This window comes from Cervus canadensis, chromosome 9 (assembly GCF_019320065.1).
Source record: "Cervus canadensis isolate Bull #8, Minnesota chromosome 9, ASM1932006v1, whole genome shotgun sequence".
Lineage (NCBI taxonomy): Eukaryota > Metazoa > Chordata > Mammalia > Artiodactyla > Cervidae > Cervus > Cervus canadensis.
The window spans coordinates 27,203,674-27,275,762 of record NC_057394.1 but is presented as its reverse complement, the minus strand read 5'-3'; positions in this window follow the sequence as shown (position 1 = coordinate 27,275,762).

Here is a 72,089-nt window from a genome sequence, read left to right as displayed (position 1 = left end):
ATGAGTACATATTTTCACCATCCATCTTGAGAGCTATTTTTGATACCAATATAAGATATTCTTATAAAGTTAACTAAAAAGTAACTTTAATAAAGAGGTCTTAAACATTGAGTGCTAGTTCTGGAGATAACAATAGAATGCTCAGAGAAAAGGGGGCTTTTGTCTAGCAAGGAGAGTTATCAATAAATATAAATTATGGAGCTCTAAGAATTAGATTAGTCTTCCCAGATGACTCAGAGGTAAAGGATCTACCTGTCAATGCAGGAGACACAGGAGACATGAGTTTGATCCCTGGGTTCGGAAGATCCCTTGGAGGAGGAAATAGCAACCTATTCCAGTATTCTTGCCTGGACAATCCCATGGACAGGGGTGCCTGGCAGGCTACAGTCTATGAGATTGCAGAGTTGGACAAAACTGATCACAAGAGTTAGAATATGTATATACATTATCTTTATATTCCACTTTCATTTTTATAGCATTGCACACACATGCTGATATATGATTATATATATATATGAACATATATGTGCATTTTATCATATTTTATTTCTTTTGAAATTATTTTGTTATGAAGATTGAAAATATGGCAATTTATGTTTTTACAATTTAGAATTTTAATTTATTTGGCTTATATACTAGAGGCATATTTTGGATTTTTATTATTAGAATAGAAAAATGTGAAAGTGTTAGTCATTCAGTTGTGTACTACTCTTTGAGACCCCATGAACTGTAGCCCACTAGGCTCCTCTGTCCATGGAATTTTCCAGGCAAGAATACTAGAGTGGGTAGCCATTCCCTTCTCCAAGGAATCTTCCCAATCCAAGGACCAAACTCAGCTCTCCTGCATTGCAGGCAGATTCTTTACCATCTGAGCCACCAGGGAAGCCCAATTACTGACATAAACATATGATTATATTTTAGAATATTTACTCATCTGTGACAAGGCAGAGTTACATAATAGAAATGGTATCAATGTAAAATAAACTTTTTATAGATTTGTCATTTATATCATAGGCACTAATGCAATACAATCTAATGCAGCTGAAGATTTTATTTCAACTTATTGCACAATTTCATCAAGGAATCAGTTGATATTCGCTGTACAATTAATGAAGATTCTAAAAGAAAGAAAAAAAATCATATGGTTCCATATGTCTGTGGGTTCAAATGTTTGCTTTTGTACACATCTCACAGAGATGCTGTATTTATTGACCTTAGGTTCACTCTCCAGTTCCTCACACTCATCTTTTTACCAAATGTTATAAACACTTTCAAATTGTTTTTGCTATCATCTCAAACTTTGATTATATATGTGATTTATATTGATGAGAAGAGTAAAGAAGTGGAAAATGTATACAATGTTTATGCTTTTCAGTATAATGCAAAAAATCTTTCTTAAGTCAACTAAAAAAGAGTCTGTCCATCCATGTAGGAATTGTACCTACAGATATGCATGGCCTTTTGCCCTTTTTGGTGACCACTTTGTTTATGCAAATCTTTAATCAAACAAACCCCATCAATCTCTCTGTTGGAATTAAATTGTGTTATTGCATAAACCACAAAGCTCTTTTCCTAAACAATGCATGAATAGATTTAAGGGTTCTGTCTGAATATGTACTGGCTTAGGTTTCTTTATTTATCTTTTTCTTTTGCACAGAAAATGTCACAGAGACTTCAAAGATGATCTTCCTAATGTTTCCATTTCTGTTTCTGGATTTGATATAATTTGTCTTTGCTAAGAGAATGGTTGAAATATCTTAATGATAATTTTTACCTCATTTGGCCATTCATCATAAATAATATGGGCTTGATACCTCTTTTAGAAACTGTTAGTTTTATGATACAGCATCAAATGTTCCCGTTTCCATGTAAATGTAGCTATTTGCACAACCCTGATGCACAATCCCAGCTGTATTTGTGTGTACGCCTGTCACTCAGTCAGGTCTGACTCTTTGTGACCCCATAAACTGTAGCCTGCCAGGCTCCTCTGTCCATAGAATTTTCCAGGCAAGAATTTTGGACTGAGTTGCCAGGGGATCTTCCTGACCCAGGGATCAAACTAGCATCACATCAATCCTGCATTGCAGGTGGATCATAAAGACTATGTAACTATATAAATCAGTATGACTCTCATGTAGGGTTAGATGCATAAACTTTATTTTTCATGCTATACATTATTCACGAAATGTATATTACTAAGTATCAGCTACTGATTAATTAACCTGAATTCATCTTTTAAAATACATACAAAGCAAATACACATTCTTCCTTTTATTTTGTCAGTTAGAGGTTTCTGCTTATTAAAATACGGATTTTATATAGGGAAGCCAGAAGAACAATTTCTTTCAGAGAGACAGACCTACATTCTTGATTGCTGTATCATTTTTAGTAACATTACATTTTTTTTAAAAAACTCCATTTATTTTTACAAGAAGCAATGAAAATGTTATTTCTGTCACCAGTTGCTTTCTGTACTCATAGCATGTTTAAAGTGATACTTGTAAAGCTCTTAAAATATAGCTCTCAGGGACAAATTATGTCAAAAGGAGGGGTCTGTGTGTGTTTAAGCACACACAATGAGCTGATGTGGGTAGTTCAGGAATCTTGAGAAAGGAGGAGTAACAGCATACTCCCTGTGTTTCAAGTGTGTTTTATGACCTGATATGCTAATAAATCTTAAAGTTTCATCAAGAATGACAACAGGGTCCAGATGGTAGATTCAGAAATAGCATCTTATTAGATTACTGAAAGATAACTGAAAACCAATATTATTTCTGTATTTCTGCATGCATGTATGCTTGCATATTTATTTTTGCCTTATGTACTGTACTATTTTGATGGGCTTCCCAGGGAGCTCAGTGGTAAAGAATCTGCCTATCCATGCATGAGATGTGGATTTGATCCCTGGGTAAGGAAGATCTCCTGGAAGAGGAAATGGCAGCCCACTCCAGTATTCTGGCCTGAAAAATCCCATGGACAGAGGAGTCTGGTGGGCCACAGTCCATGGGGTGGCCAAGAGTTGGGTACGACTGAGCGATTGAGCACACACTGTTTTGATTCACCTAATGTTTCAATCACAGCCTTTGGAAAAATTTATTATCCATTCAATGACCTGGTGACACAGTTTGTTGTGTTTTATTGATTCCTGTGCCTTAGGAAAGGGGACAATCATGTCCCTTTGAACATAGAAAAAAGTGAAAGTATTAATCTCCCAGTCATGTCTGACTCTTTGCAACCCTACAGACTGTAGCCTGCCAGGCTCCTCTGTCCGTGGAATTCTCCAGGCAAGAATACTGGAATGCGTAGCCACTCTCTTCTCCAGGGGGTCTTCTCAGCCCAGGGATCAAGCCCTGGTCTCCTGCATAGCAGGCAGATTCTTTACCATTTGAGCCACTAGGGAAGCCCATCCAGCTCCATTTGAATGATGGATATAATTCAATCAGTGTGAGCATGATTCAGTCAAAGCCAAAAAAAGCATATTCTGATGTTTAACTAGTTGAAGATGGAAATATATCTCTCTCTTGGTTTTAAAATTGTAATAATAAGAATTTTACAGTTTTATTGACAAATGAATAGTTTACATCATAATAGAGTGAAAGCAACCTGCAGAGAGAAGCAAAAAGAGAAATAGACAAACAAGAGAACAAACAACAAACAAAAAAGAGAAATAGACAAAGTGCAGAGAACCCTAGTGTCCTTGTTTAGGTTCTACCCACGTGTTTCTTGTCAAATAGCTAATATATTTCCCATTTAAAAATTAGGTGGTTACATGCTGTCATCAGAAGCCCAACAGATATAAAACTTTCTATTAGGATTGAGATTTTTTATTGCTATGCTATAATTTGTGGCATTGGATAAATTAAATTATGGTATATTATAGGAGTTACACTATCCCTTTCTGAGAAGTTGCAATTATTGCAAAGCAGCTGGTTAAACTAGCAGTCAGTTATGCTTGGGAATTTGGGCTGCAGGCCTACCAAATGTGGAGTTCTAGACATTCAGTAGAGTAAAATGTCAAAATGCTAATTTCTGAGGCTATGTCTAAGAACCTTCAGTGAGTTCAAACAAGCATAAGAAAAAAAAATACATTTACATTGATCCATCTGAAGCAAAAAAGACAAAAGCACATAATTTTGTTTTAATATTTCATTATTTTTTATAGCTAGGGTGTCAGAACAGCTAGTGTACAGAGAACTATGTATATTGTTGAGTGATTAAAAACTTCGTAATCTGTTTTAAGTTGGAGAGGTCTGTGTGACAGCTACTCTTAAGAATCTAAAGTAGAGACCCAAACATGTTCAGGGTGATAAATATTTTGTAATTTGAGAACACAGATGAAACACCTTGCTTTCTCCCTGAAGGAAGCAATAAATATAAACTCTATGGTGCATTGTAAGTCAGTGGGATGCATCTCATAAGGAAGGTTAGCTTTACTTTAAAGCTACTCAAGACAAGAATGGGGGTCTTGAAAGATTAGAAGCACAAGGGAGGACAGAGCACTAAGGACTGTTGGCCACATACATAAACCACAAGGATGGGCCCCAGTTTAAAGGATTATGAATTGTAAGAAATCTCTTGTGTTGGTTACTACCCAATGAAGTGCTCAGGAGTTAAAGACACAATCAGTTATTCGGGATTTTGATAGGTGTTAATGATTAGTTAAATCACCGAACCAGCAATTGGGGTCCCATGGTTTTTAAAATTTTAAGAAAAACAAATGGCTTCCATTTCTACATTTCTAGGCACTGGCCTGCTTAAAATAGCATCTTGCTATAAAGAGAAATTTCTCTCTGCATCCTGTTCAGATAGGTTCATCATGGCTAGAGAGATCCTCCCACAGGAAGTATTGATACAATTAGAAGCAACTTCCTGAGATTATCTCAAGCTCCAGTGACATAATCATGAACTGGTATTCATGACAGTCCTATACTTCTACCACAACTGGAAGAGAGAAGCAAGAATGACATGTTTCATAGGAACCTTTGCACCAAAGACCAGGTAGTTGGAACATCAGAAGATTACCCCTAATTAAAGAAAGCCATGTGATGTATATCTCATCACAGATGATGAGATGGTTGGTTGGCATCACCAACTCAATGGACATGAGTTTGAGCAAACTCCAGGAGTTGGTGATGAACAGGGAAGCCTGGCATGCTGCAGTCTATGGGGTGGCAAAGAGTCAGACACAACTGAGCAACTGAACTGAACTGAAAAAAAAACCAGGCATCTCAAGTTAATGAATTACTTCTCTGTGTTTGGGAAGATACTAGAGTCTGGGCTTGTGGAAATTATTCCTTTGTTATGCACCTCAGCTATCCAGGGCCAATACCCCGATCTTTTCCATTCTGAGTCCCCTCAGGGTATGCTGTTAGGGGTGGTTGCAGTAGCTGGGGGCTGAAATATGCTTTGTTTACTGGTGTGGTGTGGCAGGCAACAGATATCCTTCATATGAAGGATTTATCAGTAAATACAGATTTTGATACAGAAAATCAAATTAGCAATGGTTTAGAATATGAAATCTTTTAGTTTTAGTTAGACCACATGAGAAGAATTCTCAAGATAAAGAAGTGTTGGAAGATTTTCAGCAGCTCTATGATAGCAGGTCTAGCACATGTAATTTTATCCCTGTTGGTCATGCTTTAACACTACAAACTCAGCAGATATTGAGTCAATCGGAATGAAAAGATTATCTAAGTTCTAAAAATTGTAATTAGGAAAAAGAAATTGTTAAAAAAAACTGTGCTTTCTAAGTCATGTCTGTCAACATCTTGGTTTTACCTTTATTCTTTTTTAACAAACTAAATATACACTTGAATAGTGAGAATAGATAGGGAAATATAAACTAACAACTTCTTTGAAATGTTGGCTTTATTTAAAATAATCATACTTCTTTCATAACTAGTAAGAAACATATATCATCAGCATATATCTTTGTATTCTCTATTCTCCTTACTTTTCACCAGACATCAGATAGCAGGAGTAAATCAATAATAAAAAACTAAGGCCGTTAGGTGAAAAGCCTAGAAAATTACTTTTCAAATTCCAATTCACACTTGCCTAAGTTTACATATTACTAAAGCTGTCAAAATCAAGATTATTTTCTTGTATAATTAATAAACTTAAAACTTTGTTTATTTTCCAATTAATTTAGGGATTTTCCCAAAATTAAGATGTTTTCTAGTTAACTTTTTAAAAAAATTTTGGAGAATTGTAGAAGGCAGTAGTAAGTTTTGAGGAAATAAATTTTAAAAAGAAAACCTTTTCCCAAAGCAGAAAAGGTAGTCAGAAAAAGAAAGCAGTTTTGACATTGTATTAGCATTGAACAAGAATGTGATGTGTATTAAAGGCAATCAGGTAAGAGACTGTGAATACAATAAGAGATTGCTCCCTTTTGTAGAGCCAAGCAGATGCAATCCATTGCATATGTTCTAGAGATAAACAATGACTAGTACACAAGTAAAATGTCTTGACATCACCATTTGCCACACACAAAGTCTATCCCAAATTCAACTGTTAGTTGAATTGACCATCTTTGTTAGCTGATTGCACTTATCAAGAAGAAAAACAAACTTTCTCATAACTTTATGACCAAAGGTAGTTTTATAACTTGGAACAAGAAGCCCTCCAGAGTTAGTCTTCTCCCTACCCCCAGACTGGCAGGTTACCAATGGAGAGAATTAAACTGCTTATTTTTTATTTGTATTTAAGCTTACACAATAAATAATACAGATACCATATACCTAATTTCTCCCAATAGTAATATCTTACAAAATTAATAAATTTATAAAAGAATATTATCATAACCAGAACACTGACATTGATAAAATCAAGATACTAAAGCTATAATGTGCATTTGTTGATATTTGTTTTATGTTATAGTTGCACTTTGCAAGAGAAATAGGGGAAATATAGCCACTCCTTCCTCCTGAAAGTGAAAGGTTGATCCTTATCATTTAAAAGCCTCATTTTTAATAGTCAATAAATAGACATTTACTGGGGTCTATGGTTTATTAGCCAATACCTCTAAATACACTATAAAATAAAATGTAAATTATGAGTTTTACTCATTATTTTAATTAGGTATACCTCTTCTCTTCTTGGTAAATGTCAAACGAGGATGGATAATACAAGTATGTCAGTATGTTACAGTTTTTTTGCTGTGTAAATCATTAAAATTTGAAGAAATATATTAGAGGTTACCAATATAGCCTTGCCATCCTCTTATCAAAAAGTATGCAATAACAAGATTAATATAAACATCTACCCACTGTTCTCATCATCATTTATTTCTAAACAAAGAATATCTGTTTTATTCCCAAATATATTATGACCAAGTAATGTATATTCATGATTTTGGACAGTTTAAAACTTCATGCAGACACAATATTCCTTATATGTGATATATTCAAGGTCTAAAAGAAAAATCACAATACAATGTAAAATTTTATGACAGTATATTGAAAAACTGCAGCATAAAAATTTATTTTATGATGGAGCATCAATGCAGTAGCTATCTTGACCCAAGTTGCTAAATATGATGATCTGTTTATTATAGCACAGCATAAACAGAGCACAATATCCAACTTGTTTGTATATTTTGCTTTTATAGGCATTATAACAATTCAATTTTATATAGATATCTTGACAAATTGGATGTGCTCTTTTGAAATATTTTCATCAATTCAGAATATTCTAGAAAAACGAAGGTAATGTAAGTTTCATTACTCCCCAGGCTATTCATGCCAGCAGTTGATGACACTGAGCTATCAGAGTTGAGCTAATGATGAGGTCAAGCTAATGAGGGCTATGTGCAAGGGGACTCAGTGTGTAGTCTAACAGGTGGTAACTTACACTTTGGCTGGAAAACACAGGGCTGTGACTACTTCATAGAGTCGAGAATTCAGCTGAAAGCTGGATCGTAGAACTGTGAGAGTTGCCCTCAAAATGAGTGAAAATGAATATCTATTCATAATATTGAATAGAATCCCCTGTGCTATACAGGAGATTCTTGTTGGTTATCCATTTTAAATACAGCAGTGTGTTTATATATAAATTATCTTGTCTTCCATCACATCTGAATCTTTGTTAAAGTAATATGATAATTGATGAATTTATTAATTTATATTTTTCACATTCATTACAATTGCTATAAATATTCATTTCTTATATTGTCTCACTCATAAATATTGGTGTTTCATTGTATATATGTATACACACATGTATATATATATGTGTGTGTGTGTGTGTATCTGCACATACATATATACCTATATGCATGCATGTATGTATACATTTCTTAAAATTCTAGCAGCTACTGCCAGTTTTCCTAAAATGATATACTGAAGAGAAAAAAAAATTTTTTTTCAAGAAGACTTTTCTCAAATACTATGCAAAATGATTGGTTTGGGGAACCTGAGAGACTTCACATGTAAGTGTATTGCTCAATTTTGCAGTAGAACTGAGAATATGACAAATGTCATGGGCATAGAGCAGCAAACCCATTTCTCAATCATGAGACTATAGATTGGCTGGGTAGCCTGCTTCATGTTTCAGGCTTGCTTTACTGTTCTCTCATTTTGATCCAGTGACTCTCTTCCTAAGACAGGTTGGAGAAGTACAAGAGCCCAACACAAATTTCTTGTCTTGTTTAAATTCTGTTTGTACTACACAAACTAACATTCCAATGGCAAAAATAATTCTCATGGCTAAAGTGAAGATCAGTGGAACAGGGACATATATTCATGCTGCTGCAGCTGCTAAGTCGCTTCAGTCGTGTCCGACTCTGTGTGACCCCATAGACAGCAGCCCACCAGGCTCCCCCGTCTCTGGGATTCTCCAGGCAAGAGCACTGGAGTGGGTTGCCATTTCCTTCCCCAGTGCAAGTGAAAAGTGAAAGTGAAGCCGCTCAGTCGGTCTGACTCTTTGCGACCCCATGGACTAGCCTACCAGGCTCCTCTGTCCATGGGATTTCCCAGGCAAGAGTACTGGAGTGGGTTGCTGTTGCCTTCTCTGATATATTCATGGGAACTACTAAAAAAAAAGTCTCAAGATAAAAGGTGCTTATGCATAAATGAAAGCAAGAGGGACAGAAGAGAAAGGGACAATTATTATTAATATATCTACTGTGGAGAAGACTCTTGTGAGTCCCTTAGACAGCAAGGAAATCAAACCAGTCAATCCTAAAGAAAATCAACCCTGAATATCTATTGGAGTGACTGACGCTAAAGCTGAAGCTTCAATATTTTGGCCATCTGATGCAAAGAGCTAATCATTGGAAAAGACCCTGATGCTAGGAAAGATTGAGGGCAAGAGGAGAAGAGAGTAACAGAGGAAGAGATGGTTGGGTGGGATCAGTAATTCAATGGACATGAGTTTGAGCAAACTCTGGTAGATAGCAAAAGAGAGGGAAGCTGGCATGCTGTAGTCCATGGCGTCGCAAAGAGCTGGATACGACTGAGTGACTGGAAAACAACTGCAATAAACTACAAACACTCTTTTTGCCCCTGTGATTTAAAAAGAAAGCTACAATCAACCCCCTCTCATCCCCTGATCTATTTTTAAACCACAAATTTAACCAGTCCAAAAAAAAAAAATCTCTATTGACTCAGTTGAGGAAATTGGTTTGCATTCTATCAAATGTTGAACATCATTAATCTACTCAGCCCCATGTTTAATCCTTAACCCCTAGTCAGCAATTTGCTTGGTCATTGACACTTTCTAATTTCCTAGTTTTCCAATTTTATTACTGATTTCCAGTATTGTAGACACCATCCCAACCTTCCGCTGTGTTACTGTATATGGTGTAAACACTGGCCATATTCCCTCCTGGATTTTTAAATTTTTTTTATTTTTTAATTTTTTTGTGTATCCTTTTTTTTTTTTTTTAATAGCATTGAAACAAGTATACCATCAAGGGTGAAACAGATCACCAGCCCAGGTTGGATGCATGAGACAAGTGCTCAGGGCTGGTGCACTGGGAAGACCTCCTGGATTTTTAAAGTGCTGAACTGCTCCTCTCTTATCCTTCATAACCATGCCAGAGTGATTATTCAATAAAGCAAATGCAAGCATTCCATATTTGCATACAATTCAGAACATTGTATACAATATGCAAAGCTCTTCCTTGTCTTGCTTTTTTCTCCAACTTCATTTCTCACACCTACTGATACATATGATCATTCATAATTGGATAGACTATAAAAGTTTTATTCTATAAGATTTCTCAAACCTTCACATATATAATTTATTTTTTACTGATGTATAGAATTTCATTATTCTTATTTTTTACTTAACTAAATTCTATGTATCCTTCATTTCCCTCAAGTCCTAGCTCAAGTATTATTCTTTCTAGGAAGCATTTCTAACTACTGCACTCAAATCTAATGCACTATAAATTTGAAAAAAATTTCCTATTCCCTTCATTTGTTTGAAATCCTGCTGACCAACATTGTGTTTTCTAACTTGATTCCTGGAATATGATACATAGTAAATGTTAATAGGATAAATTAACTGTTAAGTTTTAAAATTCTTTGATCCCCTATTTTTATACATACCTGATTTTTCCTAAAAGTAATTAATAGGGTATCATAAAAGTTGAAGTCTATACTGGTCCATACTGAGAAATTACTCTTTTCTGGAAGTTAGGCAGAAATTATTTACTCAAAATGAACACAAGCAATATAAATATAGATCTGTTTCTTTTTGATTTCTAGAAATAAATAGGATTGCTAAATAAGGCAAATTCATTTTTTTAAGTTGTAGATACCCTACTTGATCTACAGAAAGTACAATACAGAAATTAGGAATAAATAGATCTTTATGCACAGGGTTCAGAGCAGGTTTGAAGGACACCTAATAGGCCTATAGATCTAAAACAGAGTCAACTGTAAAATCACATAATTAATAACAATCTTAGGAATTAAATGAATATCTTTTCTATTTGAGGACAACATTGAACACTAACTACATTCTTTTCCATATTACCACATAGATGTACATGTACATCTATAGATGTACACATAGATACACAACATAAAATAAATTCCTGAAGTCTCTTTTGTACTTCAGTTCAGTTCAGTTCAGTTGCTTAGTCGTGGCCGACTCTTTGCAACCCCAGGGACTGCAGCATGCCAGGCCTCCCTGTCCATCACCAACTCCTGGAGTCCACCCAAACCCATGTCCATTGAGTCGAGATGTTTTTGTACTTAGCACTGTGGAACTGGTAAAATAAACTGTCTGACTGTGTTTCAGGGAATTACATACAGAGTATTTTTATCTTTTAAATAATATTGAATATTTTCAAATTTAAGATAATTTACATTATTTTGGCTTAAGTTTGGCCATGCATCGTATTGTCTTTGTCAGTGTAACCTAGCCTAAAGAATGTTTTAATTTATTCCAAACTTGCTAAAATATACTGTGGTGCCACTTTTCAATAGAACAATAGACATTCTTCTGTCCAAGATGTAGGAACCAGTATTCCAATAGAAGATAAAGTCCTGATCCTGATGAAATAACTTCGAGAGAAGAGTGAATGATTAAGCTTTAGTCAGGGTCTTTGTTTCAGGATCCTGGGTAGACACAGGCTGGGTTGGGAGTCTAGGACCCTGCTCAATGTTGAACCAGCTTCCCCAAATCCAATCTTGCCCTTTTTCCAGGTGCCTTGGCAAGAGGAAAGCCCGGCTGGCTCATAATCTTGAAAGAGTCACTAAAGAGCCATAATCTAGAAAGATACATTACATTGCATCTGCCACAAACTACCCCAATCTCAGGGTAAAAGACTGTGTAAAACGACCCTGTAGTCCCAAGTAGGAAAATGGGAGACTGCAGGTTGACATCTGATACTGCATTTTCTTGTTATATTTATCATAGTCACAAAGGGAGTGCTCTCTCTCTCTTTTTCTCCTTCCTTCTCTCTACCTGCCTAGCTTTAAAAAAAGGCAAAATTTTATTCAAACTTAAAGCAGATTATAAAGAAGTGAACACTGTCCTTAAATTTTGCAGCAAGAACAAGAACCATTCTGCAATGTGTACATATACACAAAGACATTAATTAATTTTCCTCTCTTTACTGTGGTTAACATCTGTATTTTTTATTTCTCCAGTTTAAACATTCTAAGGAAAATGTGGAAACATTTCTTAATACATCAAAATCATCTTAAAGGAACAGCAAAATGTTCTAAGCTAGACATGTCACAAAATCTTATAAACTGAATATATTTAAGCCAAGTAAAAATTCATACACAATGTGTATATATGCTCAGCCATATCCAACTCTTTGTGATCCACTATGAAGAAAATTAAATTTAAATAGTTCATTGTGGAAGAAGAAAAACAGTGGGAGAAAAGGCATAACCTTTAAATAGTTTGGTACACTCAAAATGCCTTTTGCAGACAAATCAGATGATCAAAATGATAAATTAACATTTTAGATTATTCACTTAGTGGCCTGAAAATATAAATGAAAGATTGCTGGAAAACTGAACAGTATTCACAGGCATAAAGTAGATGTGAAGTTTACTAAATAGAAAGTGAAAGTGAAGTCATTCAGTCGTGTCCAACTCTTTGTGACCCCACTGTAGACTACCAGGCTCCTCTGTCCACGGAATTCTTCAGGCAAGAGTACTGGAGTGGGTTTCCAAGAGTATTTTAACATTTAGTAATTTACTTTTCTTCTCAGGAAGCAGTAACTGCTTACAAAGATATTGACATTTAACTCATTTCAATTAAAAAATGAGTATTTATCTTTTATATTACCCCAACAATTATGGTTTAATATGTGTAGCTCAGAATTTAAAGATGTATTAAGTTAATCTAGGTCTTTTCAGAAAACACAATAATTTTTGCTGAGGTTATTTTTTGTTAGTGTATTTAGAAGTGATAAAATCTTAGGAACTCCTTGGTAGTCCAGTGGTTAGGACTTGGCGCCTTCTCTGGGTTTTGTCAGGGTCTGGGTTTTGTCCCTGGTGAGAGAAATAAGATCCTCAAGTCGGTCAATGAGGTAAAAAAAAAAAAAAAAGTTAAAATATCTAAAGTTCAGCAAAAGTTTTACACTCCATTATTTAGCATACACACTATTTAAAAAAAAACAACATAAAACATGGTTGTCATTTTCTGAGTTTTCTACAGGGAATTCCTTAGAAGAATGTCCACAAAATAGTGTAACATCAGAAATGTTTATTTCTGTTATAATAATGAACTCAACAAATTAAGAACAGAGCAATGATGAAAAGTAGTTTTTTATGAAAGTCAACAGGCAAAGTAAAAGTGCTCCAGAAATCATAAAGGACAGTATTACTCTCTCCTCCACGTGAATTTTAAAGTACAACAATATAAATTGCTCATGGCAAAGGATACAGAAATTGCATTTTGAAAAACTTCATTATAAGATCATTGATTTTCTTTGTCATAAAGGAATTGACTAATGAAAAACACTTCTGAATTTCTCCTTACTCTCTTGAGACTTTCCAATTTCAATATATTTAATAAATGCTGAACACGGAATCTAATGCTGAAGTTAAATCACTAAACCTTTTAAAACCTCATCACTAAGAAGCCTTAAAGATTTGCCCCAAATAGTTTCTCATGCTATAGATTTTACTAAATGCACTGGTAATTCAAAACCTAAATGTCAATTTTAAAGACAGTCTGATTTTTTGCATTTTGATAAAAAAATAACTTTTATTATCTCATACTATTAAGTCAAATACTTATCCTTTAACTTCTTAACATGTTACATTTTTTAAATAAATGAACCAAAACTTTTACTTATGATAAACCCCTGGACATTGACTGTAATCTGGTTATAATTATGCAAGTATTACCTATTGTTTATATTTATCACAGGGCAAACATAATTGAAGCTACACTGGAATTCCATTTCTCATATATCAGATCAGCAAAAATCCTAAATTTGGCAATATACACTAAAGAACCTTGACTAATACAATTTTGAGACAAGATTATGAATAATTCACTACAATTTGACTGTAATGTTTCCAATATTTTCAAAAACTGTGATAGTTGAAGGGTCTAGACTTTTTAACTATATTCAAGTTATCTCCTGCTGGTGGAGCACTGGTGATTACACTAAACTGACTTTAGATTCAAGACATGAAATTCCAAGTATCTAACTAAATTTTTTTTTTCCAGGATGATTTCTGCCCAGCCTATTCCCTGGTTTGGGGGGGGGGGATGGAGAACCAATGTATCATGAACTCTGTGCTTCTTAAAAATCTGTGGAAAGTTGACTATTGTTTAAAAAATTATGTAAGATTTAGTTTAAAAACCATATTAATGTCAAAGGGTACGTTTTCAAATATAGTAAAATGAAAGTATTCTAAGGTGTAAGTGTATCAATATATTTTTGACAAAAAATGATTCAGCTAGTGTATAAAATTTGCTTACAGATACATTTTATTCAAGGCTACAGTACTAAATAATTTAATAATCATTCTTGATGAATTTGGCCAAAATTAAGCATCAGAGAATCTGGGTGTTGAAAGCAGATACCAAGAAGAAATAGAAGGGCAGTAGGTTTAATGGTGAATTTATCTATAAAAATATAAAAATGAGAGCAGGAGTAAGCTGGGAAAGCCTTCATAAATCATCCAAATCTGTCAGTGTTTGCAGTGAAAGAGGAAAGGAGGACAAATTGAGTAGCTAAGCAGATGAGCATCAGACTTCAACAGAGCTCTGAGAAAGTCTCAGCCAGACCAACTGGGATGCAGATGCAGTTTGCCCATGGAAGACTCACAAATTGAGCACAAATGTCAGTCACAGACTGAGGGCACCTTGGAAAGCTTGGCCTCTGATCAAAGGTATTGGGACATCCTGAAGACATAGCAGTTGGGTAGCTGTTGGATATGTGTAGTCTTCAGAGTTTATTGGCAATTTCTTATGGAGAACTGAATTGCGTTCCACTATGACTGTGAAACATTTACTCATGAGTGTGTAGAAATATAATGCATCTGGTAGAGATGTGTGAGTGCCATGTCTCACCTTAACTGCAGCTGAGTTGATTAAAAAATGTGTAACTATTTGATTTTTTCGCATTCCTATTATACAAAGCAAGGGTTCTCAAGGTTTTTGTTTAGTTGTTTCTTTGTTTTTAATTTTATAGACCACCTTTGAGAGGCAACTGGTTCCATGAACAACCACAGATGTATTTATTTTTACACTATTAATCACATGACAACTATCTTAGTTTTAACACATCAAGAAATGCCTTTTGTGAGGAAACAACTGATTGAGTATGGTCTGTTAAATTAAATATCTGAAATGTATTAGCAACTCCTTCAGTATACTAAAATATGAAAAAATATGTATATAGCATTAATGTAACTTTGCTAATCATCTTGCTAATCTTTGTCTTGACAATTATCTTGCTTACATAGATATGATCATCATTGTACCTAGTGAAACATTATATTTTTTTAGCTTGAGGAAAAATATCTAAATTAGGGCTAGTATTATAGTCATCATGTGATCACTGTAGGTTTTCCAAATGCTTAGTAGAAAGGCAATGAATAAATCCAATGTATTTTCAAGCATTAAGTTTTATGGTAATTTTGTTTACTTTTTAAAAAAATATGTCTCTAAATACAGAATAATGAAACCATTTCATTTTGCCTGCTTGAAATGTTAAGGGTGCATTTCTGGCATAATCTAGATGATCAGATTAGCTCAGAATACTCAGTATCTGCTTAATGCTGAACTATTTTTTCTTTAAATTTCAGTTTGCATTCTGTAATTCTATAGATCAAAAAAGTAGATGTTTTTAGAATATAAAATATTAAAATCATCTTTTTTTGATACCTAAATGTTTTTTTAGTTGCTATTATTCATAGTTTAATAGCAAGATGAATAGTTGCTTTACAATGTTGTATTAGCTTCTACTGTATAACAAATTGAATCAGCTAAATGTTTATATATGTAAGGGCTTCCAGGTGGCACTAGTGGTAAAGAATCTGCTAACCAATACCGGAGATGTATGAGATGCGGTTTGATCCCTGGGTTGGGAAGATTCCCTGGAGAGGGGCATGGTGACCCACTCCAGTATTCTCACCTGGATAACCCCCATGGACGGAGGAACCTGGTAGGCTACAGTTCATAGGGTCATAGAGTCAGACACGACTGAAATGACTTAGCAGGCACATACACACACGCACACACATATACACTCCCTCTTGGGCCTCCCTCCTACCCCCCATCCCACCCATCTAGGTCATCACAGAGCACCAAGATGAGCTTCCTATGTTTTATAGCGGGTTCCAGCTAGCTATGTATTTTATACATGGTGGTATATATATATTGATCCTAATCTCCCAATTTGTCCTTTTCTCCCTTCCCCCAGCCCCTGTTCACATATCTGTTCTCTAAGTCTGCATCTCTATTCCTGCCCTGGAAATAGGTCCATCTGTACCATTTTTCTAAAGTCCACATATATACATTAAATTACCCTTTTAAGAATAAATTGGACTTTCCTTAAATCACTTATCAGTTACTGTACCTTTGATACTTCCTAATATCCACTTTGGTCTATTAATGTTTAAAATCTAATTAATAGCATTTTGTTTTTTGTATTTAATTATGAAGAAATAGTAATTTTATCAGTTATGTGTGACTGATAATTAAAATGCTACCTCAGCAGGAATGAGCCATAGGTTTATCCAAGTCCCATCCCACTTGAACATTCATGTAGATGTTGATAAAAACCAATGCAATACTGTAAAGCAATTATCCTTCAATTAAAAATGAACAAATAAATAAAATGTTACCTCAATCAGTAGAAACTTGATATGGAGCACTTATGATCACAGGTGATATAAGAGAATTACATGTGTATGTAATTAGTGTCTATTATATTATAATTAGTATAATTGCAATATAATTATAACATTTTATTATAATTATCATAATTATTACTGGTATAATACATATACATACACATTTATTCCCTATATATGGATCTATGAGATATACATGGATCCATATATCTAAGACATATCATCTTCTCACATAGTTATAATCTTTTTTGTTTGGTGAGAGAACCAGAAATCTAACCTCATAGGAAATGTCCAGTATACAGTACAGTACTATTGACGGTAGCCTTCATGTTGTACTCTGGATCTCTAGACTCACTCATCCTGTATAACTGCAGTTTTAACACCCTTTGACCATGCCCCCATGTGCCCACCTCCTAACCTCTGGGACCACCATTCTGTACTCTACTTCTACTCAACTTTTTAAGATTCCACATATATGGCTTATTTCACTTCACCCAGTGTCTTCCAGGTTGTTTCAACAAACAACCTAAATTCTGAATATAGTATGATTATTATATAGATTGACTTCAAAACTTAGTAGGACATTATTGGACACATAGCATTAACTCTTCTGATGGGACCATTTTTGATTTGTGTGTATGTGTGTGTGTATATATATGTGTGTGTTTACATACATATATATATATATATATATATATATTTTTTTTTTAGGGTAATGCTTCCCAAATCAAAATAGACATTGTCAAATTAAGTTGGGAAGGCTTAACCAGACATTTTATCCACTTCTTCTCTAAAATAAGTAATGTTAATGCAAGAAAGAAGAAATGTTTTTCATTTTTAAAGATATGAATGTTACTTGAAAAGAATATTATTATTCCTTAGGAAGTGACCTTATTAAAAAAAAAAAAAAAGCCCACTTTCCTTTCAGACTTAAATGCTCCATGTTGTCACTTTTTTTGTGTGGGGATGAAGAAAAGGGGGAGGTATTGTCTTTAGCAGTGCACATGTGGTCTTAGTCAGAATGCAAATCATGTAGCTCATTGTCTTGTATGTTGATGCTATAAAACTGAGAGTTCTGAGTTTAGTAACAAAATCTGTCCATGAAGGAAAAAACAAAATATGGGCACTATTATTAAGCATTCACTCTGGCATAGTCCAAGCTTTGTTTTTATTTTGTTGATAGATTTGAAAACATCACAGGCTGCAATAACAATAGGACTAACATTTTCATCATGCATATTATATTAGCCACATTGCTTAAAATAACACAACGTACTGCTGGGAGGCCCATTATGAAGATCACAGTCCATACAAACTAACTAATTGCAGCATACTCTTTAGATCTCACTATTTCCAGAAATAATAAATATGCTGAGAGCAAATAGAAAATGTAAATGATCAAAAGAAAAAGATAAAAATAATACCCCCAAATCCTCATCAGACATCTAAAATTTTCTCCTGGAAACATGCAGTTTGTATATAACCAAAAGAGATTGAAAATGTATTCTTTTGTTTTAAAGTAGCCAATACCAAAGCTCATTTTTTTTTTTTTTTTTTTGCTGTCTTGTCTTGACCCATTACATTTTTCACTTTTATTGCTAAGCATTTTACTGACTGCTTTTGTGTTCATCTTTGGAGTATTTCAAACATATGGGGTTAGATTGTGTGTTTATTACTGTTTAAAAACAGTATTGTCTGTTAATATTCTTGAAGAATTCATTTCTATCTTAGGAAAAGGATTTTTATCCAATAAATGTTTCATATTTGAAAGTAAATATTAAATAGGCTGATCATTTCAGAATCGTTGCTTCATTGTATATTAACCAAATTGCTTTTGTGTGTTGTTGTTGCTAAGTCATGTCTGACTCTTTGCGACTCCCTGAAGTTTAGCATGCCAGGCTTCCCTGCCCTTCACTGTCTCCAAGAATTTTCTCAAACTCATGTCCATTGAGTGGTGATGCCATCCAGCAATCTCAATCCCTGTTTCCCCCTTCTCCTGCATCCCTCATTCTTTCCCAGCATCAGGGTCTTTTCTAATAAGTCAGTTGTTCCCATCAGGTGGCCAAAGTATTGGAGCTTTAGCTTCAGTATCAGTCCTTCCAATAAATATTCAGGGTTCATTTTCTTTAGGATTGACTGATTCGATTTCTTTGGTGCCCCAAGGGGCTCTTAAGAGAGTCTTCTTCAGTACCACAATTTGAAAGCATCAGATTCTCAGTGCTCAACCTTCTCTACGGTCCAACTCTCAAATCTGTACATGACTACAGGAAACAACATAGCTTTAACTATACAGTCCTTTGTCAGCAAAGTGATGCTATCTAGGTTTGTCATAGCTTTTCTTCCAAGGAGCAAGTGTCTTTTAATTTCATGGCTGCACTTTTAATTTCATGGCTGCAGTCACCATCTTCAGTGATTTTGAAGACCATGAAAATAAAATCTGCCTCTCTTTCCACTTTTTCCCCATCTATTTGCCATGAAATGATGGAACCAGATTCCAAGATCTTAGTTTTTTGAACGTTGGGTTTTAAGGCAGCTTCTCTCCTCTTTCACCCTCATTACTAAATTTTTATCAGCTAGTGGGGACTTTCTGAGGCTCCCTTTACCGGCCTTTGGCCTCACCCACAAGGTAAGATTTTTGTTTTATCTGAAATCTCCAACAGGCCATTGTCTTCACTCCTGTCCTCATCTTCAGATAACACTCCATTTTCCACTTTTTCATGTAAACTCCTGTTTGTTTTGTGAGACACATTGCCAATATCTGGTTACTGAAAATTCTTCATCCTGTTTGGTCTAGTCAACTGTTATTTCTTCATATAATCACTGAGATATGTACACTTTTCAATTTTATCATTATCACACTGTATGTGTATTTGATCTACTCTTTATAGGAACATTAAAATACTCTAAGTGCAGTAATCATATTATTATTCTGAAATCTCAGGACTTAGCACAATTCAGTCCTTGAATATAAGAAACTGAATAATAGAGCATATCAATAAATAGAACCTTTACATAGCTTCAAAGTGGTTGTCTCATAAATAATATCAATAGGAGTTTCCAAGATTAGCCATAGAGATGCCATTTCCCACCAGCATTATTGTAGGAACAGTATCTCATTGTAGATGAAACCTTTTACTTCTAACCACACATAATGGTCAATAACCATTGACAATGAAAGTGCCCCTTGTCATCTGGGGGTATCAGTCCGAGCACAGTGGTTAATTATAATGTCACTGAATGATCAGAAGTATGTCCTTGATCTTGGGCAAGAGCTCTTCTCATTATTCTTGGAACCATGTTTAAAAAGAGAGTAGAATATAATTACCCTCTCACATCCAGGATTAAACTGTCTCTATGACATAGTTCAGATACTCCACAAATTTATACCATTATAAAAGCCTCCACTCAGTCACCCTGATACCATCCCTCTATTGCATTTTGTTTTTATGTATAATAAAACAAGTGATATTGGGTCACTGGTATAGAGAGAAATATCCTGATGTTTCTAAAAATGCTTCATCCAATATTTTAACTGTTGGAGTGATAGGTTAACTAAGGAATATTAGATTCAGACAGAGTTTAGAGGTAATTGTAAAATAGTCAAATCCCTTCATACTCATTTTGGAAACAGAGGTGAAATAGACTATTCCATTTGGTTTCTATGCCAGAAAGTTGCCACAGAAATGTAGGACTGATAAAACTACATTTGTCTAAAAAAGTGTGTTTTATGCTGAGATGGGAGTTACTATAACAAGTGTAATTTATTTTCTAATTATCACTTATTTACATATAACATATATCTTTAAAACACAGAATTTTTCATATATAAAATAAAACTGTCATCTAAAATACATTTTAATACATGTATACTAGTAAATAATAATGGCTAACACATTGTTGCATGCTAGTATGGGTCAGGAATAGACGTTTTAGATAGAGTCTCACAATTAAAGTGACAAGGATACAATGAACTGGATTTTACTTTAATTTCCACTGTGTTTAGGGCCATTATATCACTTTTCACTTCTACAAGCATAATCATAGCATTAACCTCATTCCATTCTTCCCTTTGTAGAATAATACAAATAACATGACTTATTAAATATTTTCTAAAGTGACTGGTACAAATACTAAAATCAATTTCTTTGGAGAATTGAATATAATTTAATGCACCTCACACTATATTAATCTTTCCATCATATCAGAGCTATGTTCTAAAAGGAACATCATGGGGAAAGCAGGATTTGGAGTGTGGTCAGAATAGAATTGGAGCTGTTTGCAAAGGAAAAATCCCAAAGAGTATTTGGGGTTATTTGAGGTGCTTGATATCATTACTATTAATAATAATAATATTTAAAATATATTAATAATAGTTATATTGACAGCAAGTAGTTTTGGAAGTTGTTCAAGTAAATTCAGTTTTTACAGAGGAATTAAAATCAAAAGAATATGAAGTCAGGAGAGAGTCATCTCTTCTTCCTATTCAGACATGGCATATTTGGGATGGCTATTGGGAGAGTATTGATGCCTGCAGCAATACTTTGATACATATTCTCACTTTACTACAATGGATAGACAGCCTTTAATCAGATAATAAACTAGCTTTCTTCTGTCACCCTGCCAGCCATTCTCTACCTCACTTTGTTCTTCTTTACAGAATTTAGAATTCTCTGGAAATATTTCATGGTAACATTTTGTTTGTTGTTGCTGTCTCCTCAAATATATGTAAGGTGCCTAGTGAAAGTCGCTCAGTTGTGTCCGACTCTTTGCAACCCCATGGACTATACAGTCCTTGGAATTCTCCAGGTCAGAATACTGGAGTGGGTAGCCATTCCCTCCTCCAGGGGATCTTCCCAACCCAGGGATCGAACCCAGGTCTCCCGCGTTGCAGGCAGATTCTTTACCAGCTGAGCCACAAGGGAATGTACCCATAACATATGTACCCATAAGGAACATAAAGCATTAGAATTATTCTGCTCTTGGTTACTACTCTATCCTTGGTGCCATGGCCTGACATGTACTTGGTGCTTCATACTGAGATGTTACAAGTGTGTTCAGAGTGACCCAGCTGTTAGTGGCTGCCAGGATTGCAATAGCAGACCTTCACCTAGGGCTACTGGATCGTTGGTTCAGGACACTAACTTGTATCTCATTCTATGTCGAGAGAGTTTGAGGATGTGTCACATCTCAATTTAGGCCTGCTTATTTTATTATTATTATTACTTTTTGGCCTGCTTATTTTATAACTTCTCTTATTTTGAAATCCATATGATTCATTTTCTTCTCTCTCTCTCTCCACTTCATAATTCACTGAGCTCCTCAAAGAATTCAAGCCAGCTATGTCTGCATTTTCCACTTCTGGCCGGGTTTTCTCTGATGTGTCTATCACATGCTTCTAACAAGTACTCTATTTTCTATTCATGAAATTGGGTGACAATGTATTTACTTGAGTCTAGACAGGGTTGTTACTCGGTTTTGAGTTATTGTTGTTTTCCCAAAGAGTTTCTCTAAGGGTAGTTTGATTTGAATGCAGAGCAAGTAGCAGATATTAAACAATTTTCAGTCAGTACAGAATATAAATACGTAATCCTAGGTCACTGAATTATTTGAACTCATGTTTATGAAGAAAGTATAATACACTTAAAGACATAATTTCTATGTTAGGCCATGTTTATGTGATCTCTGAAACTGCCCACTTCAAAGACTCAAAGGGTCCTTTGTAAGTAGAGGCAGGCAGATCATTTCATTATCAGGCAATTACATCAACACATCAGGATGCCTTCTGAATGCAGACTGTTGATGTCTTTCTGTCTCCATTCCAGCTGGCATTTTTGGACACTCCACTGAATTTTTCAGTTTTTCATCACTTCAACAATGCAGTCTATTTACCATTTCACATTTTTGAAATCTTTCCTGTATTACAGGCTCAAATGGCATAGATACAAATTCTCTCGATTTTATACTCCAATAATACTGCTGGCTTTTCATTGAAGACAATTAAACATGTCATATTATCATTGTAGTGTCATTGTACCAGTGTACTTTCCATTAAAAGGGCATTTTCTCTCTTAGGTAAAGAAAATGGATTATTGTTAATATTTAGTTTGATACACACGCAAGGCTGCACACAGAGGCTATTTCCTCTTTTACTATAGATATATTATTGATGGAATAAATAAGGTTATTATTTTATTAGATATTATAATAAAGAAAAAGATAATTTGTTTCAGCTATATTTAATAATTTATTACAAAATAAAAGGCACTGGAAAGACAACCAAGAAAAATGGTGTTCTAAGCTTCTATTTTGAATGATAATATGATTCCCTATTTTTGTTTCGTCTTGTGTTTGCATTTTGTTTATCTTGTTTGGAAGAGGAAAGAGAATTCTTTCTAGAAGTCAGAGGTCAACACATATTATAATGTATTGTATCTCATTGAAACCAAAAAGTTTATATGTCACCTATACATGTAATAGCAAAGAGGTGTCAAATAAAGGTCAATAAGTAGTCTGAATTTAGTGTAGACTACAATTAATTGACTTTTTGAATACCATTCCTAAAATAATTTTATTGATAAGATGGAAATCATACTTTGAGTGGAATTACCAGAGATTTTTTTAAAGTACCAATAATTAGAAAGTATCATAAAAAGTGCTTAAGTAATATATTTTTTCATGTAATATAGAAGGGTTATCCTTGTCCTTTTTAGATGACGTTATTGTCTGCAAGTGAAAAGCAAAACTGAATAAAGCTATTCAGTGGTAAAATCTGGAGTATCTTTTATCATTTTTTTTCAGTTTTATTTATTTTCTTACTTTACAATGTTGTATTGGTTTTGCCATACATTTGACAAGAATCCGCCATGGGTGTACATGTGTTCCCCATCCTGAACCCCCCTCCTACCTCCCTCCCCATCCCATCCCTCTGGGTCATCCCAGTGCACCAGCCCTGAGCATCCTGTATCATTTTATATTAAGGGAAATTATCCTAAAGGATAAACTCAAATGGGCACATTGTTACTAAATATTGAACTGAGCAAAAGAAATATATGAATGTTAATTTTAGTACTAGGGTTCATTAAAAGCCCATTGTTTATTGATTATCAGTATTTAGCATCATTTTCTGTAAAATTAAATAAGACTTATAACCTACCATGCTGAGTGTTCTTCTATTTACTTGTTTATCCATTTATTTGTTTTATAGTTCATTTAGTATTTCTGGTAAAAATCACCCACATCTTTCTCAGAAATTCACTAGAGAGAGTAGTATAGAAGCCACACATACTTCTCTTTGCTGTGTTAACATGGCTATCATTTTCCTATAGTTAAAGACTATTGTTTCATGGTCATAACAGATAGTTACTGTTCATCATATAATTGTGCATTTGAATTTATATGAAATTAGCTATGTTTAGATTACATCTAGATGTGGTGGTTAATTGCTAATCTGTGGCCATGTTAAGAGGGATTCATGATAGCCATTGCTACATAAAAGGAAAAGAAGAATGTCAGATGTGACTTTGTGATTCTCAGGAAACAGGCCCAATTTGGTAGGAGTGGTCATTTCTTTGTTCTTCTGGGAGGGACAGTGTAGGGTAGGGATGGGCAGTTTCTTCCCCACATGGTTCTGCTTTCCTTCTATACAGTGCCATCAATAATAGTTACTGAAAATTTCTCCTGGATTCTGTCATGGGAATACTAGTCAGTAGGCTCAGTCTCCAGGATTACCACGTCTTTCCATTTCTTTCTGTGATTCTAAAGTATTTTCAGTGAAAGAGAAGCAATCAGATATGCTAAGCTGCTGATACCTACAATGAGGAGTTCCATTATTTTATATTGATATCCTCTCAGTCATCTAATTCTAAACAAGCTGTACTGCAATAAAGTGTTTATATAATGTTGAACTACCCCAACATTCTATATAAATATTAGTATTAATTTCCTTTCTAAATCAATATTTATAAAAATCAGTTCTAAAATCTGTAAGTCCAAGAATGGTAATAAATGTACAGCTTGCATAAAAATAAAAACTATGCCCAAGGTTGGAGATAAAATGAAATTGTTTTTGTTTCTAAATAGAAAAGCTCAATATAAAAACAATATATAATCCAAGTTTTGACTTCTAGTTTGAATAATTAAACAATATCAGAGTGCATAATTCCTGTGGAGAGTAGTGTATTAAAGTTTGATGTCTTTGAGTTAAAAACCATGCTCTCAAACCATCAAGTGCAGCAGTGTTCCATATATATATATATTTAATATAAAAATACAATGTTCAAGGGTGATTTTTCTCTTTTCCAATAGAATATTTGCAGCTCTTCATTGTTTCACTCTCAATTTTCCTTTTTTCATCTATTCATCCTAGTATGTCTTTAGTATATACCTTACTGCCATGATGTATTGGTTTTCGGTTATATATTAGTGAAACAAAAATATCCTGTCCACATTGAACTTACATTCCTTCATTGAAAACTTTTTGCAAAGACTATTTAATGGGACTTCTAATCAGGTATATTTTCAGTTAATAAGTCATGATTATTGAAAAAATTTATTTTACTGCTCTGAACTCATATGACATTAAATAATCCTTACGTATTTGTATAAATTTGAATCTCAGACTTTAGATTATGTGTAGTTGGTACTTTAATAACAGTTACTGAATATGAATTTCATGAATGTATAAAATGAAGAAAGTAATTAGTAATAGTACTCTAAAGTTCAGACCTACAGTAAACATTTGAATCATTATAAAATACATTCTTTGAGATTAAATCCTAGTAGTATTTACTTTGATGTATCTATTTCTTGGAAGAAAGAATATTTATAAGTATATTAAGCATGATCTTATTCTTTCCATTTTAGAATTTCTGGAGTCTTATAGCCCTGGGATTTTACATATTTTTCTGACCAGTGAGCTTAATTTATAATTGATATCTAATAATAATGATTCAATTTCTTGATAATCTCTGCCTACTGATATTGACTCTATCCACTGTAACAACTGAATTCATAACTATGGTCAAGTGTTCAATATTGGATGATTTTTTAATATATTTTCCATTATTTTTGAACAGTGCTTTGTCTATTTCCTTATAGAGGGCAAGAAAAGTCACGACACATTTTCTGAATAAATTTATTTTAAATATGCTAAAACTCTGGAACATATTTTATCATCTAAATAAAATAGACTAAAATAGTTTTAAGCAAGATGACATATATGATCAAAGTATAAAAATATATATGGAAGGAAAGTTTTGCAAATACCTTTCATGTTATCAGAAAGGTTTAGCATGTACAAGTTAAGGCTAAAATTGGAAACTCAGTAACATTCCTAAGAATGGCATGTAAACTAAAATCTAATTAAAGGTTTGAAAGTTCTACTGATAAGTACATGCCAGATTAAGATTGAGAAAAATGTTAGAATAAGAGATCCAAACTGCATCAACTTCATACGAGTTTAATAATACTTCAAAAAACTGAACTGATATAATAAGACAAAAATTTTTGTTAAAAATTAATGTTATTCAAATTAAATCTAAGGAGTAGGCTAAGGTAGTTTTGAGAGAAAATGATATTAAAATTGGTAATTATGTTCAAATTAATTTCTTACTTGATCAAACCACCCATTCTTTGCTAGGTGCATGCTATACATAATAAACTGAGTGTAATAATTTCTAGAATGGATGTTGTTCAGATGCTAGGAAGAATAGAAAGCATTTGTATCATCCACATTTCTAAGAGGGTAGTTCTTATGTGAAGTGTTCTTATCACAAAATAATAATAAATAAATAAAGAGGGTGGGAAGAAATTTTGGAATTGATGGATATGTTTATGGTGTAGATTATGGTGATGATTTGGTTTATCTCCAAACTCATTAAGTTGTACATATTAAATATGTACAACTTTTTGTATATCAGTCATATTTAATATAGAGGTTAAAATAATTGGCTCTAAAGGAACGAAAAAAGTGTGCATAAGAATGAAGAAGCTGTTTTGGATTTCAGTAGTTACTTTTTAAATGGTGAAATATATTTGTATGATGATGGAAGAGTAAGCAAAAATTAAGACATGATAGTTTAAAGTTAGATAATTCAAATAAAATGATAAGTGCTAGGTTTTATTAATCACTATGATAGGTTCATGGGGTCACAAAGAGTCGGACACGACTGAGTGACTGAACTGAACTGAATTGAATGGTAGGTTACCAGACCACCTGATCTGCCTCTTGAGAAACCTGTTTGCAGGTCAGGAAGCAACAGTTAGAAATGGACATGGAACAACAGACTGGTTCCAAATAGGAAAAGGAGTACGTCAAGGCTGTATATTGTCACCCTGTTTATTTAACTTATATGCAGAGTACATCATGAGAAACGCTGAGCTGGAAGAAGCACAAGCTGGAATCAAAATTGCCAGGAGAAATATCAATAACCTCAGATATGCAGATGACACCACCCTTAGGGCAGAAAGTGAAGAGGAACTAAAGACCCTCTTGATGAAAGTGAAAGAGGGGAGTGAAAAAGTTGGCTTAAAGCTCAACATTCAGAAAACTAAGATCATGGCATCTGGTTCCACCTCTTCATGGGAAATAGATGGGGAAACAATGGAAACAGTGTCAGACTTTATTTTTCTGGGCTCCAAAATCACTACAGATGGTGATTGCAACCATGAAATTAAAAGACAGTTGCTCCTTGGAAAGAAAGTTATGACCAACCTAGACAGCATATTAAAAAGCAGAGAAATTACTTTGCCAACAAAGGCCTGTCTAGTCAAGGCTATGTTTTTTCCAGTGGTCATGTATGGATGTGAGAGTTAGACTGTAAAGAAAGCAGAGTGCCGAAAAATTGATGCTTTTGAACTGTGGTGTTGGAGAAGACTCTTGAGAGTCCCTTGGACTGCAAGGAGATCCAACCAGTCCATCCTAAAGATCAGTCCTGGGTGTTCATTGGAGGGACTGGTTGAAGCTGAAACTCCAATGCTTTGGTCACCTGATGCGGAGAGCTGACTCATCTGAAAAGACCCTGATGCCGGGAAAGACTGAGGGCAGGAGGAGAAGGGGACGAGAGAGGATGAGATGGTTGGATGGCATCACCGACACAATGGACATGGGTTTTGGTGGACTCTGGGAGTTTATGATGGACAGGGAGGCCTGGCGTGCTGCAGTTCATGGGGTCGCAAAGAGTCAGATACGACTGAGGACTGAACTGAACTGAACTGATGGTAGGTTAATTCATGGATAATAAAATTGAGAACTTTTACAGTTATGAGATTTAGAAAGTGCCAAAAATACCATATTTTGGTTGACAAAATAGATCCAATAATCTCACATACGAAGTCCAGAGCACAGTGATGACTATGTATATAAATAGATGAAAGCTGCTGCGGCTGCTGCCTTGCTTCAGTCGTGTCCGACTCTGCGACCGCATAGAAGGCAGCCCAGCAGGCTCCTCTATCCAAGGAATTCTCTAGGCAAGAATACTGGGATGGAGTTGCCATTTCCTTCTCCAAAACAGATGAATAAAGGTGAACAAATCTCAGAGCTGTGTAGCTTATATTTGAGTAATTATTTTCAGCATAGAGCAATAGTACACAACAAGGATTTAATTGTGAGCAAAAGTGGGATGAGTCATTTCTCTAGAGCCATATTTGGGTTTTAATCTAACTGTTTTATAATGGGTAAGTAACTTAAATTTTAGTATCTACTTTCTTCACTTTAATATGCAAATAATAATTGTGCCTATATTGCAGATCATTGTAAAATGTAAATAACACTGACTGTGCGTCCTTAATCGCTCAGTCGTGTTTGCCTCTTTGCGACCCCACGGACAGGAGCCTGCCAGTCTCCTCTGTCCACGGGGATTCTCCAGGCAGGGATACTGGAGAGGGTTGCCATGCCATCTTCCAGGGGATCTTCTGAACCAGGCAGGGATAGATTCCCAGTCTCCTGCATTGCAGGTGGATTCTTTACCAGCTGAGTTGCCAGGGAAGCCCTTGTACATTGTAAGATCTCAATATATGCTAGTTGTTTGTCATTACATACTTTGCATACCTGCTTCAATCTTTTTTTCTCTTTATATGGTTCTGAAAACCATCTTTATTGGTTTTCAGAAAATGACTGCTGTCTTCTTAACAGACTCCATGTTCCCAGTACTTCTATTGCTTCTTACGTGAGAAAAATTATATTTTACAGCTATATTATGCTACCAAACAACTTGTTATGTTAGGCTTTTTGATAAGGTGTTGCAAATTTTATATTCTCCTCTCTCTTTCTTCCTAAGTTCACAAATGATAGGAAATGCCACTTTCTTATTGTGGAATGTCCAGTTTCCCTCTTGGGGATCTTTATGCCAAAGACAATAGAAACACAAACCATGAATTGTCTAATACTATGAAGAATCTTCTAACTATATCAGCTTCAAGCATCTCATCAATGCAGTCTAAATAACTAGCAATTAGATTTTAGAACTGATATTTCTCTCTGTTCCACTCTGGATTTACAACTCCACAGTCTTGATGCTAAGCATTAGGAAGTTTGGCTCTATGATTTTTCTTCAAATTAATTTTCTATAACAGTGTTGTCCAATGAAACTGTCTGTAATAATGGAAATGTTCTATACCTCTGCCTTCCTATATGGCAGCCACTAGTTATATGAAAATATTGAACATTGAAAAGACTAGTGTGACTGGGGAATTAACTTTTTAATATTATTTGATATTGTTTAAAATATAAGTTTAAAGCAACACACATAGCTAGTGACTACTGGATTGGACTTAAAAGTTCTAGAGTTATAATCTTTAACTTTTAAAATGGTACTTCTAATAGTCATATTTTTTAAGCTTGACTGAAATGGAGGATTATTCTCTAAATCAAGAATCTTTCTACTTGACAGTTATGGCTATTGATTTTATGCAAAATAACTGATATGACTGCTAATCTTTTCCCACTCCTAGCAAAGACTTGGAATTTTATTGGTTATATTAGCTCATACATAAGCCCAACTGTATTAAAAGAAACTCTCAATTTCTATACCTATTCTTGATGTTTTGAATGATTTTAGCCATTTTAGTGTGTGTGTGTGTGTGTGTGCGTGCATGTGTATATGTTTACATGTTCAAGACATGTTGGGGGGCTAGTGATGATGACGATCCAGGAACAGAGCTAGCCTTAAGACTGAATTTACCTGCAGAGTTCACAGACTATCAAGCAGAGATTCTGAGGAATTTGACAAGGAAATAATCACTAATATCCAGGCTAAGAGAACATCATTTTCATGTGCTTTTCAGATTTCAGTGCTTATTTAGTAATGCCTTTGTTCTTTGCTAGATCAAAGTTTCTGAACATTTCTGAGGGAAAACAAATAATACAGCTTGTTAAAGTTATCTTTTATTGTTAAATATTTTTGTATTTATTTTTTAGAAATGTGAGACAAGTATTTATATGTTGACTTTCTAAGATTTAAACAATCAAACTGTTTTGCCTGTTCTTAGGTCATTTCCTCTATTGCAGTTGCTATTGCCTGCACTTCTTTGGATTGTAGCCAACTTCTCATGTGTATCACACGTTGCAGAAAGAGGCACACTGATTCTGTAGCTAGGGATGGTAGATTTACAAGTTTTGTGAGAGAATTGCCCATAGTCAGCATAGAAAACAGACAGGAACAATGGAAACCCTAGCACTTTGCTCTTTAGCATCAATTTAGACAATAGTGTGAACCAGCCTGGGCTTCTCAGGTGGTGCTAGTCATAAAGAATCTTCCTGCCAATGCAGGAGAAGCCAGAAACATGAGTTCAATCCCTGGGTGATGAAGATCCCCTGGATGAGGGCATGACAATCCACTCTAGTATTCTTGCCTGGAGAATCCTCATGGATAGAGAAGCTTGGTGGGCTACAGTCCAAAGTTTAGCTAAGAGTCAGACATGACTGAAGCTACTTAGCAGGCAGGCATGCATGAACCAGCCTTATTTATTTAGTGGGTGTCCCAACCTGGTTTGTATCCAAGGCAGTGAGTCCCTAGTTATTGTATCTGATTTACAATTATTTTGGAAAGTTATCAATTAAACAAAGCTAGATAGTTGCTTGGCCTGTTAACTGAGAATCTGGACAATAGAAATGAGTTTACAAGGAATTAGTTAAGGTGATTCCTCCAAGGAGGACTTTACCATGTCTTTGGTTTATAGAACTGGGGTTCACAGAATGATGGTAGAAAAAAAATAAGTGATTAAAGGCATAAAATGCAAAGTGATGAGAGAGCTGCATAGCATAAAATAGGTTCCCAAATGGGGAGTTACAAATCACTGATTCTCTGCAACCCTGAGGATGAATCGACAAGTACTATGAACAGCTGTCAGAATATAGATTAGCTCTTAGAATAATTTTGTATTTATATTCTACACTTCCAGCTTTTAGCAGACCATAGTAGCAAAAGCTGAATAATAAAGAAAATAATAAAGTACATTTGTTTTATAGGTAACTAGAATATGTCAAATATGAGTGGAATTAGATTCAGGAACACTAATACATGGTGTACTGTGATGTATTTTATAGAGACCTGTAGCGTGGCAGATCCTCATCAAGCAACAGAGGCCAATTCATTCAACATCATGTGTCTGCAGGAAACATCCATTAAACCAATACTGAGTTTGCCTGAAAAAAAAAATGAGTAAATTTTCCTGTTTTAAAAAAAGATAGACAGACTTCTTTTATTTTCTTTGGTCTAATTTCAACACGGTTGCTTTTAGAGTATATTTTAAATAAACCTCTGGTATTCTTAGGTATATTTGTTCACAGATATTCCACATATATCCACTGCAAATGTAAAATATGCTAAAGAAATTGCATCGTTTGACATTTTTGTCTTTTACTCTCTGCCAATCATCTCCCTTCTCATTTCAAGCCTGGAATATTACAATTCTCCATAACATAAAATTACAGAAAATGATTATAAAGATTATCATTCTTCTATAGTGCTTAATTCTTTATATGCATTTGTAATATTTCATAATATACAGGGGAAAAATAAAATACAGTATGCTGTTTGCAACCATAAAAGGCAAACAGGAGGGATATCATCCATCCTGCTCCCTGTGGATGTAACAGGATTATGCCTGTTGTGCAGGATTATCTGATAATTATTTTTTCAGAGATGCTCTCACTTTCTCTCCTTATTGTCTAATCCTGAAATATGAACATGCTTTTCCTAGAAACAAGTTTCCAAGTAAAGGAATATATTTACATTTGAAAATCCTAGTTGCTGAAATTCAGGAAAGTCTGAAGCCTATAAGTATCAGCAGGAGGTGAACCAATTAGGATTAATACATTGAGTGATGCCTAATTCAGACATGTTTCTAAGGACCATACTTTTCTCTGTCATGTCAAACCAATTATTTCAGACATAGTGGGATCTTTTACTTTACAAATGTCTTTGCTAGCCAAAATAAAATGTTAACCAACACCTATAATTAATGTTTTAATTCACTGTGTGCAGTAAGAAAATAGTACCTATAGAAAATATTAAGAAGAAAGTTATCTAACAGAAAAGCACTTTGCAGTTTCTCATTTCTCTATGAATTATGCTCATTGATCTGGGATATTTCTACACAAAGAAGTGGAAGATATTATGTAAAATAGCTAGTGACTTTTCATAGAGGGAAATGATAGCAAAGAGAATTTTATGATACCATTCATCTGTAGTTGAATATTTAAGTTGCTGTATAATTTATTTCACATGCTTTCCCTTTCTCCTCTACACTTATTCAAAGCTTTAGAAAGCGTCGACACTAATAGAGAATAAAACAAAGGTGACTTTAACATGGGGATTCCTTTATTGATTTCTCATACTCTTCCCCCTCAGTTCCACCTACCTATTCAATTTCATAATTTTAGGGTTCTGGGATAACATTCACCCACAGTCTCACTTCCAAATATATCACAAAAGTTCAAAGAGACAATATGAAGCACAGACATACACAAATCAATTGTTATCCCTGTTTTAACTCTTCTTTATGAAATAGAATTAATAAATATGAATATTTATATTCACATCACTTTACTAAGATGTAAGGGATAAAAGTAAGAGGATAAAAGAGTTTGTGTACATCACAAACTGTCCATTCAGACAGAAATAAAGCCTCTTAAGATTGGGTGCTAGGAGCAAGGACATGAGGGTTTGTTTACTTGTCTATAAATTATCTTTTCCTAATATTTACCTGGGCTTCTCGCATTTCTTTGATTAGCAGGTTTATATAGTAAACTCTATATTAAATTTCCAGAGTATCAACAGCCTCCTCAAATTTAACATGCTACAAATATTTCCTATTCCACTGTGCTCGACAAACACATGGTACAAATAGTCTGCATTGATTACCACAGCTCCATGCAATCATTTTATTTTTCTAGATGGAAAAGTGACAAGCTCAAGATTGTCAGGCCCCTGAGTATAAAACAGATTTTGATAACTCAGGCCATCTTTTAATCCTTGTTGGCTGCTTCTGTTTCCACTGAGTGTTATTAAAGCATAATATTCTTGCCTGCAATATGCTCTTCTTCAGCTTCATGAGTGTGCAATAGCATGGGTAGGTCAACAGCATTGGCTATGGCTTCTCCATCTGGCTTCCTAATCACTGTTTTGCATCTAAGCATGTTCTGTTCTTCAGCTTCTAGAAACCAAGGCAGTTGTGCTAGTTAAAACAGGGGCAGAATTTTTTATTACAGCAATGATTGAAAAAAGAATATTTCCTCACAACAAATATAAATAGGTAATCTCCCAATAGTTTTAGGAGTCATTCCTAGAGACTCAATATAGCTCTTAAATTTAAGCCCTTCCGATACACACTGGCCTGTTAAGTCCCTTTCTGCCTAGAGTTCTATAGTGTAATCTCCATTTGCTGCTCTCGTTCACTTGCTCAGTCGTGTCCAACTCTTTGCAACACCCATGGACTGCAGCACACCAGGCTTCCCTGTCCTTCACTATCTGCCAGAGTTTGCTCTAACTAATGTCCATTGAGTCAATGATGCCATCCATCCATCTCATCCTTTGTCTCCTTCTCCTCCTGCCCTCAGTCTTTCCCAGCATCAGTGTCTTTTCCAATGAGTTGACTCTTCACATTAGGTGGCCAAAGTATTGGAGTTTCAACTTCAGTATCAGTCCTTCCAATGGATATTCAGGGTTGATTTCCTTTAGGAAATTAGTTTGATCTCCTTGCTGTCCAAGTAACTTTCAAGAGTCTTCTCCAGCACCACAATTTGACAGCATCAATTTTTCAGTTCTCAACCTTCTTTATGGTCCAACTCTTACTTCCATGTGCTGCACTAGACTTTCCCTTCCTCAACCCACCCTTCAATGCAATTCAACTGTTTCAGTTGCTTAGGTATAATTCTTAGAGTCATACTTGATTCCCTTTTTCTCTCCCTCATATACATATAGCTGTCCATAATACTGGCCAACAACCCTCTGAAATCAGTCCTGAATCCCACCGTATTTTGCCATCTCTACCTTCACTTCCAGTGTTAAAACCAAACTCAGCTCTTTCCTTCATTATTGTAATGACTTTCTAACTGGTTTCTTTGCTTCTAATTATGCCTCCCTAAAGTCTCCCTTCTATTCATCATGTAGAGTGGTACAAAAATACCAGTCATATCCCACAAATGTACATAAAACAACACCCTCTCACCATAGAATTAATTCCCTAGCCACTTTCTCTTGTCTTATTTTTCTCCATAGCATGTATCACCTTCATATATGAGATGTTTACTCAGCATCGGTCCATTGACTAAGTAATCTTTGAGTGAGTGAAATTGCTCAGTCGTGTCCAACTCTTTGCGACCCCGTCCGTGGACTGTAGCCTACCGGGCTCCTCTGTCCGTGGGATTATCCAGGCAAGAATACTGTAGTGGGTTGCCATTTCCTTCTCCAGGGGATCTTCCTGACCCGGGGACTGAACCCGGGTCTCCTGCATTGGAGGCAGACACTTTAACCTCTGAGCCACCAGGGAAAACTAAGTAATCTTTCAGTTCAGTTCAGTTCAGTCGCTCAATCGTGTCCGACTCTTTGCGACCCCATGAATCACAACACCAGGCCTCCCTGTCCATCACCAACTCCCGGAGTTTACTCAAACCCATGTCCATTGTGTCAGTGATGCCATCCAACCATATCATCCTCTGCCCCCAATCCCTCCCAGCATCAGGGTCTTCTCCAGTGAGTCAACTCTTCGCATGAGGTGGCCAAAGTACTGAAGTTTCAGCTTCAGCATCAGTCCTTCCAATGAACACCCAGGACTGATCTCCTTCAGGATGGACTGGATGGATCTCCTTGCAGTCCAAGGGACTCTCAAGAGTCTTCTCCAACACCACAGTTCAAAAGCATCAATTCTTTGGCATTCAGTTTTCTTCATAGTCCAACTCTAACATCCATACATGACCAGTGGAAAAACCATAGCCTTGACCAGACAGACCTTTGTTGGCAAAGTAATGTCTCTGCTTTTTAATATGCTATCTAGGTTGGTCATAACTTTCCTTCTAAGGAGTAAGCGTCTTTTAATTGCATGGCTGCAATCACAATCTGCAGTGATTTTGGAGCCCAAAAAAATAAAGTCTGACACTGTTTCCACTGTCTCTCCATCTATTTCCCATGTCTCCCCATCTATTTCCCATGAAGTGATGGGGCCAGATACACCCCCTCAAAAACTACAAGCTATATGAAGTAAGTAGCAGTTTAATGTGTATACTGATCTACCCCAGCATCTAGAGCAGCTGCTGATCACATTAGGATGTTTATATTCATTGAAGAAATGAGTAGCAGACTTCCACTAAATTCTTCTAATGACTTCTCACCTCCCTAAGAATGAAGTCCATGGTGTCTTTGTTTCTTTCCTACAGTGACTTGTTTTCTTGGCTTCTCCCGACACTCTTACTTCATTCCTACCTTGTTCACTTTGCTGCAGCCATATAAGCCTCACTAGTTGTCTTTGTTAGGCTGGGTAATGGTCACTTTTGCCTAGAATGCTCTTCTAGGTAGCCATGTATCCGACCCCCTCACGTCTCAGTATTTTAGTATTTTCTGTTTACAGAAGACAGCACTTTAATATATTCTTTGAATCCTTAGTCAGGGAAAACATATTCTGATTTTAAATATATTTTAACCAGAAGCATGTGGAATAGTATGCGTATCCTATGTAAGCATATGGAAGCCCTCAGATAGGCTATGAATGATTGTTTAGGGCAATATTTTCTGCAAAAATGCAGACAATATATCAAATGGATTTTTAGCTTTGTGAAATGCCAAAGGAAGAGCTGAGACATTTGATAATTGCCAGAACCTTTCACTGAAAGCTCCCCAGGACCATGAGTCATTGTTTAGGTGACAAGATGTCAGAATATGACAAGATATTCCTGTTATATAACATGACAAGGAGCTTAACCCAGTTCTAATGCTGAAAAATACGAGTCAAAGTAAAAATAAAAATGAATAGGTCTTCCTTCATTTCTTTGATGAAAAGATATCAAAGGACTCTATAAAGTACTTCTATTTTCAAAATGCACAAACTCAGAACCTGAGCCAAAAAGTAGGAGCCTTTATAAATGGAGATTCAAATGTTCTTTTAGTAGTGTAACAGCAATGTTAAGACAAATCTGGAAGAAGAACATAGCTCTGTTAGAGCCATGAGGAAATTGCTTTTATTAAAAACAGGATGATTTTGTGGAATAAAATTAAAAGCTTAGAAATAAAACATCTTTAATAGATTTACTGAATTTCTTTGAGTTTATTTAAAACTATGTTACTATGGGAGAGGAATACTTGCTTGAAGAAAACAGGGCATTTCTTATGTACATTTAAGCATACACATTTAGCATGTACACATTTTTCAAAGTATAAGCCTTATGATGAAAAACTTCAATAGAGATAAATAAGCTTGTTAATGAAATGAACTACATGATTTGTTAAAAATGACTGTGGCAGATCAACTCATGTTAAAGCTAAGACTTTCAATTTTTACTATTAGATTCATAAATTAATAAGAATATGATATGTATGGCTTACTAAATCAATGTTTTGTGGTAATTATGAGTTTAAAGATCATTTTCTGACCATTAAACAGCTGCTTCCATTACCTAGTGAAGTAGTGGATTAATTTACATTATATACCAAAACTTCCTCTGCCTTTGTTAGGATAATTCCAGATATTTATAGGGAAAAACACCCTAAGATTATAATAATAATACATGTGAAAGCAAAAATGATCAATTAGATGAGTATTTGAATATTTTAGAAAACTAAAGGGCTTTTGTCTATGTATTCTACATTACCCAATCTTCCAGATTTAAGCTTGCTTTTTGAAATATAATAATCTCCACAGCTTTGGGGAGTTTAATGCCCATTGTGATGTTTTTCCAATCTATTACCATTCATAGATGATTTGGTATCAACAATCACACTGTCCTCACAAATCTGCGTGTGCTAAGTTGCTTCAGTCATGTCTGATTCTTTGTGATCCTATGGACTGTGGCTTGCCAGGCTCTTTTGTCCATGGGGATTCTCCAGGCAAAAATACTGGAGTGAGTTGCCATGCCCTGCTACAGGGGATCTTCCTGACCCAGGGATCTGACCCATGGTTCTTATGTCTCCTATATTGGCAGGTGGGTTCTTTAACACTAGCGCCACCTGGGAAGCCCCCTCACAAGCAAGGTCTTATTTAAATGTTATGGGGCAGGCATGACTTTTCAAGGGGTCTTATCTTCTGTCACCAAAAACTTTATATATTCCTTCAGTGAATAAAAATGTTATCTTTTGTTTATGCTAAAATTTCATTTTTTTTTTCCTTCAAGACATTTCTAGAGTCTCCTAGTAAAGTTATAGCTACTTGATTAGGTAATACCATAAATATTTTTCAACTGACACTTTTTTTTAAATTAGTTTACAACTGAATGAGTGCAGGAAGAGAGACTAAAAGGATGGAAGGAAGGATACGAAATTTTCTGATTTTTAATTTTTTTTTATTACTTTACATTGGAATATAGTTGATGAACAATATTATGATAGTTTTAGGTGTATGGCAAAGTGAGTCCTTTATACATATACAAGTATCTATTCTTTTTCAAATTATTTCCCCTATTATCTTATGACATAATATTGGGCAGAGTTTCCTGTGCTATCAAGTAGGTCCTCGTTGGTTATTCAATTTAAATAGAGCAGTGTGTACATGTCAATCCCAAACTCCCTAACTATCCTTTCTTCCCACCCTCCCTGCCCCCAGTAACCATAAATTCATTCTCTAAGCCTATGAGTCTGTTTCTGTTTTGTAAATAAGTTTGTTTGTATCATATATCTTAGATTCTATATGTAAGCAATATCATACAATATTTCTCTGTCTGACTTACTTCTTTTGTAGTTCAGCAAAGATAATTTGTGATCACCATAATCCTTTCCCAAGCTAGAAGCTGGTGACAAAAAGCTGATTTATGATACCTGCACCCAGGTCCTGAGAGGACAAGTGTTACATGAATGTAAATACAAATGTTGGGTGGTCGTACATCATCTGAAGTGTTCCCCAATTTTCCTTTCTCTCCTAGGGTGGTCTCTCTATCCCTACCTCACCTAGATACTTACTCTGTGCTTTAATGTTTTTACTAGCCTCTCAAAATCTTTCACTTCTATGCTACAACCAGCACACTCAATATCCCTATCATTTCAAATCCACTCAATACACCATTTCCATTTAACTGCTTTGGTTTAAAAGATTAGAAGGTGTGATAAAATCCACAACTAGAATGTTATGAAAGCATGCAAGAGAGACATTAAAGTGTTTAGTTTTCCATACTAGTTCATATATTAAAGAAGACACTTGTTCTAGCACAATGGTGATGAAATATCAGGAGATTTATCTGAAAGTATGTATTGCTACACCTCGATAGTTACAGTACAGGAGCCTGATTCCCATCCTACTTTCATCTCCATCACAAAATTATTGACCTAAATCATCCAGAACAATGAGTTCCACAGCTGAAAATTCAGTTCTACAAAGAACTCTGTCTAAAATGTTCATTTCTAACTATACCTAGCACTAGAAACACTAGAAATAAAAATGAATTAAGTAAAACACAGATTATTTGCTTATGATAATAATACTTTATATGCTCTTTAAAAGTAAGTCATTATACCAAGCATAAATGACTGGCTAAACCATTAATCTATCTTATTGAAACAACCCGAATAGGGAAAATGAACTTAAATGTTTCAGGGTGCAACTGAAAACAAGCAAAAATAAGACAACAAAATCAACCTGGATAGTTCAATAGAGGGGATTTAACAGCAGAATTGGATTACAAGATTTGCAAAAAGATGAAAGGGCAAAGATGGTGAGACATAGAAATTAGTAACAGTCTAAATCCCTACAGGCACAGAACTCAAGACTCAGAGAGAGGCGTGGGTATTATCAGAACTCAGAATCTCTAACTATCCTGTAGATTTCAGATCCACACAAAGGCTTCTCTGAGGGGAGGTGAAGTCACTGTCAGAGATGCTATCTGAAGTGGAGAGAGAGAGGGGACCTTGGCTTCCCCTCATATTCTGTCCTCAAATCTCCTGTCAGAGCCTCCCAGAGGTGGAATTTAACTGAAAGCTGGTTCCTAGGAATCCAGGAAATATAGTTTGCAAGGGTCTGCCTCAGAAAGAGAGCAGAACAGGGGGTTTCACAGCAAATAACAAGTGATTATCAAATTATCATTTTAAGAAATGGTAACATTTTTCTTCTAATTTTGTGAAATCTTTCAGGATATTGAGCTACTTTATTGTCAATACTATCATAAATGAGTTAACTCATATTCTGAAATGAATTGTCATTTTTAATGAAATGTTTTTGTCAGCTTGATGAATTTGTTAGCTAGTCATCAAATACTCAAATTATTACAAATAGAAGTACATATTGTCTACTGGCTTGAAACTCAGAAACGCTTCCCAGTTAATTCATAATAAAGTAGAACACGGTGCTCTTTACACTAGGTCCCCATGGCTCTTATTTACTCTTATGAAATCTTGTCTTGTTATACTCTCCCAAGCATCAGTCACTAGATTGCTCTTGCCTTGGTTCTTTCCCATTCTAAACCTCATCAAACTTTTACTCTGAAACACACTTAAACCTGATTTTCACTCTGGAACATTTTCTCCACATACATTCTTTCTGGCTTAGGACTGAGACCTCAACTGAACTTCCACATCCTCAGAGTAGGCTACGTATCTGTTCTTCTCAAAGAAGTATGTCGATCAGTCTTTCACCCTAGCAAATCATTTTCTATATAGCTAGAACCAGTTCTTTGTATCTTCTTTTTTTTGTTGTATTTTGTTGACTTTGCTAGAATTACAAAGTTCCCCAAAACAGAGACTGTCTCTGTCTTGAATTCCAAGGAATCCATCCTTAGTACTTAGGAAATGCTCAGCATCTAAGGAGGCTCCATAAATATTTATTAAGTGAATAAATAAGTGAATGAACAAATTGCCTATTGTGGAATTTTCAGATTCTACATTATTTCCCACATCTGATCCAGCTCTGCCTGCTCCCTTAAAGTCCTGCCATCACCAGCAATGAAAGACAAGTTTTAAATTGATTATTTTACTAGCAGGCCACTATCTGGATCATGCACCCTCTCCTTTTGTTTCTGAAATGGATAAGATCATCTGACTCTCTACATACTACTCACACAGATATTTCAAGAAAAGTTCTGAAGATCTTTTCCATAGAACCAGTAACTTAGGCTCAAGTTGGTATCATGAACTCAGTCAATTTTCAGATTAAACTTTTTCCAAAACTGAGACAAGTATTTAAATAGTTATTACCTATTTATGGGTTTCCCTGATGTCCCAGCAGTTAAGAAAAATCCACCTGCAATGCAGGAGACACAGGAGTTGAGAGTTCGTTCGATCCTTGGGTCAGGATGATCTCCTAGAGGAGGAAATGGCAACTCACTCCAGTATTCTTGGACTTCCCTTGTGGTTCAGATGGTAAAGTATCTGCCTGCAATGCAGGAGACTGGAGTTCAGCCCCTGTGTTGGGAAGAGTCCCCTGGAGAAGGAAATGGCTACCCACTCACTCAAGTATTCTTGCCTGGAAAATTCCATAGACACAGGAGCCTGGCCACAATCGTTGGGGTAGTAAAAAGTTGGATACAACTGAGTGACTAACATTCTCTCTCTCATACCTGTTTATATATTGTTACTTGGCTTCTTTTGGTCTTTTCATCCAGGTGTGTTTAACTTCTAAGGCATGCATTTTCCCTTAAGAAAAGATGAGTGGTGAGACCAAATAATTCCAACATTGTCCTCTTGTTATTGTTGTTTAGTTGCTCAGTTGTGTCCGACTGTTTGTGACCCCATGGACTGCAGCACGCCAGACCTCCCTGTCCTCCACTAATAGCCAGAGTTTGCTCAAATTCATGTCCGTTGAGTCAATGATGCCATCCAACTATCATCCTCTGTCGCCCCCTTCTCCTGCCCTCAATCTTTCCCAGTACCAGGGATTTTTCCAATGAGTCAGTTCTTTGCATCATGTGGCCAAAGTATTGGAGCTTTAGCTCCAGCATCAGTCCTTCCACTAAATATTCAGGGTTGATTTCCTCTAGGATTGACTGGTTTGATTTTGCTGTCCAAGGGACTCTCAAGGGTCTTCTCCAGCACTAGAGTTTGAAAATATCAATTCTTTGGTGCTCAGCCTTCTTTATGGTTCAGCTTTCACATCAGTACATGACTACTGGAAAAAACATTTTCCCCTAGAGCTGATTTTCCATTGAACTATCATCCAGTACATTTTTTAAAATTTAACTGCAGTGATATTACTGATTTAAAGACAGAATTCAAGTTGCTAAAAGTGGTTTCACTCCAAAAACAAACAAACAAAAATAATGATGAAAAGACAGGAAATCATGCTAATATTAAGGAGAATAAAGCTGTGATGAATGAACACTGGACTTCTATATTTAGCTACTGCATGTCTAGTTTATATAATAAAGAAAAGTCTGCCCTTTTTTTAACTTCTGTGATATGTATCTTTAATTTCTGCTTCTTGGAAAACAAAACTTCTGTGTATTGCATAGTAGTAGCTTGTTGCTTTCCCACCCCTTTCCAGCCTGTAATCTCTCGTGCCACATGTGGGTCTCATCTCGGGTCCCTTTCCATCTCACTGAAACTTCCGCCCTGCTATCTTCCTAACGGCTTGGCTCATGTTCACTCTTCTTTCAGCTCTGGCTTGTATCTTGCTTTCTTCCTGGCTCTAAGCCCTGTTCCCACCATCTCAGGCCTTCCAACTTCGGCTCCTACAATAATCCTCAGTACACTTCACCTCTAACTTCAGATTTACATTCTCTTCTGGCAAGCAACCACACAATTCTCTGCCCAAACCCAACTTTCTCATATATAGCATCATTTAAATCTCAGAAATTGATTTCTAAAACTTGCAGCTCTACAGAGAATATTCCTTTCCAAATTATTTTATTACTGAAACTACTTATAATTTTGACTTCCAAATACACAGTTCTTTGGGCAAGACACTCCATAACCTCAGAGATGGCTAAATCCCATATTTTCCCCACTCCTTTCCCATATTGTTCCTTGCTTTAAATGCTCCTTTTTTTTTTCTTGACTCAGACACTTTTAATCATTTCCAATATTAAACTTTAAACTTCTCAGGCATACATCCTACCACAATTATTATCCAAAATTGAACTTTTCCCAACATCTATCTAATCCATATAGTAGCTTGTTTCTTTCTATCTTCAAGTTCCCAAGTCCTTGTAACAGATTTCTCCCTCTCACAAATTCCATTCTTCTTCCCACAGGCATTCTCTAGAACCTGGTATCATCTTTCCTGTTATTCTGATTATTATTTTTTTACTTGCACTATCCAAAAAAAGCAGCCAGTTTTATACTCTTTCCTTGGTTTCACAGAAGAGCTGTGGTTTCCTTCTCCTGCTCATTTACTTTGTGCTCTTAATCTGATATCCCATGACCCTGGGTTCAGTTCCACTCACACAGCCTTCTCCAAAGAAAAGAAACAAAACACCCAGATGCTTAATATTACCAGAGTTGCCAAAATATTGTATATGGACTCCCAAAGAGGGGGAAAAAGTAATAGTTTGGGGGTTTGTGATATGCAGTGTTCTCTAAAGAATGGAGGTTTCCCTGGTGGCTCACTGGTAAAGAATTCCCCCATGAATGCAAGAGAAAGAAACCTGCAAGACATTCATCTTGCTTGGATATAAGAACAGATGCCAAGTTCTTAATTTCAAAACCAGCAGAAGACTTGCCAGAGGACATTCTCTGGATGAATGGGCATGTCCACACTGGGGCAGGGTGAAGGTGTTGGGGAATTCCCATATGGGGACACTGATGCAGGAATTCCATAGACACCTCAGATCCTTCACCTCTCACTTGGGATAGCACTACATTGGCTTCTGTGTGAATTTTTAGAAGGGGAATCAGTTAATAGCAGCAGCACCTTTCCCAGTGTGGGGTACTGTATTTCTCTCTCTTTTTTGCCTCACTTTTTAACTATTTTCCTTCTGCCTGTTGATTCATATTAAGTTGTCTACAATAAAATCTGCTTCTGAATTCAAAGAGGACCACTGCCATTCCATTCTTGGCTCCATCCAAGTCAGCACTGAAGGATTGACTTAAAGTCTGAAAAAAAAAAAATCAGGTAGCATAGAGACCCATAATTTTGCTAGTAAACAAACAAACAAATGTGTATTACTATTTTTTTTCTTATGGCTTAAAAACTCTACTACATATATTATGGTCATTACCCTACATTGCTCAAATCCATTGTTATTGTTATTTCTGATCATATTTATAGTCACTCTTCTTTCTATGCAGGCATTGATGGCCATGTTTGCCATATTTAAATGAGGATTTGGTGTGTGAATGGATTTTGTTAAGATAGAGTTTCTCATTAGACACTATGAATACCTGATATGTATCAATCATCCTTCTAGGGACTTTGAGCATATTTCCACATTTGATCATCAAAACAATCCTTTGAGATAGATATTTTCATTATCCTAATTTTGCAAAAGAGTAAACTGAGGCCAAGAGATAATGAATAGCATGGCCAAGGGATGACAGCAATTGGTACAGCCAAGAATCAGTGACCCACTTTTCCACCTACTAGCTAATACTCTTTCTTTAGTACCGTGTGCTTAACCATGACGATGTGTACTTATATATTTTCCAGTAAAATTCTAAAATATCCAGGTGTAGAAATCACCCAAGTAAAGAGATTGTTTTTTAACATATTTCATAAAAACATCAACAAAATTCTTATTTTTCATATATTCTGTTTCATATTATTTATATACATATATTTCTATATCATATACTATTTCTTATTTCATATATTCATCTATGTGATTTGCAGCAAAATGCATAGCATTTAACCCTTAATTGGTTTCATTAAGAAATCCCAAACTTGCAAGCATTTTATTTTAAATTAATTTATTTATTTTAAATGGAAACTAATTACTTTACAATTTTGTGGTGGTTTGTGGCATACATTGACATGAATCAGCCATGGCTGTACATGTTTCCCTCCATTCTGAGCTCTCCTCCTACCTCCCTCCCCACCCCCGCCCCCCGGGTTGTCCTAGAGCACCAGTTTTGAATGCCTTGCTTCATGCATTGAACTTGAACTGGTCATCTGTTTTACATATGGTAATATACATGTTTGAACGATATTCTTTCAAATCATTCCACCCTCACCTTCTCCCGTAGAGTCCAAAAGTCTGTCCTTTACATCTGTGTCTCTTGCTATCTTGCATATAAGGTTGTTGTTACTGTCTTTCTAAATTTCATATATATGCGTTAATATACTGTATTGGTGTTTCTCTTTCTGACTTACTTCACTCTGTGTAATAGGCTACAGTTTCATCTACCTCATTGGAAGTGATTAAAATACATTCTTTATTATAGCTGAGTAATATTCCATTGTGTATATGTCACTGCAGATGGTGACTGCAGCCATGAAATTAAAAGACGCTTACTCCTTGGAAGGAAAGTTATGACCAAACTAGATAGCATAGTAAAAAGCAGAGACATTACTTTGCCAACAAAGGTCCATCTGGCCAAGGCTATGGTTTTTCCAGTGGTCATGTATGGATGTGAGATTTGGACTGTGAAGAAAGCTGAGCACTGAATTGATGCTTTTGAACTGTGGTGTTGGAGAAGACTCTTGAGAGTCTCTTGGACTGCAAGGAGATCCAACCAGTCCATCCTAAAGGGGATCAGTCCTGGATGTTCATTGGATGGACTGATGCTGAAGCTGAAAGTCCAATACTTTGGCCACCTCATGAGAAGAGTTGACTCATTGGAAAAGACCCTGATGCTGGGAGAGATTGGGGGCAGGAGGAGAAGGGGGTGACAGAGGATGAGATGGCTGGATGACATCACAGAGGAGGAGATGGCTGGATGGCTTCACCGACTAGACGGGCATGAGTTTGAGTAAACTCCGGGAGTTGGTGATAGACAGGGAGGCCTGGCATGCTGTGATTCATGGGGTTGCAAAGAGTCAGACATGACTGAGCGACTGAACTGAACTGAACTGAACCCCAACTTCCTTATCCATTCATCTGCCAATGGACATGTATGTTGCCTCAAGTCCTAGATATTGTAAACAGTGCTGCAATGAATATTGGGTTACATGTTTCTCTCTCAATTCTGGTTTCCTCAGTGTGTATGCCCAGGAGTGGGATTGCTGGGTCATATGGCAGTTCTATTTCCAGGTTTTTAAGGAATCTCCACACTGTTCTCCATAGTGGCTGTACTAGTTTGCATTCCCACCAACAGTGTAAGAGGGTTCCCTTTTCTCCACACCCTTTCCAGCATTTATTGCTTGTAGACTTTTGGATAGCAGCCATCCTGACTGGTGTATAATGGTACCTCATTGTGGTTTTGATTGGCATTTCTCTAATAATGAGTGATGTTGAGCATCTTTTTATGTGTTTGTTAGCCATCTGTATATCTTCTTTGGAGAAATGTCTGTTTAGTTCTTTGGCCCATTTTTTGATTGAGTCGTTTATTTTTCAGGTATTGAGCTGCATGAGCTGCTTATCTATTTTAGAGATTAATTCTTTGTCAGTTATATCATTTGCTATTATTTTCTCCCATTCTGAAGGCTGCCTTTTCACCTTGCTTATAGTTTTCTTCATTGTGCAAAAGCTTCTAAGTTTTATTAGGTCCCATTTGTTTATTTTTGCTTTTATTTCCATTACTCTGGGAGTTGGGTCATAGAGGATCTTGCTGTGATTTATGTTGGGGAGTGTTCTGCCTATGTTTTCCTCTAAGAGTTTTATAGTTTCTGGTCTTACATTTAGATCTTCAATCGATTTTGAGTTTATTAGTCAGTTTCCTTAAGAAATCCCAACCTTGCAAACATTTTCTAATTTCTTTTTTATCACTAATGTTTCTTAAGGTTAAAAGGAAATGTCACATTGCAGAGTACATAGAATTTATCTGGAAAAATATTCTATATTGGATATCTCTGAAACCATCAGAGATAACTTCCCCTGTATGTAAATAATCACCTGGATTCTACCTATTTCAGCCAAATCTCTCCTGGATCTCCTTGCAAAATTACTCTTAAAACCTCTCATTCTTCCCATAGAACTTTAACATAATACATTGATGAAAACAATGTTTCTTCCAAAAGAGTTTTGTTAAAAAATAAATCAATTATATTCAGAAAAAAGTACAAAAACAACAAAATTATTCATATTAAAAAAGCAGAAATATATGTAGAGAGATAGATATAAATGGTACCTACTATGTGCCATATAGTGTCCTATAATTTTACACATATTACCTTACTCAAAGCTAATGAAGCTTACAACTTCCAAAGGTGGAAATTGACAAATCTGAAAGATTTGCCATAGTGTCTGCCACTTTCCATTCTATCTCAGGGGAACAGACTCTGATACTTATAGTGTGAGGCACACAGTAACTCTCAACTAGCCAACTAATTTTAGGCTATTGATTATGGTCAAGTAGTTTTACAAAAGCAAGCAGTATAGCCAGTTATTCTCACTTTTATTCTAGAGCTTTCCCTCTATATCACAATGTCTTATCCTATCTTTGTATTTTATAAACATAAAATGAAAGCCCTATATACATCAGCTGATTACATGATTGTTCATAAAACAATTCTTGAAAAGTAATAGTCAACAGAAATTCAAGGGAATGACAATAGAAATGGCAAGTAATCCATTCATTGATGTAAAATTAGTTATAGGAAATTAATTCAACCCAGCTAATAAAATATGATGTTTTATTATGAATATATAAGAGGAATAATTAATGCTCACAGACATTCATCCATGCCAATATAAAAGGTTTTAATCTTTTTTCTTTTTCTTTCCATCTTTCTAATATTTCTTTAAACATAACTCTGTAATATAGTGAATTTACTTTCAGGTGGATATACTTGAAAAGTAATACATCAGGTCATGCATGGTCCATCCTGAATAGAATTAGGATTCAGCATAATTTTTTTTTTATTAAAGTTGTCAGGAAGAAACATAATTATGTCCAAAATGAGAAAAATTCAGTATAGGAAGCAGAGTAATGGGAGAAAAAAGTAAGCTTTACTATTATGTGATAAATACATGCAGATTGGCAGTAAAGACCCAAACTGTCAGAGTGAAAGAGAATAGCAGAGCAGGAAATCGAAGGCTGTTGCTTAAAAAAGAAAAGTAAATGTTACAGTCCAATCTTAATGATATTCTTGTGACCTACATTTTGTGCTGAATCATGTGCTACTGAGGCTTGAAGGAAGATGGTCTTTCCTTGGCAAGTTCTTCCCTGCATGACTGTTAGATGTAGATGTGACTGTCAGTAGATCAATGACTTAGAAAGAATTTATACACATAGTACATCTACAGATGGTACTTTATTCTATTTAGAGAACTCAAAGACTGGTTTTAGTGTTTTAAAAAAATAGATTTCACTCTGTATCTTAGTGAAATGTATCAAATATGTAGCAAAATTTAAACTGTGTATTCTGCACATATATATGTGTGTGTGTTTGTACATATATGTATAGTCATAACTTTAGAATATTTCATTATTATTGATAATTATACCCCCACAATAATAATTCTAAGAATATTATCAGAAAACATAGTTTTTGCTGTATCTAAAAACCTATGGATGGCTATAGCAAACATAAGTACTCTATATTCACATTTACTACTTAAGAATTGCTTAAAAATATAGGCCACTTTTCCCCCTACAAATTGGTTATTGCTATTGGTTGCTTAGTTATAGCGCAAAAATTAAAATTTAACCAGCCTTAGCCTGAATAAAATATAAATTAAAGGATTTATATATAAAAGCTCTTACCATTTGTCTTCAATGAGCAGGCCCAGACTGAGGCTAGTATTTACATAGAAAATGTTGTAACCTGGTTGACTCAGGAGACACTTTCAGCAGGTGATTCCCTGTGATGCTGTAGTGAAGGAAGGAGAGTCAGAGTCATCATCGAGATCATTGTGTAGAGTCTTAACTCATAAGAAAAAGTGACAACTAAGCAGTAAGATTAAAGCTAGAAGGCCCAGAACAAGAGTTGAATCTATTTTGGTGACCTGAAAAGGCTATGGATGGCAAGAGTTCCAGAGTTCTCATTATGAGAAGTCCAATGCCTCTCCATTGAGAAGCAATAAATCAGGCCAAACACACACGATGAAAGAATTTCCTCCAGGGTGGACACTGTTGTTTGTGTGATATGGCTCTGACTTGTTGGAATAGCCTCACGTACAGTTCCAGACTGGTAAACCATTTTCCTATGAATCACAAAACTGGGAATCTATTTCGATTTTGCCTTCTAGCTGAACTATGTCTAGTAACATATATGATCACCTATTCAATATCTGTGACCTCAAATGAATAAACATGTACTTTTTTTCTATAAATGATTTTTATTTTCCCCTAAGCTTCTAGGACTTCAGGTCAAAGTTTCAAGAATTTTCAGAAGTTTCCAGAACTTCAAATAAGATTAATGCTTCAGGAAGATGTACCTTAACCTTGTAACTTGACTATGCATTTCAGCTGGCACTACATCATAGAACTGAGATGTGTTTGCATCTTACTTTGAGAAGCACAACCAGATGTGCATGGCAGCCTAGCAGAGCGAGGGCTTATGCTTAAGCAGCCTAGTGTCCCACTGAACTATTATGAGAAATAATTGGATTTTTGATATTTCAAACATTTTTGTCATTTATCCAATATGCAAAATATGGGAAATCATTTATCCATACTTACTTTTGATTATATTTATACAGTTTATCCTCAGTACCATTTCAGTATTTCAGACTTGCATCATCTCACACTTCTACTTCATGTGTTTAGTCTATACTCCATATTTTTTAATTAGATGTACTTGATATTCATGCCCTATGCTTCCCCAATGGCTCAGCGATAAAGAATCCACTTGCAATACAGGAGATGTGGCTTCAATCCCTGGGTCAGGAAGATCCCCTGGAAGAGGAAATGGCAGCCCATTCCAGTATTCTTGCCTGGGAAATCCCATGGAGAGAGGAGCCTGGCAGGCAAGAGTCCATAGTGTTGCAAAGAGTCAAACATGACTGAAGCAATTGAGTATACACGCATATGCTCAAATACAGAACCCTGGGTTCAATTTTTTGAATGATTTCCCTTTTCCTCATTGGGCTTAATCCTACTCTGTTTTGCAGGAACATGGTATTCCAAAGAGATAATTAGAGGTGTTCACACTCAACACCTACACAAGTCACCAACACACATATACTCCTGTACATGACACAGGCACCCACATTCAAACTCACCATATATAACTCGCAGATGCAGTTACATGTGCCTCGTCTCACAATCGTACATGTACTCACATCATTGTGTGACACACACACTATTCTACATACCCACTTGCTCACATGCACACAAGTGCCTGAAGTACGTGAACAGATACCCAACCACACACATGAACATGCACATACTCAATACACACTGCCAAAAAATTAAGGTTTGTAAGGTCTGGGTAGATTTCTTAGAACATTTCTTTTTCTATCATACATAGTGGGAATCCATGTAATATTTGTCTTGACTAGCATGATAATCATTTTAAAACTTTGAATTAATAGGACAAAGTTTTTTGTCATAAAAATGCAAGTATTACCAATTTATTTTTTTATTATATCTCTTTTCATCTCACATTTTTGCCATCCTAATCCTAAGATAAACTATAAGACAGCCTATTATTCAACTTGACAACATATGAGTGATTTACTTACTCGTTTTCCTCAGCTTGTTATACACATGGTTTTTAATTGCATTAATACATTTTCAAAGCTGAGTTCAAATGTCATTTCTGTGAAGTCTTTACAAACTTCCCTAGATTCAATTCATTGATTTATCCCCCCTGCTTTTTTTTTTTTTGCTTAGAATTTGTTGATTCTTCACTTACAACAATTGTGATGTTGAATTTCAGTCAATTTTGCATATTTGTGTCCTTTGCAAGATTTTGGACATCTTGAGAACAAAAATAAGCATGTTTGTAATTCCTGTTGTTCAGAAGAATATGTTAAAAGGCATTTAATGAATATTTACTAAAATAATGGAACATTTAAAAGTTTGCTGTTTAAACTCTATGTGGGTTTATTTATTAAAGAAAAATATATCTCCCTTTTCAGAAGATACTGTATTGAGTAAAGAGACATTGTATTTGCTCACTCACTGTGGTAAGTTCTAACATAAACACGTCTCATGTCAATTATATAAAGTTTCCTCATAGGAGTCATGTTTTTATTGGGACTTATATACTAAGTCACAGAACAAAGGGTGTGTCTCCATACTTGAAAAACAGATAATATTAGGGTGAAAATACAATGTTTAAAAAATGTGAATATCTGTGATTCAGGCAATAGTTTTACAAGTAAGCTTTGTATTTTTTATCACTCAGTAGAAGAGCACCTTTACAATATGTTTCATTATAGTTTTCAGCTTTTGCTTTCAGTTCAGTTCAGTTGCTCAGTCGTGTCCGACCCTTTGCGACCCCATGAGCTGCAGGACGCCAGGCCTCCCTGTCCATCACCAACTCCTGGAGTTTACCCAAACCCATGTCCATTGAGTCAGTGATGCCATCTAACTGTTTCATCCTCTGTCGCCCCCTTCTCCTCCTGCCCCCAATCTTTCCCAGTATCAGGGTCTTTTCAAATAAGTCAACTCTTTACATCAGGTGGCCAAAGTATTGGAGTTTGCCTTAATGTTTACTAAAAAAGAATAGAATTAGTGACATTAACATTAAAATTGTAAAAACTGAGAAGCAATAATGAGATAGTGGAATAGAAATTGGAAAGTAGAATTGTGTTATGTTCCTAATAAAGATTCCCTTACACATTTCTGGGCTTCCCTGGTGACTCATATGGTAAAGAATCTGTCCCCAGTGCAGGAGACCTAGGTTCGATCCCTGAGTCAGGAAGATCCTCTGGAGAGCGGAATGGCTACCCACTCCAGTATTCTTGCCTAGAGAATCCCATGGACAAAGGAGCCTGGCGGGCTATAGTCCATGGGGTCACACATAGTCTACAGGACTAAGCTACTAACACTTTCACTTAACACATTTCTACAATAGCGGCAATAACATCTTCACTGTAATAGGCTCTCAGGAAAAAAAAAATCAGTTGCTTTGTGCATACTTGATAGCCCTATTACATTTTTCTGGCACGATTTTTTTTTCAGTTAAAATAAGTTTCAAGAATTTTAATGAAAGTTAATTGCAATATAATTTACACTTTTAAAAATTAAATTATGTTACTACATCTATAATTCTACTGGACACTGTAGAGCTTTATAAATGTGTTACTGTGTGTGAAAACTATTTGGAGACCTTGATTCATGTTAATTATCTAGCACAATGTATTTATATTCAATAATCAATGCTTTATGGCTTTCTTGACCTGTAAAAAATACACTTTCAAAATGGAATTGCTGATGCCACAAACAGCCTTCATATATTAATCTTTTTAAATGTCATTTTGTGAATAGTAATGAAAATGCCCCAATCAGTATAAACACAGGCTTCAGAATACCTTGTAATTTCTTAAACTTCTGTGAGGCTTACGTTTTTTATCTAGTGAAAAATATTCAATTAGTTGACTTTCATTCTAACTGAGGTAAAACTAGAGTAATAACTGGTGACTTCCTGCCTGTTTCTTATGTTCCTTCTGCATTAGTTATTTTTATGTAAAGTGCTTCAGAGATGGCTGCCCAAGACTTAACTCCAGAGCTTAATGAAACAGGAAAATATCATACTGACCTGTACAACTCACACTGCAATAAATTAACATTTCATTCTCTTTTCTTCCTGGCTTCAGAATAAAAAAAGAATTTTGTCTAACCATATGATTTTCTGCATAGGATTGAATCAATGAATTACTACTCAACAAAAATTAACTTTAAGCATTTTTCTGTTTGCCACTTACCAATCATTGTCCATCTTTAAAAAGATAATTGTTTTACTTCAAAATAAGTAATTCTGAAAAATGTAGAGAAAATTATAGATTTTGAAGTGATACAAAGGGTTTGTATGTGAACTCTGTCATTTATGCTAGGTGACAACTTTGATTTGGGGGAGATAATGTCTAAATCTCAATTTTCTCACTTATAAAACATTCCTACTAATGAATTGTTAATGAAGGACTTCACCGTTGGCTCAGCAATAAAGAATCCAGCTGCAATGCAGGAGATGTGTGTTTCAGTCCCTGAGTTGGGAAGATGGAAATAGCAACCCACTCCAATATTCTTGCCTGGGAAATCCAATGGAGAGAGGAGCCAGTGGATAAGACTCTGCACTTACCTTGCAAGGGGCACAGGTTCAACCTCTGTTCAAAGAAATAAGATCCTGCATGCTGTGAGGTGTGGCCAAAAATTGAAAAAATTAAAAATAATGACCCAGAAATTGCACAATGAGATCCACTACCAAAGCACTGGCCAGAGCTCAGTGACATATCAATATTATCAAAAGAGACAACTGGGAAATTCAGTGTATAGCTGAGATGATTTGAAAAACTATAACTGATATTCAATTATTTAGTCTAAATATCAAGATTTAGACCAAATGTCAGGGGATAAGAAGTCTTTCTCAAAACCTCTCTACATTTATGATAATAAGTGTATAATTATATTTTTATCCTGTTTCATATATATTCATGTTACAGTGCATTTCTTTTTCTTCTCCTTGTGCGTACCGCCGTGATGAAATTCTTTTCTATTTCACTGCCATCCACACTCCATGTAATCTCAGTGTACTCAGTCGTCCCTAGTAACAGTCATTTTCACCTTCATTCTTCCTTGTCACAGTGCATGTAAATGCACAGGCGGTCCTGTGAGCCACTACAGTCCCATCTCTCTGTGCAGACATCTCTCTTTTTTTTTTTTTTTCTCTTTTTATATATATTCTGATATAGTTCAGCAAGTACATCTAGAAATTTTCTTGGAAATTCTGTGTTGATTTTATATATCAAAAAATCTTATACAAGTCACAATGTGCCTACCAACAATTCATGTCATAAAAGTTAACCTGAAAACAAAATCAGCAGAAAGAAAAATCTTTCTCACTAGCTACTGCACAGTTTCAGGTCTTGTCATCCACTGGCTTATCTTGGATTCAGTTCAGTTCAGTCACTCAGTCGTGTCCACCTCTTTGCAACCCCATGAGCTGCAGGACGCCAGGCCTCCCTGTCCATCACCAATTCCTGGAGTTTACCCAAACCCATGTCCATCAAGTCGGTGATGCCATCCAACCATCTCATCTTCTATCGTCCCCTTCTCCTCCTGCCCTCAATCTTTCCCAGCATCAGGGTCTTTTCAAATGAGTCAGCTCTTCACATTAGGTGGCCAAAGTATTGGAATTTCAGCTTCATGATCAGTCCTTCCAATGAACACCGAGGACTGATCTTCTTTAGGATGGACTGGTTGGATCTCCTTGCAGTCCAAGGGACTCTCAAGAGTCTTCTCCAACACTACAGTTCAAAAGCATCAGTTCTTCAGTGCTCAGCTTTCTTTATTGGAGAAGGCAATGGCACCCCACTCCAGTACTCTTGCCTGGAAAATCCCATGGACGGAGGGGCCCGGTAGGCTGCAGTCTATGGGGTGGCTAGGAGTCAGACATGACTGAGCAACTTCACTTTCACTTTTCACTTTCATGCATTGGAGAAGGAAATGGCACCCCACTCCAGTATTCTTGCCTGGAGAATGCCAGGGAGGGGGAGACTGGTGGGCTGCTGTCTATGGGGTCACACAGAGTCAGACACAACTGAAGTGACTTAGCAAAAGCAGCAGCTTTCTTTACAGTCCAACTCTCACATCCATACATGATCATTGGAAAAACCACAGCCTTGACTAGACGGACCTTTGTTGACAAAGTGATGTCTCTGCTTTTTAATATGCTGTCTAGGTTGGTCATAACTTTCCTTCCAAGGAGTAAGCATCTTTTAATTTCATGTCTGCAATCCCCATCTGCAGTGATTTTGGAGCCCAGAAAAATAAAGTCAGCCACTGTTTCAATTATTTCCCCATCTATTTGCCCTGAAGTGATGGGACTGGATGCCATGATCTTAGTTTTCTGAATGTTGGATTAAACATTGGCAAATTAGTCAATGAGCTTTGAACCATAGGCTGTGTGGGTTATGTAGGCAATCCTCTGTCTACACACAGGCAGTCATCTCCACACAGTCCATGTATGTGTCTGTTTCTATCAGCATATTTAAATGCATACGCATAGTTTTAATTTTGTTTTATATCCAGTAGAGAGGGTTAAGATACTTTTTCCCCTGAGGTTCATACTTCTGTTCAGATTTTCTCAGCTTTTCATTAATTATTTTCTCACTGCTAATGAAACCTCATTACATTTTGTGGACATGTATCTTTAGGCTCTTCTTTGTTGTCACAGTTTCTCAGATATCCCTTGTTATAGATGATGTTATGAATTTCTCAAATTAACACATGTTAAGTGGATTACAGAGTGTTGGATAGTGAGACTGCTTTAACAATTGACCACAAGGGAAATTGAGATAGAGAAGTTTATTACTCACAGGCCCTGCGGATAGCTCTCTGCCGTGCCTTGAGGGGCCACATGGGGAGTCAAGGCAGAGTGCAAACAGAGAGAGAAGACCTGGAGCACATGACTTTATTAAGGTTCCTGAGTAAAGTGCTTTGGTTCCTGGACTAAGACTGGATTGGTCAATTCAAATCTAAAATGCAAGGTTTTGGTAGCTCTAAGGGAGTCATGGGTTTCCCAGGTGGCGCTAGAGGTAAAGAACCCGCCTGTCAATGCAGGAAACAGAAGAGATGTGAGTTCAATACCTGAGTTGGGAAGATCCCCTCAAGTAGGAAATGGCACCCTACTTCAGTATTCTTGCCTAGAGAATCCCATAAACAGAGGAGCCTGGTGGGCTACAGTCCATAGGGCCAAAAAGAGTCAGACATGACCAAAGTGACTTAGCATGCACCCACTCAAGGCAGACTTACCTAAGGTTCACAGTAGGGGGAGGCATCTGTAGGTAGAGAGAAAAAACTGGACACGAAGGGCTGTTGAAGGAGTGCTATCAGGAGTTTATATTTTCTTGTGACTCTGCAAGCTTCTACAGAGGGCAACTCAAGTATAAGCAGGTGGGCAGCTCTTTTGGGCTCTTTACGGGCAGGTTGGGGCTTCCTGGTGACTCAGTGGTGAAGAATCCACCTGCCAATGCAGGAGACCCAGGTTCGATCCTTGGGTTGGGAAGATCCCCTAGAGAAGGAAATGGCAACCCACTCCAGTATTCTTAACTGGGAAATCCCATAGACTGAGGAGCCTGATGGGCTACAGTCCATGGGGACACAAAGGAGTCTGACATGACTTAATGACTGAACAATGGGCAGCTTGGCTAAAAAAATTGCAGCCAAAACAGCAATACCAAGGAGTAGCTTAGCTAAATTCTCAACAAGTGACCCTTTAAATGATGGTGATTAAAAATTATTAATGATGATTTTAAAGATTATTAATCAGATATTTTACAGAATCCCCCTCAATCTAGAGTTGAAATTTAATCTTCTTCAGTTGAATCTTGTTTTTCCATTCCTTTTTCAATCCTTTGTCTCTTAAAAGTGTCAATTCTGATGTGACCAATGTTTATTTTTGTTGTTTAGATATATTCTTGTAAAGTGTGTAAATGATGAACATTTTATATTTGATTAAAGCACCTTTTTCTTTTGTTGCTTTAGCTTGATTAATGTCTACTAATCTATTTTCTCATATGGTTTTCAGTTGTTTCCCTCTGTTAAATTTCTGTTAATATATCTTTTGTGTCTTTAATACTAGTTGCTGGGGTTTTTTCCCAGGTTCATTTAGGTAAAATTGACAAATGCATATTGTATACAATTAAGGTAAAATATGATGATCCAATATAGTATATTTTAGTGAAATGATTACTGCAACGAATTTAATTAATATCTATCACGTCACAGTCTCCATGTTTGGTTTGTGGTAAAACACTGAAGATCTACTTTCTCAGGAATTTCAGGTAAACAATACTCTATCATTAACTATAGTCACTATGCTGTACACTAGGTCCACAGAATTTAGTCATCTTATAAACTTCATACTTTTTGCTATTATCTCATTTCCTCCCTCCCTCTTCCCCTCCCCCCACCCCAGGTCTTCAGCAGCTACCCCTCTGGTCACTGCTTTTGTAAATTTGACTGTTTTAGATTCTACATATAAATGGGATCATGCAGTACTTGTCTTTTTCTGACTAATTTTACCTAACATAATTTCCTCACTATTCATGCTGTCACAGATGGCTAGGTTTTCTTGTTTTTTTATAGCTGAATAATATTGTAGTATATGTATATATATATTAGATATACATTCTATAGTGTAACATTTTCTTTACCTACTCATCCATCAATGTAAGTTGTTTCCAGGTCTTGGCTACTATGAATAGTCATGAAAGTACAGTATCTCTGAGATACTGGTTTCATTTCCTTCAGATATAAACCCAAAAGTGGGGTTGCTGGATCAGATAATGGTTCTGTTTTCAGTTGTTGTTCTAGAATATTTATTCAAAAAAGTTTCCCTTTAGATTCCACTTGCTGCTGCTGCTAAGTCACTTCAGTCGTGTCTGACTCTATGTGACCCCATAGATGGCAGCCCATCAGGCTCCCCAGTCCCTGGGATTCTCCAGGCAAGAACACTGGAGTGGGTTGCCATTTCCTTCTCCAATGCATGAAAGTGAAAAGTGAAAGTGAAGTCGCTCAGTCGTGTCCGACTCTTTGCGACCCCATGGACTGCAGCCCACCAGGCTCCTTCGTCCATGGGATTTTCCAGGCAAGAGTACTGGAGTGGGGTGCCATTGCCTTCTCCAGATTCTACTGCTACTGACATTTTATAATGTGCCTTCTATTTTCTTGAACATATTAATCACAGGTATTTTAAAGTCCATGCTGATAAATTCAATACTAGTAAGGTGGGTTTGTTTCTATTTTTAAAATATTTCTCTTGATTCTTTATATATCATTCTTAGTGAGCTTAGCTTTAAAAAAAGAAAAGAAAAAAAACACCTGTATTTCAGAATGTTTTATGTTTCACCAAAGAAAATTGTTTTTGTTTCTGCTATGCAAAAAGGACATATCACCTTTATCTAGTCAAAAGTTGAGCAATTTTGAGGTTATATTTCTGTCTTTGTAAGGTCTTATTCATCCTTATACAAAGAGTAGAGTTATCTGGTCGGTCCAGTGGAGGTCTGAGGTATTTGCCAATGCCTCTCACATCTTGGTCAACACTTTCTACAGAATTTCCTAGCTCTAATATAGTGTTGATTACAGATCAATATATGCCTTAAGGTGAAAAGCAAGGCAGAATATTGGGCTAAACTCAGACTCCCCTTTTCTTCAGCACATGAAGTCCTAATGCTTTACTTGACCATGACCTCCCTTGAAACCATGAAATTATTGAAAGTTCTGCTTACCTAGTGCTTTCTACACAGCTCTCTACTCATGAACTTCTTGCAGAGATTTACAGACTAATTGAAAAGTACCAGGAAGAAAAAGGCAGAGTAGCAGAATCGACCTACCTCAGTGTTGCTCCTGTCTCCAGAGATACAGTTCAAGTTCCAGCTACATTTGTAGTCAAACATCTTGTTATTTTTAGAAAAGAGTTAATCTTTTGTAACCAAATCATACCTTCCAGAAAAGGAAGTCTGTTCCCTCACATTATTATATGTCCTCAAATCTTTATATATATTGTTCCTTCTTTGTGGAATACCCTATCCAAGTTATTTATCTCACTGGTATTTTCTAGATTATCAAATGATTGTTAAACTGGCATCACTTGGAATTTCTTTGACTTCATTTATGAATAAGTACCCTATCCATATACTGTCACAAAATGTTGCAGACATAATTTCTCATATATCTTACTATAATTACATATTACCTTTTACTTGAGACCAAGGTAATATATAAATATACATATTCCTGTGCTGTGCCATGCTGAGTCACTTCAGTCATGTCTGACTCTTTGCTATGGATTGTAGCCCACCAGGCTCCTCTGTCCATGGGATTCTCCAGGCAAGAGTACTGGAGTGGGTTGCTGTGCCCTCCACCAAGGGATCTTCCTGACCAGGTATCGAACATGCATCTCTTACATCTCCTGCTTTGGCAGGCGGGTTCTTTACCACTAGCACCAGCTGGGATGTCCATATATATATACAAGTATATGTAAATATATATATAATTATATTTATTATCTGTAGGAATATATATAATTATGCTTTGCATATAATTTATTTCTGCGTAGTTTTTAGATATTTATATATAATGCTACACTCAAGTAAAAGATTAGTACCATCATGTATATCATTGTAATATAACATCATATATAAATATAGTACATATAAAAATACATGTGTATCTTTATTTTAATTATGCTATCACATTGCCTAAAATAAGGTGTGATTAAAACAATGTCTTTGAATCTGTGATGAATCTGTGATGATTAGAACCATCATGAAAATAGAAAAATGAACATAGATATCATTCATAATGTTTAAATAATTAGTACAACTATTTGACAAAAGTAAATTGGTATCCACAGAGGCTTCATTTACCATCAGGGAACATTTTCAGACTGATAGATTAGGATATTAATAGTCATAGACACACACTGTTGTTCATTAAACACTGCACCTGACATATTTCAGATCACCTGTAGAAAATAAGACCAGTCATTCTCCAATTTTCAAGAAACCCAAGGAGAAGTTACAGCAGGAGCTAATCAACTGGTAGAAAATTATCCTAATGAGCTTCAGAAGTGTTTTCATCTCTTTTGTGGCTTGAATATATTTCATCTATTGTCTCTAAAATAGAATCCATCTAGCAAGTTTTTATGTTCTTTATGTTTTGTGATCTCATATTCTAATTCCTGGGGGTATAAGAGTAAATAAACTGTCATAGACAAAAATATGTGTTTAAAGAGTATAACATCATACAAAGTGATGTGGATTTGGGAAATTTTAAGCAAGGAGGGAGAAAAGGAGTTGGGAAATTGTATTTTAAAATACTGTGGGGTGGGGAGAAGTGTCAATGAAAAAAAAGTCACAGTTGAATAAATACTGGTAGAAGCCATGAAAGTGAGTGATAATGGTGAAAGGAGGGAAGAGCTTTCTAGGCAGTGGGGACATAGGAACATACCTTTAATTCAGTCACTCTGTCCTCCTCTAGAAACCCTGATCCCTTAATATTCAGATAATAGATGGGAAAATATAACATGCAGAAGGCAGTTCTGCTTCTTAACCTTTTATGAACTAAAATGACACATCAATTCTGTTCACTTTTCATTGGTGATAAGTAGCCACATTGTCACTTGTGTTGCTAGAGATGTGACTAGACTTGTACATGACTGAGTGACTGAACTGAACTGAGAGATGCTGGGAAATGTACTCCAGCTGTGTGGCTGAGATGATGGAGTGGGATTAAAAGCTTGGTGTAGTAAAAATGGGCTCCTCTGCATTGAGAGAGGTATTGTTATTGTTTAAATTTAATACATTTATTGTTTTCAGTTTTACATTTTAGAAGAGATTTTTATTTAGGGAAAAAATTGCAAAGATAACAGTTGCTCTTTTCAACCCCATGGACAGCAGGACGACAGGCTTCCCTGTCCCTCACAGTCTCGCCGAGCTTGCTCAGACTCACGTCTGAGTCGGTGATGCCATCCAACCATATAGCCCTCTGTCATCCCCTTCTTCATCCTGCTTTCAATCTTTACAAGCATCACAGTCTTTTCTCATGAGTCGGTTCTTCACATCAGGTGGCCAAAGCATTGGAGCTTCAGCTTCAGCATCAGTCCTTCTAATGAATATTCAGTCTTGATTTCCTTTAGAATTGACTGGTTTGATCTCTATGCAGTTAAAGGGACTCTCAACAGTCTACTCAAGCACCACAGTTCAAAAGCATCAATTCTTCGGTACTGAGGCTTCTTTATGGTCCAACTCTCACATCCATACATGACTACTGGAAAAAAAAAACATAGCTTTGACTATATGGACCTTTGTTGGAAAAGTAATGTCTCTGTTTTTTAATATGCTGTTTAGGTTTGTCATAGCTTTTCTTGCAAGGAATAAGTGCCTTTTAACTTTGTGGCTGCAGTCAACATCTGCAGTGATTTTGGAACCAAAGAATATAAAGTCCGTCATTGTTTCCCCATCTATTTGCATGATGTGATGGGATCAGATGCCATGGTCTTAGTTTTTTGAAAGTTGAATTTTAAACCAACTTTATCACTCTCTTCTTTCACTTTCATCAAGAGGCTCTTCAGTTCCTCTTCACTTTCTGCCATAAGAGTGGTGTCATCTGTATACCTAAGGTTATTGACATTTCTCCCAGCAATCTTGCTTCCAGCTTGTGCTTCATCCAGACTGGCATTTTGCATGATGTACTATGCATAGTAGTTAAATAAGAAGGGTGACAATATACAGCTTTGACGTACTCCTTTCCCAATTTGGAACCAGTCTGTTGTTCTGTGTACGGTTCTAACTGTTGCTTCCTGACCTGCATACAGGTTTCTCAAGAGACAGATAAGGCTTCTGGTATTCCCATCTCTTGAAGAATTTTCCATAGTTTGTTATGATTCACACAGCCAAAGACTTTAGCATAGTCAATGAAGCAGAAGTAGATGTTTTTCTGGAATTCTCTTTCTTTTTCTATGATCCATTGACTGTTGGTAATTTGATCTCTGATTCCGCTCCCTTTTATATCCAGTTTGAGCATCTGGAAGTTCCTGGTTCACATACTGTTGACGCCTGGCTTGGAGAATTTTGAGTATTACTTTGCTAGTATGTGAAATGAGTGCAATTGTGCAGTAGTTTGAGCATTCTTTGCCATTGCCCTTCTTTGGGATTGGAATGAAAACTGCCCTTTTTCCTGTGGCCACTGCTGAGGTTTCCAAATTTGCTGGCATATTGAGTGCAGCACTATAACAGCATCATTTTTTACAATTTGAAATAGCTCAGTTGACATTACATCACCTCCACTAGCTTTGTTTGTAGTGATGCTTCCTAAGGCCCACCTGACTTAACACTCCAAGAAGTCTGGCTCTAGGTGAGTGATAACATCATTGAGGCTATCTGGGTCATTTGATTTAGGTAAAAAATTGCAAAGATAACAGAGATACTCTCATATAACCCACACCCAGTTTTCTCATTTTTTAATATCCTACATCACTGTGTTGTATTTGTCACTATTAATAAATAGCTAGTAATAGATTAACTAAAGTCCATATTTTATCTGGATTTCCTAAGTTTTTTAACTATTGTCTTTTTTTTGCTATTGCAAAGTACCATATTATATTTTGTTGTCATGTCTCCTTAAGCAACTGTTGGCTGAATTTCTCAGATTTTTCTTGTTTATGATGACCTTGATAATTTTCAAGCATCTTAGATAAGTATTTTGTAGAATATCTGTCAGTTAGGATTTGCCCGCTATTTTTCTCATGATTTAATCAGCTAAGTTTGGAGAGAAAGACCAGAGAGATAAAATGTCTTTCTCATGCCTTCATACCAAGGGTACACATTACCCAGATGGCTTATTATTATTTCTGTGAACTTCAGTTACCTGATTGATTAACCTTCATCATTTGGCCTGTTATTTTTAACAAGATAAATACTAGCATATGCGAAAAATTTGGGGGAACATAGGGAAGAAAGTAGAAAATGGCAAAGGTAAGATAATTAGGGAAGATAGTATTAACCTAGACAACATTTTAAAATTGTGCTCTTTATAAGCAGCAAGGACAGGTTGCTCACAGAAACTGGGGGAAAGAGAGGATAGGTAACACATTTCTTCTCTTTTCTTGGGGAAATGGAAACAAACTCCGCAGCTGAGTGTGTGGATGGGGTAGCATATGCTGACTGTTTCTGGACAAATGAGAAAGAATGTGGAATTTGAAGTCATCTGTTTTTATTTATCAGAGACTGTACTGATATCTGTGTGTCTTGTATTTGTCTCATGTTCATGTATGTAAAGCTGAAAGTCAAAGTGAATCATGAATATATTATACTTATTTCAGGTAGTGTTTTTAACTGTATGGTGCCTATGTTCACAGGGTGTTTTTTGTGTGTGCATCTGAATTTATATATATTCATTGTAATCTAATGGAAATTACTTAGATATTCACCTATTCACTTGATTGAAAATGAGTCTGACTCACACCATGAGGGTTCACATCTACAGGAAAAACAAAATATTTTGTAATAAAAAAATAAGCCAATTCCTACATTACAACACAGATACTGAAATCCAAGTGCCATGAAGAAAATATCCTTTTTGTTGTGATTGTATGCATATAACCCATGGCGACTTATATATAATTTATGCAAATATATATTTTCAATTACTATTTTATCTGAGAAGTAGGTTTTGGTAAGCCTTTTAATGGAGCTTCCTAGGTGGCGCTAATGGTAAAGAACCTGCCTGCCAATGTAGGAGACATAATAGACACAGGTTCGATCACTGGGTCAGGAAGATCCCCTGGAGGAGGGCTTGGCAATTCACTTCAGCATTCTTGCCTGGAGAATGCCATGGACAGAGAAGCCTGGTGAACTACAGTCCATGGAGTTGCAAAGGCTCAGACACCACTGAAGTGACTTAGCAGCAAGCAGGCAAGCCTTTTAATGGTGATATATCAAAGTATCTTGAAATTTATATTTAATCCTAAATCATAGCTTTAATTTAAATATACTTTCACTTTTGAAGAGAACGCTTTTATCTGATATCAAAATGAAAACATATGGTTAATTACAACTTCTGGAAACCCTTGTTTTTCATGTGGAACATCTGTTTACAAATGAGCCTTCTGTGGCCATATTCATTGTAGTTTTCCTCTTTTATATGAGAGACACTGTGAGAAATGGGAATTGTCTGAAACTGGAGGTGAATGTAACAACCAAAAATGTCACTTGAATTTGTACAATCAAAATAGATTTCAAGGACATGACAGCTTGGCTTTAGGCCAGTTGACTACAAGGAAATTAATTTCATTTTTATATCTTGAGTCATTGACAGTCAAGTGAAATTTTCTCAAAGGTTGTATATAGTTTTGGTTGTTTTTATCCATATAACACCTTTATTCTAAGCAAGTAAAAGTTTCTTATGAGATCTAACTCACATAAATCTCTTTGAAACATAATATCATTTCAAATTATTTATATTGATAAATATTTTTCATTATTTATATAAAATTTTTCATTGACTTACTAATTTGAAAAGATCAACACATTTACCTAAAATTGTTTATTTTGCATTTTTACTTTGAAGTTATATTTTTTCAAAAGTAAATTGTTAACGTAATACCTAAGAATATAATTCTGCTAAATTAAAGATAACATTTAATTTACAAGCAGTATGAGTATGAGACAGCAGTGAGAATTAGTACTTTGCTTCCAATTAAAGAAAAGTCTGTCCCAATTACACAGATATAAGTTACACAAAGAATATTTTGATTAATATTTTAAGAATACTTAAAACTATGCATTCCTAGTATATTTATGTTGTTCAAGGAGACATATTACAATTGCTCTTTTGTACTTGAAGTATCCTTGAAACCATATCCATACAATTCTATCTTTAATATAACCTTGGCTATCACACTTTTAAAAAGAAGATATTTTAAGCAGTTTTTACACTGTATTTAGCCACATTCTTTGAAATTTTGTCAGGATTCTTAAAGACAAAAAATGCTTCAATAAACATTATGTAGTCTGTATTTTCTCTTCCTCTTTACTTTTCTTTTTATTTTCTTTCTTTAACACATAAACTGACACCCTAGAAGTATAATGTGTAACATTAGATATGCTATCCTGACTATAACAGGCAGATTCCCAACAATCCAAGCCCCAGACAGAATGTTTAAAGAAACAAACTACTTACATTTCCATTCCACAATGGAAAACTGAGACAATTTGAATGACCCCAAATATCATATGCCATGTATCATTGTTCGACTAGCTCTATCATTCTTTTTCATTGAATTACGACCATTGAACACCCTAGTAAAAATAAAAACATAAAGATTTTATTTTTTCTTTTTCACAGAAATTTTGTGATTTTTTTTTTTGTAGTCCTTCTTTGTATCCTCCAGAAGGACTTTGCTTCCTCCTATATTCAAATCCAAGCCCCATTCCATTTTCCTTAGAGATCTGATTTACATAGAGAATTTTATTATTCTTTAAATAGTATCAGGGTAATACAGACCTACTCTACTGCTCTTTGAAATAAGGAGTGTGTTTATACTCTACACTGAGTAGATTACTGAGCTAAAGATGAGAGATACTTTCAATGCTGATATGACAGAGACCAAGTTCTCCCTATCCTTGGAGTCTCAACATGAAGCTACCATATTTTATGCTACCGTGTGGCATGGTTCATTTTACTACTCTGCTTACAGGGGTGGGGATAAGTGAGAGAAAGTCAAATAAAAGGAAATTGGAATCCTTCATGGTCTTCTGGGTCCCAGGCACTATGCTAGCTGCCTAAAATGACACTTTTTATACAATAGCTCTCATGTAAGGTGGGCTTCCCAGGTGGTGCTAGTGATAGAGGACCCACCTGCCAATGCAAGAGACATAAGAGATGTTGGTTCGATCCCTGGATCTGGAAGATCCCCTGAAGCAGGCCATGGCAACCCACTCCAGTGTCTTCCCTGGAAAATTCCATGGACAGAGAAGCCTCTCAGGCTACATTCCAGGGCGTTGCAAAGAGTCAGACACAACTGAAGTGATTTTGCACACGTGTAATTATAATAGGTATTCTTGCATTGATTTAATTTTGAGAAAGTATTAGGTTTATACAAGGTAGTTATTTCCCAGATGATGCAAGAATTAATTATCAGATCCAGAAGGCAAATCTAGGTTTTACTGGATTGGCAACAGTCATTTTTTCATTACATCATCATTGAGAAGGTAGGGCATAGTCAGAGCATGATGAGGGTGAGTACTGATGTCCAAAACCATGCTTACTAAAGCTCTATGTGTTGAACAATTTCTTATATTAATATCTACACATGAACATGATGTCAGTTAAGAACAAGGTAAATGTTTGAGGAATATTTGAGGAAATGCTGTTTAAGAGTAGCCTATGAGAAATTTAGAGAGGTAGGCAAATGCAAATGATAGCAAATAATTTTCATTCCCTTACCTCTACAGAGCACTTGAGAAGGCTCAGCCCCAAAGGGCACCACACCCTGGAACAGATATTCAGCCAGCTGAATGTTGGAAGCTGGTTATTCCTGTGAAGGGAAAGGGAGATGAGTATTTCTATCTGTTATGTATATCACACTTACTTGTGCTTAAGGTGGAAAATTGACCTCAATGTGTGCAAAATCCAAAGTTCTGAATGGGATGATTTATTCCTTTTAAAAAGAGCAATGAGGTAATTTGTGCATTTTAGTGATTTACTCCTTAAAATTCCAAACCTATAACTACATATTGACATATGACATTTCTAGTTTGTTTTGATTATCTCCTATAACTGCTCAAATGCATGCATTAAATTACTGATATTTCCTTAATTTCTCCAAGTACACAATTAAAGAACACACGCACAGAGATGCACACACATATACAAATCCAAAAAAAAAAGTAGCTTAAGGCAATATCGAGGACACAATTCTTTGTGCCAATGGGATTTCTTGTCATCAATCACTACAAAGCAATATTGATTGTGTTTTGCTGTGGGAACCACAGAAGATGAGATCCCAAAGTTATCCTCTAGGAGAAAGTGATAGTTTATATTTTCCAAGATCATCTTTCTCTAGTTTTTGGTATCATCAATATTAAATTTGAAAATATAGTGGTAAATAAGTCATAATAATTTTAGTAGACAATATAATTTTCAATTCTGATACTACTTAGTTACGTAAAGTCCACTGATTTATTTTCTGAAAATAATCTAGGCAAATTTAGGTCACTTGTTGCATGAATTAATTCATTCAATAAGCACTCACTGAAAAAGTAATTAATGCCAGACACTCTTCCAAGGACTGGGATATAGCAGTGAAAACAAACTCTTGTTTCTTGAGCTTATGTTTTAGTTGGTATGATAGAGAATAGACATATGTATGACATATGTTGTGTGATTAGCACTATAAGTAATTTTTAAAACAGATGGGGATGAGGTTGGACAGAGGGTGCAAAGATGTCTTGTAGTCAGGGATAAATCCTCAGAGAAAAGTATATTAAGCAAATTCCTCAGTGGTGTGAGTAAGCAATGAACCTCCCTAGAAGAGTAAGCTGAATATGTTGTCTTCCCTTGTCTTTCGTTTTATGGTTGGAGACAGTAAATGATTCTAGTGATTATATTGTCGTCTGTCAGTGTTGTTTCCCTGAAGAAGATTGTTAGACAGTATTGTGGAATGTTGTATCATATTGCTGAGCACTTAGTCGTGTCTGACTCTTTGCGACCCTATGGACTGTAGCCCACCAGACTCCTCTGTCCATGGGATTTTCCTAGCCAGCATACTGGACTGGGTTGCCATTTCCTCCTCCAGGGGAATCTTCCTAACCCAGGGATCGAACCTGAGTCTCCTGCATCTCCTGCATTGGCAGGCAAATTCTTGACCACTGAGCCACCTGGGAAGCTTAATATATAAAAAGTATCTATTTGTTGAATGATTCAAAGACACTCTTTGAAATTTTCTGGGACAAAATTACATCTTTCTTCCTTTAATTTATGAGAAGCCTGCAGCTGTTCCTGTTTGAGCAGATCCAAAGATCCTTCCTGGAGACAACTTTTGCTTCATTCTGAAGCTACTGTGTCTGGGAAGGCAGGGATAGTTCTCCCTACTCTTGGTAGTACTTGGTAGTACTAATTCCAACTTTGCAGTCTGCCCGTATGGTTTCCAAAACACATGTTTTGCCCTTACAACAATGCAAAGTAGCAGCACTCCAGGTACTTACTGGAGCTACTGGTTAACCTGTTCCTAATGAAACCAAAACAAGAGACTTGATACTCTTTTAGAGATGGAAGAGTATATAAAAGACTCACAGTACTTTCATTTTATGTTTGGATCAAATTTGAGCACATTCATTTAACTCTTCACAATTTCACCTTGATTAAAATATTTTTCATTATTCTCTTAGCTTTTGTTAAGGAGTTTCACAATACACAGTAACACAATAATTAGCACTCCAGTTTATGTAAAGCTGATTTTTGAAGATATTATTTATTACTTCAGTGTTCAAAATATAAAAAAGTTTGTGACATTATTACTTTAGAGTATTTTTTTATTTTTTAAAAAAGTTTGTATTCCCTAAAGCACTAGTGTGCTTCCTCCATTTATGATCAAATAGACTGTATAAATATTACAATTTCTCTTTTTTTCCTTTCCCACTAAGATCAAAGCCAAGTGCGAACTTCAGGCATGGTAACTTTTCCCTTTCTCCTGATTTACCATTTCTATTTATTTATTTTTTTACTTAATTGAATCTTCTTTTGCTTTAAGCTATTTCAGAAGTTTTGTGCAGAGTTGGGATAGTGCATGCATACATAATAAACAAATTAACCATTTCCATTTGTTGAACAAAAAACTAAATTCTGAAACTTATTTTTCTCGTAAGCATGTATGTTTTTAGTTTACTTTTCAAAACATTATGGAGGACCTATGAACACATATTTAGCATGCTACCTATTTTCCATATGAATATTTATTCAGAAGTTGGTATAAGTTAATATTACAAAATGATGTAACATAACTTACAGTGATAATTTGAAAGCTATTCATTCAAGTATTTATTAAATAACCATGAGCAAATAATGGTAGTATCTCCCTTTTTATTAATTAAATACATTTATTTGATTTCTAAAATTTAGATAGTAATGTTTTTTGAAGTGCTAAAAATCCAAATAAATATAAAATAACATGTATGTGAAACTCAAAAATGTACAAAAATGTTTAGAACTAGCATGCTATTGTTATGGGGAAGAAAATAAAGAATTAAAAATTAAAATGAGATACATTACAGAGTTGCATATAGTATTTCTTTGTCAGAATGGTCACTGTCCATGAGTAACTTCAATTAATTATGTCATACAATGTATATACATATATATAGTGGCTAAGAACATGGACTTTAGATACTGGAAGTTGTGGATTTCAATTCAGGCTCTGCCACATTTGAGCTGTATGACAGAGGTTCTGCTTCACTGACTATGCTAAAGCCTTTGACTGTGTGGCTCACAACAAACTGGAAAATTCTTCAAGAGATGGGAATAACAGACCTACTACCTACCTCCGGCAAAACTTGTATGCAAGTCAAAAAATAACAGAACTGCACATGGAAGAATAGACTGGTTCAAAATTGGGAAAGAAGTGTGTCAAAACTGTATATTTTCACCTTCTTTATTTAACATATGTGCAGAGCACATCGTGTGAAATGTCAGGCTGGATGAAGCACACAGTGGGAATCAAAACTGCTGGGAGGAATATCAGTAACCTCAGGTATCACCTTACCTGCCTCCTGCAAAACTTGTATGGCAGGTAAGAAACAAGAGCTAGAACCAAACATAGAAAAACGGACTGGTTCAAAATTGGAAAAGGAGTATGTCAAGGCTGTCACCCTGCTTATTTAACTTACACGCCAATTAAATCATGAGAAATGTCAGGCTGGATGAAGCATAGCCGGAATCAAGATTGCCGGGAGAAATATCAATAATCTCAGATATGCAGATGACACCACCTTTATGGCAGAAAGCGAAGAGGAACTAAAGAGCCTCTTGATGAAGTGAAAGAGGAGAATGAAAAAGTTGGCTTAACACTCAACATTCAAAAATCTAACATCATGGCATCCAGTCCCATCACTTCATGGCAAATAGATAGGGAAAACAATGGAATCAATGGCAGACTTTATTTTCTTGGCCTCCAAAATCATTGCAGATTATGACTGCAGCCATAGAATTAAAAGATGCTTGCCCCTTGAAAAAAAGCTATGATAAACCTAGCAAGCATATTAAAAAACAGAGACATTACTTTGCCAGCAAAAGTCCATCTAGTCAAAGCTATTGTTTTTCTAGAACTCATGTATGGATGTGATAGTTGGACCATAAGTAAGGCTGATAGCCAAAGAATTGATGCTTTTGAACTGTGGTGTTGGAGAAGACTCTTGAGAGTCCCTTGGACTGCAAAAGATCAAACCAGTCTAAAGGTAGTCAGCCCTGATATACATTGGAAGGACTGATGCTGAGGTTGAAGCTCCAAGACTTTGGCTGCCTGATGCAAAGAGCCAACTTATTGGAAAAGACTCTGATGCTGGGAAAGATTGAAGGCGGGAGAAGGGGATGACAGAGGACAAGATGGTTGGATGGCATCACTGACTCATGGTCATGAGTTTAAGCAAGTTCCAGGAGATGGTGAAGGGCAAGAAACCTGGAGTGCTGCAGTCCATGGGGTTGCAGAGAGTTGGATAGGACTGAGTGATTGAAAAACAATAAGAGGTAATTTATTCAATTTCCTCATCTACATAATAGGGACAATATTAGTCAATTTATATGATTTTTATTGTTTAAATGGAATAATTTATGTCTATTTGTAGTAGAGGCCTCCAGATAGGTTCTACAGCATGTAGATATTGGTAGATTTTACTGTCAAAATAAAATATCTACAATATGCTGCTCCCCATCAGCTACTCAAAATATAAAAAAGTGAATTTTTTTTTGATTTCTTGAATGGTGTCTTAGATTTCTCACATGCCCTCATTTATGAGGCAAATGTCATCAGCTTTATTCATCCTCTTCCACACTTTCCCCGATGATTGACCTCTATTTCATACCAGCCAATGATAATGCCCGTAACTGGATGCAGGTCATCCCAGGAAGAGATATAAAATATAACTTGAAATCTAAATTTGTGACATCAAGTAACCCTGTATTTCATATATTTCCAATCCTGACTAAAAATATTCAACTATTATTTTATAGAATAATTTATTTATTTCTCTTTCTAAAAAGGGCAACGTATTTTGATTTATTCTCAAAGCCCTAAGTATAAGTAATATTCCAGGTCTTGAAGTATCATGAGTACATTTATACACAACTGATCTTCAGGGGAGAGCTTCCCTGGTAGCTGAGACAGTAAAGAGTCTGCCTGCAATGCAAGTGACCTGGGCTCAATCCCTGGATTAGGAAGATCCCCTGGAGATGGAAATGGCAACCTACTCCAGTACCCTTGCCTGGAGAATCCCATGGACAGAGGATCCTGGCAAACTACAGTCCATGGGATCACAAAGGGTCGGATACAACTGAATTACTGAGGGAAACCATATTTGCGTTTGTTTCAGAACCCTACCTCCCTTGATGTATTTTTAAACAACATTAAATATTGTATTATATATTGTAATAATCTAGATTTTAAAAAAGCAATATATTGTTTTCCCCTCAAATAATAAGCCCTATTGAGAATAGCATTCTGATGAAGAAACTCAGCTGATGAATAATGGGCTACCAATTTCCCATGACTAATCCTTCCTTAATGATATTTAAAGTCTAATTTGTAACTTCTCAGAAGTTGATAATCAGAGAGAAAAAGGTTTGGTTTAGTTTCTTAGGTTGTTCGCTTGGCACAAGTTGGAATTTGACTGTCTTTTTTTTTTTTTTTTTCCAATGCTTAGAATATATTGTGCCATTCCCTGTTGACCTACAAAAATTTCTGTCAAAAAAATCTGCTGATAGTCTTAGAGAAGTTCCCTTGTACTTAACATTTTTTTTCCTTACTGCTTTTAACATTCTTTCCTTGTCTTTAACTTTTTTAATTATAATGTGTCCTGGCGTGGGTTTCTTTAGGTTTATTGGTTTTGAAAATTCTTGTGTTTTCTGAATCTGGATGTCTGTTTCCTTCCCCAGCATTAGAGAAAACTTTTAGCCATTTTTTATTCAAAGAGTATTTCGGCTTCTTTTTTTTTTTTTAATTAATTTATTTTTATCAAAGGATAATTGCTTTACAGAATTTTGCTGTTTTCTGTCAAGTCTGAACATGAATCAGCCATAGGGATACACATACTCCTCCCTTTTGAACCTCCCTCCTGTTTCCCTCCCCACACCACCACTCTTAGTTGATCCAGAGCCCCTGTTTGAGTTTCCTGAGCCATAAAGCAAATTCCCGTCGGCTATCTATTTTACGTATGGTAATGTAAGTTTCCATGTTACTCTTTCCATACATCTCACCCTCTCCTCCCCTCTCCTCCCCTCTCCCCATATCCATAAGTCTGTTCTCTATGTCTGTTTCTCCATTGTTGCCCTGTAAATAAATTCTTCAGTACCATTTTTCTAGATTCCATATGTACATGTTAGAATACAGTATTTATCTTTCTATTTCTGGCTCACTTCACTCTGTATAATAGGTTCTAGGTTCATCCACCTCATTAGAACCAACTCAAATGTGTTCCTTTTTATGGCTGAGTAACATTCCATTGTGTGTATATACCACAATTTCTTTGTCCATTCATCTGTCAGTGGACATCTAGGTTGCTTCCATGTTCTAGCTATTGTAACTAGCGCTGCAATGAACAATGGGATACATGTGTCTCTTTCAGTTCTTGTTCCCTCAGGATATATGTCTAAGAGTGGGATTTCTGGGTCATATGGTGGTTTTATTCCTAAGTTTTTAAGGAATCTCCATACCGTCCTCCATAGTGATTTTATCAATTTACAGTCCCACCAACAGTGCAAGAGTGGCCCCTTTTCTCCACACCCTTTTCAGCATTTATTGTTTATAGACTTTTTGATG